Source organism: Dermacentor andersoni, chromosome 4 (genome assembly GCF_023375885.2).
Source record: "Dermacentor andersoni chromosome 4, qqDerAnde1_hic_scaffold, whole genome shotgun sequence".
Lineage (NCBI taxonomy): Eukaryota > Metazoa > Arthropoda > Arachnida > Ixodida > Ixodidae > Dermacentor > Dermacentor andersoni.
In genome coordinates this window covers 124,714,516-124,786,604 of record NC_092817.1, presented here as the reverse complement: position 1 = coordinate 124,786,604, position 72,089 = coordinate 124,714,516, and the positions used below count along the sequence as shown (strand labels likewise).

The 72,089-nt window shown below is 47.3% G+C and overlaps 1 protein-coding gene and 1 long non-coding RNA gene across 2 annotated transcripts; both read left to right on the top strand.

Moving 5' to 3' along the window:
• Positions 1-12,822: 12,822 nt before the first annotated feature.
• LOC140217367 (uncharacterized) lies at positions 12,823-18,481 on the top strand. Its single transcript, XR_011893908.1, has 2 exons — positions 12,823-14,952; positions 15,045-18,481. It is a non-coding gene; the product is annotated as an uncharacterized lncRNA (long non-coding RNA).
• Positions 18,482-19,218: 737 nt separating this feature from the next.
• Positions 19,219-50,956, top strand: LOC126537572 (uncharacterized). The gene is made up of 9 exons (XM_050184689.2): positions 19,219-20,147; positions 29,029-29,150; positions 31,526-31,635; positions 34,151-34,291; positions 35,889-35,953; positions 39,047-39,281; positions 44,847-45,125; positions 46,499-46,826; positions 50,340-50,956. The coding sequence occupies exons 1-9, from the start codon at positions 19,744-19,746 to the stop codon at positions 50,633-50,635; spliced, it is 1,980 nt and encodes a 659-aa protein (XP_050040646.1). The 5' UTR covers positions 19,219-19,743; the 3' UTR covers positions 50,636-50,956.
• The last annotated feature ends 21,133 nt before the right edge of the window (positions 50,957-72,089 follow it).

The following is a 72,089-nucleotide window of genomic DNA, read 5'->3' as shown; positions in this document are numbered from 1 at the left end:
GTGACTACTGTTCTAAGCAGAACTACAACTCGGCAACATCATATGCATGCAAACAATACGGTCCTCATGTGTGGCTAGATGCATTCAGTTGCAGCGCATACCACAGAGTGCTGCAAAGGTTAGAATCATTGGAAGCTTTTTATACTACGAGTAAGGGACATGCGACTGTTGAAGCAGTCTTCAAGGGATTGCCGAGATAAATTCTGTGGTAAGGTGCTAAATTCAGTAAACCTCTGACGTTCTAGAAAAAAATCTTCTCCAGCTAAAGAATGAACCAAACTGTCAGATTGCCGTTATTAATATGCTAGTGTAAAACATAATCAGAATGCTAAGCAAGTTGACTGAATTCTGGTATAATTCACTTCCTTCTAATCTCCTTGTTTTTTTTTTTTTTTTTTTGGAACTAGAGAATAACTGGGATCCTGTTTCTGTTACAAAAGTGTGATCTTGAACTTCGTCATTATGACAGTGATCTTCATGTTGTCTTACATATACACTATGCACTTACATAACTCTATTGTGTAAATTTAAGTAATTAAATTATGGGGTTTTACGTACCAGAACCACGACCCGATAATGAGGCATGCTGTGGTAGGGGACTCCGGAAATTTGGACCACCTGGGGTTCTTTAATGTGCACCTAAATCTAAGTACATGGGTGTTTTCGCATTTCGCCCCCATCGAAATACAGCCCCCGTGGCCGGGATTCGATCCCACAACCTCGTGCTTAGCAGCCCAACACCATAGCCATCAAGCAACCTCAGCGAGTTTGTGTAAATTTGAGGCATCTCATAAAAGAATGAGGGTTCACTTATGATGATGTACAAAATAGAAGCTAAACCTCTTAAACATAAAGTCAGCAACTATTGCACACGTTAAATCGTAAATGATTTTCTCCTGCTAACAAGTGATGAATGTGTAGTATTACTAGGAAGGATAAAGTTCATAGTGGGGCCTATATCTGAGATACAATCTTGTTTGCAAGTGTAAGAAATAAGACATATTGCCAAATGATTCAAATGGTGTTGCCCCCCCAAGACTAGGCAAGTATTGAGAAATATATTGCCAAGATACCAAGAAAGGACTTTGTAGATGATATGGTCAGAAGCAAGGATTTAGATCAGAAACCTCATGTACAGTTTTTCACTTTTACTGTGGGTATTGGATGACACTTATTTTAACAAAGCATAGACCCAGTCCACAAAAAGCTTATACTCGGGTATATTTGAAAAGCAACATAGATGCATTGCTAGGTGCAATTAAATGTGTTTGCACGAACAGCAACAAAAAAAGAAAGGAAAAAAGAACACTTTGTCTTTTTTCATCTTAAAGCCTTGTATGTGCTTTGCAGTCCAGAATCTACTTGCAAGTTATCCAAAAATTGTTGCAAACTGCATTTTATATTGTTTTATTATTAATTCATTCCTGTTTCATTCGGTTTCAGAAATCTTGACTTCCACATCTGTACTAAATATTATTAGTAGAGGCAATAGCACTGATAAAGATAGTAAAAATGTAAAGTTGTACAGCAAATAACTATTTGGCTGCTTCAACTGGCTCTGTGACACCATAGCACCAGTAACCGAATTTTCAGTAACGACTGAAGCAATGCTTGATATTTATTTTTTTTTTTTTTTTTGCTAGTTACAGTTGTAAAGCTGGGTTCTTCTTTTCTCAATTGAGACCAGACACTGACTTCTCGGTTAAAGTTGTGTTGCTAGCCTTTGTTGGAAAACATCAGTACCCTGTTTCAAAATATTACCAAAAAGTTGGTATGTGCTTTCTAGCCACTGTTAGCAGAAACAGCCAGGGAGAATCCTTTTCAAGCAAATAACTCTGAAGCAAGCTTCATCCGGCTTGAAGAAAATTGTAGACTTGCCCAGGCACACGACACATCAGGGAGCCCTTGTTCAGACAGTCTGTCCTCCACAGTGACCGGCATGCTGACTTAGCGAGCGGAGCCAAGACAGCTAATTAAAGAGCCTTACTGCACTTCCTGCACGATGCGTGGTTGCAGTCATATCTAATGTAAGGAAATAAGAGTGAGACGGTCTGCTTATTCCGCCATTTTAATGAACTTTCTCTTCTTCTTGTCACGCACCCCAAGTCTCAGTGTTGTCTTTCTTCACGGAGGTTCCGCTTCAGGCACTTCACACTCTCCGCGGCTTTGATTGTCTCCCTCCTGGGGTAATATGGAATCATGTTGCCGATGGCACTGGATTCAATCTTCTCCCCTGGTGCTTCCTAATAAACGGCCTTCAGAACGCCTAGTTGCTTCACTGTTTTGATCACCATGTAGGTGCTGGTGAATGGAGACTTGGAGCAGTCCAGTCCTTTGCGTACAAGGACTAAGTGTCCTGGTTTGATGTCTGAAATTTTATATCGATGTTTGGAGTCGTAACATTTCTTCATTGATAGCTTGTACTGATGCTGTGGATCTTTTGTCTTGGCAAGTTCTTGTAGAATTACCTTGCCCGCTACTCCCAGAAGATGATCCGCCAGTAGCCATGGGCTGGTTCCACAGGCAGCACAATCAGATGCGCAACCAAGGCCAGCCGTATCGGCGCGGTTGTGATGCTGGACAGCAGCTTCCCGAATGCATTTCCATCCGCTAGGGACATTTGGATATAATGTTCTGTACGTCTTCAAATCGCGGATCAATCGCTTGGCCAGAACCCTCAGGATGGTATGGTCTAGTGAAGTGCAGGGTGATCCCCTTTTCCTCTGCCCTAGCTCTTAGCCTTTCACTTCTGAATGGTGGACCCTTGTTGCAGTGGCGTAGCCAGAAATTTCGTTCGAGAGGGGGGGGGGGGCTCACAATGCAGCTCGGGCTGCCCCTTATAAAATTTCTCAAGGGACCAAATACATGAATAACAACTGCATTGCCATTGCCAAAGATGATCCCAACGAATTCTTAGATGCTATACACTGTCAAGGCATGTAGAAAATGTATTTTTTCATAAAAGAGTATACTTGTATGTCCCAAAAATTATGCCCGACATAACGGATATCAACGCTTCCGTGTTTCTTGCCTATTTAACAAGTAAAGAAAATATTAAACGAACTTTACAACTATAGCAGTTCAAAACCAGCAAAGAAGTGCATGCCACTGACATGAAAAATGTTTAAATATGTTTAAGTAGTTTAAGGAAACTTTGTTATTCAAGAACTTTGTTTACATCTTTGTACATATGCAACTGCCTGGGGAAAATCTCAATGACGCTGTCCTTTGTGCCAATGTATTGCGCAGGAGCAGCTGTCACCGGTCGTGTATTGTGAGTAATTGCACCGAAATTATATTCGAAACAGAGAGCACGTATAGAAAGCAGTTCTGCAAAATATACAAGTGCAAGTCAAATGAGAGTGAGGAAATGCGAATATATGACAATCAACGTACTTTATTTAAAGGTAGTCTCCATGAGCATTCAGACATTTTTCCCAAGGACTCACGAGTCGCGCGTTTCCCATATCATAAAGCTTCTTGGGTTGCTGCTTCAAAAAGTCTGTAACGGACTATTTCACGTCACCATCTGACACGAATCTGGTTCCCTTGGGCTGTCTTTTCAGTTGCCCCAAAATGTGGAAGTCGCAAGGCAACAGGATTGGGCTATAAGGCAGATGTTGCAGCGTTTCCCACTTGAACTTTGCCACTTTTGTGTTAACCTCATCAGTGACGTGGGGACTGGCATTGTCTTGGAGCAAGATGGCCCCATTCGTCAATTTTCCATGTCGTTTGTTCTTGATTGCAACATGCAACCGTTCCGGCGTTTCACAATATTGGAAGCGATTGATAGTCTCTCTAGATTTAGCAAATGCAATCAGTAATGGCGCCTGACGATCGAAAAAAAGACGACACCTTTCTGGTGGAAATGACGGCCTTTGCTTTGGGGGGGGGGGGTGAATTTGAATGTTTCCACTGTAAGCTTTGCCATCGTGTTTCTGCCTCCTAGTAGTGGCATCATGATTCGTCCCCGGTCACAATTACAGACAAGAAGTCATCACCCTCATTGTGATACTGGATCATATGAGTCAAGGCAGCGCCGAAGCTCTCCGTCTTCTGACAGTGGTTCAATATGTTGGGCATCCATTGCACACACAACAGCCGACAACCGAGATGTTCATGAATTATGGTGTGAACTGAACTGTGACGGATGTTCACACGCTCTGCCAGTTCATCAATGCTTATTTGCCGTTCTTGTCTAATCAGCTCATCAACCTTAGCAGTTGTGTCGGAGGTGATTGCATGGCTGCTTTGGCCCGGTCTTGGATCGTCTTTGTAACTTTCACGTCCTTCTTTGAACCGGTTACTCCAACGCTTCACAGTGGCCAATGAAATGCAATGTTCAACGTACACGGCAGCCATACAGCGACTAATGTTTTTTTTTTTTTTTTTTTTGGAAGCACCTTCAGCTGGTCAAAAACCTCATGACACCACGCTGTTCAACTTTTGGAGCGTCCATTACGTCACACAACCATGTACAGCGCACTGTATGTGAGCATTAAAGAACATTTATCCTCACCTGCGTGTCACTTTTGTAAATGAGAGAACCCTGTGTGCTATGCGCTTGCCTCACAGATAATGAACTTAACCATTATTGCGCGGGGTGGGTTGGCTCAGTTTCGTTTGGCTCGCCTCGTGCATTAGAAATACGAAGATACAATAGAATATACAAATGCGAAGATACAGATTGATAAAGGGCAAAAAAATGTCACTGGAAACAAAGCTCACTGCACGTACACACAAACCATCGCAACAAGATATTTAAATATATGTATAAGTCTCCAATAAATCTACGTATCTAACAAAAAGTCACTGTATATAATGCATCAAACAAGGCAAATAAACATGTTGCATAATCACAGATCACAGAATCCCCCCCCCCCCCCCTCCCTCCACTCCCCCTGATGTATCGCGCGCGATGGAAAGTGGCGTGCTTCCTCCCACTTTTCTCCCTTGCGCACACAAGATCGACCCACCATCGTCGGCTCACCCACGCAACCAGCACCCCTCTACGCTTTACAGCATGCACATACAGCATGCGGCGTACGGTCATGATGTTATTGCATAGGTCTTTATACGGAACATGAGGGCGACAGCGAAGGCTGGAATGCGCCTGGATTGTCCATATAATTGCTCTCACAATAATATAATATGAGTATCCAGCAACTGAAGCATCTCGTGGGCCAATACTTTCCGAAAAAGAAGTAGTAACAAAATCGAACTTTCACCATGCGATAATTCGTTCTTTTCGTACTATCTTTCTTTCTTTTGTGGGACGGGAGCACCAAAATGAAAAAAAGACAAAAGTGTAAAGTATGTTGGCCACAATCGAAAGCCTACTTTGGGCACCTATGGTGTGGCTACCGAAGGAAGATTGATGAAAACGGGAGACGCTTGGTCTACAGAGAAGCATACGCATACTGCTCGGTATCCTACACCGGCGAGACAGGACTTTTCGGAGAGGTTGCGCTCAAGCGAATGTGTTGCAATACGTTGAGTCCCACAGTGATGCCGGCGGGCAACCATCGTTTCTTTTTCTCGTCTGCTAGCCAGAAAGTGTCCAAAACACTGCCAACTGAAAATCCTATCGGCTAGAGAAAAACGAACGCACGCCGAAGTGCGCCGCGCAGTGGTCGAGGCAACACGAGAAAAACGCATGCACTTTGGCTGGCTCCAGCAGCCCGGTGGTAGCGAAAACAAGAAAATTAAAGAGGCTCAGTGTGTCCTCGCAAATAAAAGTCAAAGTAGAAAAATAAATAAGAATGTGATTACCCTTGCTGACTTTAGTGTCGTAACATGGATGCTTTGGAGCAGGTAAAAAAAATTTTGATATTCTTTTCTGTGACATGACGGCACAAATGAGCCACCACAATGCTTCGTCTGATCAGACCTCGCTGCATGCTTTGTCAACTTGTCTGATAGTGTGTTGATTTGGCTTGTCTCGTAGCATGGTCCATTGTACGGCTTTAGAAAAGTCAATGCACCTTTGGCTTCAAGTATTTATAACAACATTAAACCCACAAAATTTCGGAATTGAAAATCTAAAGCACGAGTTTGGAAATGTCACTGCACTTTTCGCATCAAATGTTTATGAGAAATTTATATCCATAAAGTTTCGGAATTGAAATCCATGCACTCCATAGATTCCGTGGAATCTGTGAGGGACTGCGAAGAGCCCGCTCGCCATCAAGAAGCCTTTGAAACTTTGTGCTCGGATGGGGCTCCTTGCGCTATGTATCCGCAATGTTTGCGCTGAAATAGACATTCCAGACAAAATGGAGAATAATTTCCGGCACCGGGGGTTCCTTTGGTCGGCGGTGCATGACAGCAGGAAAAAATTTCGGGTGGGCAGGGGGAAGGGGGGCGCTGAAGCCCCATAAGCAACCTCCACCCCCCCCCCTGGCTATGCCCCTGCGTTGTCGGTCACAATGACTCTACTATTCTTAAACATTTCCCGTTGCATAAGCGAAATGATAGCATTAGAGTCTTCGTTTCCGGGTTTCGCAGCTGCCATTCGTGTACATTGGTCAATAGCAACCAGAAAAGCTTGCTTCTTAAGCACTCTTTTTCCCTTTCTTTTTAAGCTCAACAAAGTCTGGGTGCAGAGATTCAAATGGCACATTGGAGTACACAGGTATGGTCATTTCTTTTCACGACCCAGGTATAAGGAACTCTGTTGAGCTGGCTCCATGTTTCAAGCTAACTTGCTCTTCACCGTTGATCCGGTAACTTGGGACGTATCCACGTTCATCGTGGTGTCGGCCGGTTCCAATCTGGACCCACATCGGCTTCACTTTGTAACGGCTGCACCAAAAATGTAAGGAAATGAGAGTGAGGTGGTCTGCTTAGTCCACCATCTTAATTAACTTTCTCTTCTCTTCTCGCACCCCAAGTCTCGGTCGTCATCTTTCTTATCTTCACGGAGGTTCTGCTTCACGCACGTCACATCTAATAAGTCTTTTTGCCTTTCTTTATTGTGCTATAAGGCAGCCCACCTAAAAGAAAGGAAAGAAAGAGAGAGAAAATTGGGGTGAGAAAGTTTCAAGAAGTATTGCTTAATGAAAAGGGTTGTGAAAAAAATCTGGAAAAGTGAACAGTTGTATGCTAAACATTAGGATGCCAAAGGTGCCATTGATGTGACAGCTATAATGTATAGAAATAAATTATCTCGCAAAATACTGTTCAGTCACATCATTTCAAGCTTACTGCAAATTGTACCAATTACCTCTGATTATTTCGGAAAAATTTATGAATCTTTACTTACATGAACATTGTAAACTTAGAATATTTTTGTAGTAAAAAGACATACGAACTTATGAAGCCATGTGCACTGTTTTAAACTTAAACATTACGCTTAAAGTAGGTGTTGCATAAACGTGTCAATGTTCTTGTACATTGATGTTCTGTAACTTAAACACCATGACATTTCCTAATCAGTTAAGTTCATTCAGTTTCCAGAGTTGTTGCATTCTACCATAAAATTAAATTACAAAATTTAGCATATTTGAGAATTATTGAAAAGAAAAAAAAATATCGTAGTGTTAAGCACTTTGCTGCAGTGTATACTAACTGTGAAAGGTGATATTATAATAGAGAAATGACATTCCTCTAAACTAACGGGAAGCATGACATTTGCATTTCGGCTCATTTTCAGGCCTGCCTAAGTACATAACGAGGCAGTCAAAGAAAAAAAAATAAAGGTACGTCATTTCATAGCATGCTTTAAGGACACTTTATTCTTAAACATTTACTGCATAACATTTTGCAAGGTTCCTGTGGAATGTACTCATGTAAAGAGTTTTACTGTTCCCTCCGCTATCCAAACTGACTGCCATTGAGGCAAACAAAGCTTTCACCGCTCTATGCCCATTAACTGTTTCTACCAGTATTAAATTTTTTTCAGCCACGGAAAAGAATTATAAACACCCACATGGTGTTTTTTATTGTTTGTTTGTTTGTTTCATACCTGCATCGTCGATGCGGGCATTACAGCAGGAAGTTACATTGTAAAGGAAGAAACAAGTGATCACATACATAAAGCATGATAAAACGCATCATTGTTTTCAATATTAGACTCTGTCAGGTGAAAGGGTATTTCATTATGTTATAGATCGAGCAAAAGAAGAATACCGGAAGATGTCACTCCTGAAAGAGAACTCGCAGACTTTCAGTGCATGGTCGCGTTTCATCGAAATAAGTAGGTGACTTAAAAATCTTTCTCTCTCAGTCCCTGTTTTAGAATAAAAAATAATGTGAAGAAATTTCTATGTGAGATATTTTTCGCCGGTCTTTTAATGCTTGCCACGATAATTTAATGTTACTTTCTGTCATATTTAATTTTCTACTATAATTAAGAAAAAACCTAGCTGCCCTATTATGAACTCTTTCAAACTGTTCCGTGAGATCAGCCGTGTGTGGATCCCAACAGATACAGCCTTAATGATGACTTAATAAGAGCCATAATAAGCCAACAAGCAATGAAATCAAGGAAAGTATAGGGAAAGATAAATGTTTTGATGCAACTGTCTTAATTAATTAAAAGTGGTTGTTGAATTTGCGGTTAATTTGGCATGTCTAACAAAAGAAAAGGGCAGTGAAAGCGAAGGAAAGCTTTGCTCCAGTGAGAGCCAGACCTGCAACCACCACATGATGCGTGCAATGCTCTGCCAATGTAGGTATATATATATATATATATATATATATATATATATATATATATATATATATATATATATATATAGCAACAGCTGTCCCTCCATCAACTTTCTTGGGTCTTTACTAGGGTTGTTCAAAGAGTGAAGTTCCTTTATTAAATACAAACGTTCGAGAAAAAGGACCCCGAAATATTGAACCGAATATCTTTCTTTTTTTTTATTTTCCATTTCTAAACTATGAACTGAACTATCAAGTTTGCATGGATGCTTTCTGCTAAAAGGAGACTTATTTATGTTATTTGACTCATGCATCTAATGCTGTTCACAACTAGATGTCTGGCCGGCTGAGGTGCTTGGGAATGAGAAATAAGTGCTTTCAGTGGTCTATTGAGCCACTAAATGATGTAGTGCGCTGTGTTCGCTGAAGGTGTGCGATACCAGAGCACCACACAATGTTTTATAGGGATGCAAACATGGTGAGACTGGGCAAATAATAAACTGGTTTGCGCAACGTCGAGACAAATTCGTATACTATAGGCATGCTTAACAGTAAAGCATTCTTATCGAATGACTAGAAATTATTGGGCAGAAATTACCTGCACAACAGTACTGCGGCTCTTCTGCAGCAGAATAATTCGGAGCAGTCCCCACTTTCATCAGTCTCACTTTGTTGAAATTCCAACAAGTTTTGTTATCACTTATATTTTAACAGAAACAAATGTTCGACAATATCAAACAGTGAATTCTTGCATTGAATACGAATGTAATAGCAAGGATTATTCAATTTGTATTTGAAATTTTCAGATGTTTGCGCGCCTCTATCATTTGCCTACCTTGACAGCCACTGCTGTAGCTGGATCGGGGGGGGGGTATTCTGTAAGAGTCCACCTAGTGGACTGTCCATCTCGGCCGCTGCTGATTGGACGCAGCTGTACGAGAGAGGAGGAGACGAGAGACCCTAGCCAATCAGCAGCAGCCGAAATGGACAGTCCACGAGGTGGACTCTTACAGAATACCCCCCCCCCCCCCCCTGTAGAGCTTCATTAGCATATTGCGGAGGCTGTGGGTTGGATCCCACCAGTGGCAGAGGTTTCTTTTCTTCCCATTTCATTCCCATAATACTTTTGCTCAAAAACATGGTTTTTAGTAGATTTACCCTTCATATTTGATTATACAGTTTAACAACAGTTAATTCCCTTTGCACTTTCCTTGGCATCATTTTCTATTGGCTTCGTATGGTCATTACTAAAATTTGAGCCCCTCATTGTAAGAGGTGAGTTAATGAGCAGTTGGCACAGTTAGCATGTTTATAAAATGTGACATGAAATTAAAAGCAAGGAATGGCAGGTGCTTCTTTTCACTAAATTTTCTTTTGTTCTTAATACCGTGCCTCAACTTATATGCAAGACATTTGGGAAAAAGTCATTTAAGTAGCTGTTTTGTCACTGGTGTTTGTGTGACAGATCAATTTGTAGATTCATTCTGCAATTTGTCGAGTGCACTCACAGGCATTCTGTGAATGGAAACTTGAGGAAAGAGTATGAAGATGTCCCAAGCCTATTTTGTGATTGCTCAGTTCGAAATTATTTATTTGCTAAAGACTTACGTAGTAAACGTCAAGATGAACAATATTGTCAAAATAAAACCGTAATAAGCTGTAATGTAATCACTAACCTCCATATTTTTAGTATAACAGCCTCATTGTTTAATTTGTGCATGAATATAAAAAAAATAAAAGATACGGAATGGGAAACCACAAAACATCAGCAGAAAGGAAGAAAAATAATGGAAATCTTGTCAGCTGGAGCTTTAACTCAGCACAGTTTTTGTTATGCTACGTAAAGAAACATGTGATGACAGTCCATTGATGTACTTTTCTGATACATTTTTGTCGCTGTTTAAAGTCAACCAGCTGTATAAACTTAATAACCTAAAAATGCCATTATGTAACTGGTGTAACATGATGTATACCAAATTGCACTTAACCTCTTTTGCCCATTTCAGTTGAAGTAATGTTATTTTTGTCATGCATTTATTATTGTCACATTGTAAGAGCAACTAATTATGAAAAGCCACTTCATTCATTGATAAAGAGATATCTGCTGATAGTAGTTCCCTTTAAATTTCATATCAATGCGCTAGAATTTTGGAGGCTTCATGTCTGGCGCACGGAGGCTAACAAATGTGTTTCCATCATGGTACTTCATACAGGACTGGAAATAAAAGGGTTGGAAATGTAGAACAAAGTAAGAAAAAAAAATCCCAGCGGTGATGCCTTAGTAAGCGATAGCTTGCTCATTATGACAAGAGACATGCTGTAGATTGCAGCAACAAACTTGCTGCTCAGCGACCATTGCAGAGAATGCAGTACTTTTAGTCAGCAATAAAACGTGTTCAATCGCAAGTCACAATCTGCTTGTCCGCGCAGAAACGTGCCACAGCACAACAGTACGATGAGAGACTCAACAAATTTTTTGTTGTTGCCAAAGAATGGCTCATGCCCGCTACAGAAGATTAGCCATGAAGCAGGTCGTTTTACAAATGTTAGTAGGATTGTTAATGAAATAAAGCTTCTCGCATATTTGAGCATAATTTCTAGGATGCATGCGTCCCGTAATTTCTTTCTCCATCGCTCTCAGGAAGATGTGTGTGCTCACTTTTTATAAGGAAATTGCTGCAGCATCTCAAGCGCCAGCTTGCACAAATTTATTTAACCTTCTCGGGGATGGGGGAGGGGGGCGGGGAGGCATGCATCTGTGTCTAATAGAGCATAGGGCTTTTTTGCAAGGGGCCAGGCTTTGAAACCAACCATTGCACATCTTTATTCAAAAATGCATGCAGAAAGGAAATTTGGACAGTGCCCGGCCCACCATCTTGTGGCAGCATGAGATGCCTTATATACTAGAAGGGTACTTACATTGAGCAAGTTAATTCAGACAAGTTTCTCAAGTGAGCGAAGTTGGCAAAAGCAGAGTCATTGAAAAGGTTGTCCAAGAACAATGTGTTGCTTCTGAATATCTACTGTTCAAGTTTACTGCTGCTCCTCGTCTACCAAGTATAAAGTAAAAATTATAGTTTCGCCCATAATGCGAAGCAGTGATGTGATAGCTGGCGAAGTGTGCTGTGCAGTAAGCCTTAGGCTGTTTCGTGGGGTGTTAAAGTGAACATTCGCAGGTGCAAGTTTGCAATCTCCTTTCAAGAAGTGAAAGAAGTGAGGGTCATATTTGTTCGTGAAGTTCTGCCTCTCTATGGTGAATCGGAGAGACTCGACTTTTACTCCTCTTCTTACCCATCCAAGCTTAGCCACTGTTGTCTTTACTGAAACAACCCTTTAGCTTCTTTCTGGATTTGCTTGACTTTTTTCAAACTTATATCTCCAGTAGAATAAGGGCAACACTGTACTTTAGTCAACCAAGGGAACAGGCTGTCTTCAGGAAGGGATACTCTTCTATATATCACATCCATGTCATTAATCAGGTTATTGAGAAATCCGCAGAGTACAATAAACCTCTCTATATGGCTTTCATAGATTACGAAAGGGCATTTGATTCAGTAGAGGTACCAGCAGTCATAGAGGCATTACATAATCAAGGAGCACAGATCGCTTACATAAACAGCTTGGAAAATATCTACAGAGTTTCTACAGCTGCCCTAATTCTACACAAAAAAAAAAGCAGGAAGATACCTATAAAGAAAGGGGTCAGACAGGGAGACACAATCTCTCCAATGCTGTTCACTGCATGCTTGGAAGAAGTATTCGAGCTATTAAACTGGGAAGGCTCAGGAGTAAGTATAGATAGTGAATATCTCAGCAACCTTCGGTTTGCCAATGACATTGTTCTATTCAAGAACAATGCAGACGAGTTACAACAAATGATTGATGACCTTAACAGAGAGAATGTAAGAGTGGGGTTAAAGATTAATATGCAGAAGACAAAGGTAATGATAAATAGCAGGGCAAAGGAACAAGAGTTCAAGATCGCCAGTTGGCCTCTAGAGTCTGTGAAGGAGTATGTTTACCTAGGTCAATTAATTACAAGGAACCCTCATCATGAGAAGCAAATTCATAGAAGAATAAAAATGGGTTGGATCACATATGGCAGACATTGTTAGCTCCTGACTTGAAGCTTACCATTATCATTGAAAAGGAAGGTGTACAATCAGTGAATTTTACCAGCGCTGACATATGGGGCAGAGACTTAGAGACTGACAAAGGAGCTTGAGAACAAGTTAAGGACTGCACAAAGAACGATGGAATGAGCATCGCTAGGCATAATGTTAAGAGACAGAGAGCGGTTTGGATCAGAGAGCAAACGGGTATAGACGATATTCTAATTGACATCAAGATAAAAAAATGGAGCTGGGCAGGTCATGTAATGCGCCAGTTAGATAACCGTTGGACCATTAGGGATACAAAATGGGTACCAAGGGTACCATGGGTACGAAGGGTACAATGGTTACCAAGAAACGTAGTCAAGGGCAGCAGAAGACTAGGGGGAGTGATGTACTTAGCAAATTTGCAGGCTCTAGTTGGAATCGGTTGCCGCAGGACAGAGGTAATTGGCGACCGTAGGGGAGAGGCCTTTGTCCTGCAGTGGACATAAAAGAGGCTGATGATGATGAATCCTAATGATCCATCAGTGGTTCGTCATGCACAGGAATTGAGATTTCAAAATGTGCTGCCACAGTGAACGTGTTAAGTAATCAGTAGTCATAAATTGTCTCACATTTTATTATTAACTTTATGGCCACAATGTCAGTACAAGGTTTGCAGAGCACTTTTGAATACATCAATTTCAATTGTTTGCAACATGCTACCTTTACACAGCCCCTCTTTCCCATGTTTAAAGAAAGCCTCTGTAACTAGCAAACCGCAAGCAGTGACGGCTTCTAAATTATGTTGTACTTTATTTTTAACATGGTAAAAGGAGTTATGCAAATGTGTTGCAATATAAGAATGGTGTTATCAAGTCTGCTATATAAACCTTGTATTCTTTTGACATTGTGGCTATTCAGTTAATAATTAAAGTGTTAATTAATCAGTAGTAATTGCTTAATTAAAAAAGAACACAAAAAATATTGGAGGCTTCTTTAGGTTGCTAATGACAGAGAGTTGCTTTCATCTGCATAGAAGGCTTCATTCTTTATCTTTTCTTAACTTGCTCCATGTTAGATTGGACACCCAGTATACTCGCAATGTTGACTCTGCAAAGGATATGACAGGCCTTTCAATGGCTTGTGCCAACTTCTTTTTATTCTGTGCTTGTTTTAACTAAGGGACATACCTTTTATAAAGCCTAGTTCTAGCATAATTGCCTTGAGGTTTATTTTATGCAGTGAAATAGCCTATAAAGAATAGTTTGTGTCAAGGTTACTAGCATTCCAATTTGTTACCAAATCTACACTAAATAAAGAGATCCTATGAAGATGGGGCCTTAAATGATCGGCAGTAAGCAAAGAAACGAAGCCTCCCAGAGCCAACATTTAAAGTCTTCATCCACTGTTGAGCAATTTGTCCTTAGCATGTTTTAGAGTTTAACAACTCACATTTATTCTAACACACGGCAGAAAAGGCATGTCAATGTTTAGGGTTGTTGGCAAAAAGCCACAGAAGACTTGACAAGTGACCTTCAAGCCGTTATTAACACAGAGGCTGCAGGATGCAGAAAGTTTTAGCTACCATTACAGCCTATTCGCTATATAAAGGTGCTTTAACAAATATTGCAAGTATAGCCACCAGTGCAAAGAGAGACAAAAAGAAACAAATAAAAAGAAAATGCATGCTGAAGTAAGCAATCACATGAAGTTGTTCCTTTACACCTGTGTTTATTTCTTGAAATTTTTCTGGTGCTGTATGACTTTTTTTTTTTTTTTTGAATTTCCAGTAACCATCATCATCAGCTACTGATGCATCTGAATGAAGCAGACTGAGTGTGGAGAGGAGTCAGTTTCTGAAGTTTGAAGAATTTCTCGGGGTGCTTCCTGCCTTTTTTCATCCCTTCTTTTTTCATACCCTTTTATAGCATGCTGCAGTCTTAGTATTGCCGTCTTTTGACATCATTGCATCAACTAAGGACGGCAGGAAAGCACTCTTTAGTCTTTTCTGTGAGATGGTCTGACAGCTATTGACTCTATGCTGTCATGATCGGAGAAGTAATTTTTTCTTTAATTTTCCTGGATTTCCATGCGGCATATAGTCAGTATAAAGTTATGCATAAGCATGGAGGCCTATTTCATGCAGATACTGCAACAGCGACATGAAATGTATTGTCCATGAGCCATTGTTCATAGACTTCAGGTTGGTTGCTTCTAACCTTCACACCCCTAAGTACGCTTTCGTGGACTTTGTCCCTAGTCATGTCCAAAATAAATGGCGAACATCTGTTGCAGATACAGGAGCTGAGCACTTCAGATAGTGGACATTGTCTTCATATTGTTGACCCCAGATACAAGTGATGCCTGGTGTAAGTGGCCGGCATGAAGTCTCCAAAGGATGGACCAGTTATTTGTGTTTTGTTTCTAACTGTGTTGAAACAATCCGAGTCTTGGGGCCAAGCACATTGAGTAAATAAACATTTCTTGTCAGGCTCATGCTCAAATCGAGTGCACGGGGGTTGGTTACATGTTGAATGAGCACCTTCAATTCTTTTGTTGAGCTGGGCATTGTGCTGTCTGCCAGCTACACTTCATTTATTCAGTATTAGTTAAAGCAAAACGGGCTTTTGCTTTAAATAGATGAGGATAGGATTGGTCAGCGATAGAACCTATTGTCAGATTACCAATGTATCTCAGCATCCTGAGTTGTTAGTGCCTACTGCCTGGAAGAGTGCAATACAAAATTTTTGGGTTAGTTGTTTTTTAATTATAGGAATATGTAACCTTTTAAGTGCCTTTGTTTGTACTGTAAGGAAATTCTGAAACGGAACATACACATTTATGACTGTGCAACAATGAACACCTTGAGCATTTTTTTTTTTTTTACAAAAAGAGGAGGTCGTTAATATTGTTTCTTTGCACCTGTCTGTATCATAGTGCCTGGTGCATAGTTGCAGGTCGTTTAAAATAAGCTGTGGACAAAACACATTGCACAACAGGCTAACACGCTATAATGTAGAAGTGTGGTGAGCAATTGAATAAATAGTAAAAGTATTTTATGGGGATATTCATTTTCATTTTAATGTCCATGAAGTGTTTTGGGATGGTTAGCATATGAAAGAGGAAGTGGGCAAGGGTGCTGGGAGTGCTCCAAATAGTTCGGCGTAGACTCGCCAGGAAAACTAGTCTAATTTAGCCCCCCCCTAATGAAAGTTCCTCCACAAGTCTATGTACAGTTGCATGCAATATGGGCTGCAGCATGGAGCTTGTGGTCGAAGGGGCCCAAGACTGCATGGAGACAACCACATATGAAAAATTGGAGAAGTAAACACCATGCCAAACAGGTATTTATTAAAGTAATTTTCTGTATGTCTGCACTGCCGTGCCATCATGAGGCCCCTTTGACCATAGGGACCGTGTTGCAGCTCACGTTGCACGTGCCCGTACATAGAATGTTCAGTAGAACAGTAGTGCCCTTCCATGAGAACATATAAAGTCATTCAAGGACTCAGTTTGGTAATGTTGCTTTTTCCAATGCTATTCCTTTTCACGCATCGTTAGCGGTCAGAGCAATGTTTTGCCTGCATTATCAACAGGATCAGCTGGCCATCAGTGGTGGATGGTAAGACTAGTGTAGAATTGAGTGGTAGGCATCTCTTCAAGATTGCAGTCTAGGCTTCACAAAAGAAAATTGGTAAAATGGAAAATATATTCACTGTACTTTTCTTACTTATATTTTTTTTTTCCTTGTGTAGTTTCTGTATCGCCTCAAAACAATAATTCAAAAATGTAACACTCTACTGGAGAATACACCCCACGGCATCTGTAGTATTCCGACGGCCCTTTTTTCACAGTCCCTCGCGACAGGCACTATCCCCGATGATTGGCAAATAGCCAAGGTGGCACCCTTTTTCAAGTCAGGCGACCGTTCTTCACCATGCAACTACAGACCTATTTCGCTAACAAGTACCATATGCAAGTTCATGGAATACGTCATTCACTCCCAGACTGCCAAATACTTAGAAAGCCACAACATAATATACCAGTATCAGCACGGTTTCTGCAAGGGCTACTCTTGTGAAAGACAACTTGCAGGGCTTGTTCATGACCTACACTCGTCCGTTGACACTGGCTCACAAGTAATGCAGTTTTCCTTGATTTCTCTAAAGCTTTTGATCGCGTTCCGCACCATAGACTACTACTCAAACTTGCATGCCTAAACTTTCACCTTAACGTCCTCGCATGGGTTAAAGCTTTTGTTTCTTCGAAGCTCCAGTTTACTTCTGCTAACAACTACAATTCTTCTTTTGCCCACGTTACTTCCGGTGTCCCCCAGGGCAACGTGCTAGGTCCTTTACTTTTCTTAATCTATATTAACGATCTTCCTTCTTGCATAACATCCTGGGTTCGTCTCTTTGCTGATGATGTCGTAATTTACCACACAGTTTCCTCTGATATCGATCGCCAATGCTTGCAATCTGACCTTGATGCAATTACCTTATGGTGCTCCAAATGGCTAATGTTGCTTAATATCTCTAAAACCAAGGTAATGACATTTAACAGCCAAAAGTCTCGAATTTGAAACACTTACTTCATTAATAACAGCACGATTGAGTCTTCCACTTCCTACAAATATCTTGGCCTTCATTTCCAGACTGACCTAATGCGGCAGCACCATTTAGTTTAACCCTGGCAGCTGCTAACAGCACTCTTGGAATACTTAAACGAACCTTCAAGCAAGTGCCACCACTCATACGAAAACTGGCATATATCACAATCATTCGCCCGAAAATTTAATATGCTGCAGCAATTTGCGATCCCATCAGGTATACCTAGCCTCTAACTTTGAAGCCCTGCAGAACCATGCTGCTCAATTTATTTTTTCAGATTATTCAACGTTCACCAGCGTTACATCATTAAAGAAATGTGCCGATTTGCAATCCCTGAGCCTTCGACGCAAACACTCTCGCTTATCACTATTTCATAAAATTTTCCACCACTCCTCACTCCGTGATGATTTTTTTCAGTCACCGTTGATTATCTTTCCTCGCCGCAATCACCCTGACAAAGTGGAATGCATTTTGTGTCAATCATCAACTTTCGCTCAATCCTTCATACCATGCACTATCGATTGGAACGATTTACCCTCATACATAGCCATGGAAACTGACATAGCCAAATTTAAAGAAATAAATTTCACTACTGTGACGTGCTGTTAAAAAAAGTTGTGTTTTCTTATTAAGTGTGTTTGATATTTTTGTTGCTTTGCGAATTGTTGCTTGCTCCACATATTTATGTACATTGTTTTTTGGTTCAATTTCACATATGATAACTACACTGCCTTGTTGAGCGGTAAAAATTGCTTGTAAATGTTTTTCCTTTTATGTATGCTGTACCTGAATGTACACTTGTGTTGTTTCTTGTAGCCCCCCCCCCCTATGTAATACCCTCCTTTGAGGGCCTTTGGGGTATGGCAAATAAATAAATTCCTTCCAGAGCTGTGAAAACTGGTTGTGCAGTTTTCCTCTCTGCACTTCTCATGAACAGTCAGTAAGAGTTTATTCTGCTGTTAAAATTCACTGCGGCCACATGTAATGTCCTTCTGTCTGTGGGCACCAGGCTTCTTGTGTGAATGCTAGCTAGGTATAAAGAATCCAGTGAAGTCTGTAGAGCCCTTCAAACTCCATAACCTGCTCCTGAGCATCTTGAATAAAATTGCATTTGCCTAACAACTCTGCGTTGTCAGTTTGCTTGAAGTCTACCTTATTCTGTGTGCAAGTCTGCATACTGCAATGAAATGGTTAACCAGCCGTGTACATTTAGTCCCTTGGACATATAGAGTTGCTATATGCCTATTCTGTTTGTTTTTCTCCCATTTAGATTTGACAGTGCCACAAAGATTGGTGCATAAGTTCTGAAACATTGCAAATTTGTCACTGTTGATTCTATGCAGGTAAGATTAGCATGCATAATTTAATTGGCATGTCCTGTGTCTATGTCACAGCACATAAACATGGTTGGTTGTAATTTGTGAAGCACTTGAAAATTCACGACCGCTAAAGAGAGATGGGAGACTTCAAAGGTGAGTCTTGAGTAGTTCTGAGAGCGCCACAGTAGATACAAGGGCCGCCATCTTTATTTGAACCCTGTACACGGCAGGCTAAAAAAAAAAATACGTGATGCACTCGTGAATGTAAATGCACGAAGGAGCCCACTGTCGTATGACTTGCCTAAGGCAAGTACTACTAGTAAGTATACTTTTCTAACTTCTATCACAGCCGTATGCCGTGCGTGCTGTGCTGAGGTGGGAATTACTGCTAGACAGATGTCGCCAGTGCGGCGACTACTCGTTTTCGTACATCATGCGGTAACGTCAGTAACATGCACTGAACTGGTGACCGCGTTAACGTCTGTTTAACGTTCGCAAACGTGTGATTTGCCGCTGGAAGGAAAACGCCTTTCTGTATCTCGGTCGATGGCACTTTTTACCGCATTGCCGACACAAATCTACCACCAGGAATGTTGACGGTGTGTTTAACATCAAATTGTACGTGCGATTACATCCGGCGCTGGTATCAGCGGAACTACCGCTATCGCAACTACTTTCAATCGCTTGCCAAGCGAGTGCACGAGTTTTGAGTGGGTGAGGGCGTTTCGTTCATGCGGCGGCTACTCGCTGGCGGATGCGCACACACGTGAAGACAGCCGTCCGTCCGTTCGCAGCGGCAAGGCTCGAATGCGGTGTGCGAGCAGGCGCTGGGTTTCTACATGCAGCGTGGCACTGGCATTGTCGAATTGTGCTTTTCTCGGTGCTCGCCATGAATGGGCAGCGAACGAATGACTCCAAGAGTCGGCATTTCTGGACTCGTCTGCACTGATTCGCCCCGCCAGCCTCTGTCGCAGCGGACTGAAAACGCCTGTACCTTGGCTCGGCGACACGGCCAGGAAAAATCACCCCTAGTTAAGCTACCTGAATCAGGTGAAGAGGGGCCAAATGACGGCTACAGATGCGGACTCGCATGCCGTGTGCTACAGGATGCTCGAAGAATTGATGCAGGACACGGAGGTCGTCGTCACGGACCTCAAAAGGCACGGCATCAAGCAGAGCTGCGGTGGCAGCAGCGTCTTGAGTGTTGTCCCTTCAGCTGCGCCGCTGGACGGATGTCTCAGTCCGCAGGAAGACGAGCAGCTGGTCACCAACGGCGGCAAATGTGGGAGCAGCGGGAGCGTCGATGACGGAAGCAGCAGCTCGACGGACGAAGCCTCGGATGTCACAGGCATCGCGGTAGCGCGTCGCGGGTCGCCGGTCAGCTGCTGTTGCGGTGACAACCGCGGTTTCAACGTGAGGGACAACCAGAGAGACGACATGACTGGAATCATGGTGGCCAATGGCGGCAGGTGAGAGCTCTTCGCGCACTCGTATATGTGCGGCTTATTAGTTTAGTTCGGAGGAGGAAAATTAAACGCATGGGTCGATGTCAGAAGTTTTCTCACTAGTTTAAATTCTCTGTTACGACGTATGTGCGTTCCCTTACGTCTGGGACACGCATTGCGCGAATAAACTAACGTTGCTGGCTTGCTGCATAATACGTGAGTGTTGCTCCTTTTGCCATAGCTAAATTCTCGCGGGCTTGCTTGCGTGCGTGTGTGTATGCGCGCGTGTGTTTAATGTTTGGCGTTTACTGGTTGCCAATTACGATACCATGGTGTTGAACTTCTCGCCCTCCGCGGTGACTCACTGGCTATGACGCGTTGCTGAGCGCGAGGGTTCGATTCCCGACCGTGTTGCCCACATATGTCTGCGGGGGAGGATTGCAAGAACGCCCTTGTACCGTGGTTGGGGCAACTTTGGGCTTAAAATGGTCCCTTGCTTGGCTCGCCTATGAAGGAAGCGCGTGGTGCCACGTGTGAACGGGCCGCGGCATTATGGCGAGTGGTAGCCTGTGTGAAACCTCGGCATGCAATTTTGATGCGCTGCTGTTCTAAATGTGTTTTGCGTGTGTAGTCAAGCCGAATTTTGCGAACTGACGCGACGTAGTAGTCAAATCCGTGACATCGCAAACGTCTACCATCCGCAGACAAAACAAATTCGCAGCAAGTACGAACAACGTTGTGTGATAGTCTTCCTTGCCTTTGTATCAAGCACTTCGTCGCGCTTCTCGCCGCAAGAATGGAACGTCAGCTCGACCAGCTAACTATCCTTATCGAGGATGGGAAGAGCGTCTTTTGATAAGTGCAAGAACTTATAATGTATGTTACACGGCGGCTGCGTCGTCGTGAACTGCTCCGCGGGGTTATCAAAATAGTACCGCAGTTTCGTTCAAAGGACTCAACAGTGACAGCGATAGATGGCGATAGTAATACTTGCAGCATGTTTCGAACGATGCCCGGAATGCACTGCTCTACCCAGTGTCAATTCAGCGTGCAGTATTTTTACTTCGCATTTGTTTCCTTTGCCTTGACGGTCGACTCCGATTCCCTGTCTGGCTATAACCATGTGACGTTGTCGAAGTCATAAAGCGCGTATAAGAAATGTAAGGAACTCAACCAGCCAGTAAGGGCGCACTGAAAGATCTCGCCGAAAGTGACTGTCCCAGGACAGGTTCCCAGTGAAAGAAAGAAAAAAAACATGCTGGCTTCCTCGTAATCGAGAGTAGATTTAAGCATGAAATGGCAACCGGCGAAGCGATTGGTTGAAGATACCAGCCACAATCTTAAAATAGGTGTCGTGCATGTTCGCAACGGCACACGCTACACCATGCTATACTGTGCACTGGGCCATATGGACGCTGCCCACCTACATCTCGCTAGGCGACGCAAAACCCGCGCTGCAGAACTCGCGGACCGCCGGCGATGAAGTGTATGGTGCCATGTACCTGCCTTTTGAACGTCGCTATCGGACATGACAAATAAAACTTCAGCGTACTAGACAACTTGAGTGATACTGTGAACAAACATTAGGAAGAACTCCGAAGCAATCTTTTTGTAAATTGTTTGGGCAGTAACTATCCTATATAATGCGGTCCTGTAGAAAGGGTTGGGGGCCAGAGACTGCATTTTCTTAAAGGGCCCCTCACCAGGTCTGGCCATTTTGAGCTTACAAGCGCAGAGCATACATTGCGCAATAACAGTCGTCTCTGCAAAGTATTACATCGCTACGCGCCGCGGGAAGATCTGCAATTTCAATCCGAACGCCGTTTCCCTCTTCATTCGCGGCCGCCGCGCTCCAAGCCGGACGGTGACGTATCGTGTCCGCAGTGTGACGTCGCTTCCCTCGTGGTGCACGTGACTTCGAGAATTCAAGACTTCTGTTATCTGTGCGATCTGTTGCTTGAATTGACGAATTGAAGTTTAGAGAAATAATAAAACACACAAACGGAATGTGTGCATGTTTTCTTGTGTGTGTTACTTCGCACCGAAGCAAGAGAGAGGTATTTCCGCTTCGTCTGCTTGTTCCCACGGTCGTGCGATCACGTGCGCAGGTGCCGAAACTATGCCATTTTCTACCGTGTTCGAGCGCGGGATCACGCTCTGCGATCCGCTTGTTCTGCCTCAGTATTCGTGTAGCGCTGAATTATACCGCGAGTCATGTTTCCTTGTGCACAGCGCGCAAAATCGTGCGCTGCGTGAACGAGACAGCAGCTCGCGCGCGACGCCGTCGGTGGAAGTGCGTAGCGCCGAAAAAAGCAAGGAGAAAAAAAAAAAAAAGAAATGAAGACGGGGCCTGTGACGTATGCGTCTCACGATCCCCGAGGTCCGGTATGAGAGAACGCAGGGAAGGAATTTCGCTTGCGTAAGCTAGACAGGGCGAGTGGAGAGAGCGTCTTGCTTGGCAGTGGAGCCCGCCTGCTGAAATCATGGGTTCGCAGCACTGAAATATTTCTATCTCGACTATTAATGAGCCGATTTGAAAAAAAAATTGCGGCAGAACGCTCCCTAGAGGATGCGTAACAACTTCCAGCGTATAACCAAAATTAGCTGTGGGACCTGGTGAGGGTCCCTTTACGTTTTGACTGGTTGCCCGGATGTTCTCGACTGAGTGCCCGGATAACGGCTGTTGAGACTCGCGGTACCGTTTAGGCAAGGAATCCTTCGTTCCACATGGACGAGTACGTCCGCGAATGAGAATGAGAGATAAGGGGGTTATTTTACATTATTTACATATTTAAACAAGTCGTCAGATGCTAGTCAGAGCTCACACATGTCTACAGACATCAGGACGCCTCAGCACACTTCTCGCTGCACCAAAGATCCGCTTTTTTAAAACGTTATTTCCTTGTTCCGTAAACAATGGATTTTGGTGACCTTGTTGTGGCCAATCAGAGGGGTCGTAGAGTTCACAGAACTCCGCTTCTGATATTCAGCCTTCGAAGCAAGGACGAGGCAATCTGGAAACAGATAATCGTTCGCGCTCTTCCCACGAAAATCCACGAAAGTCTTCGACTGGCTTCCTTTCTCTCCGTGACGGTCATCCCGTCAGGGTCAGGAGATTACTCTTCACGATCGTTACTGCTTCCACGGAGGCTGTAGCTTCCAAGCAAGCCGCTTGTTTGTCCGTCACGGTCAATGTCGGGCCCCGTCGCCAGGTAGGCGGGCGCCGATGAAGAAGGTTGCCTCGGCTGAAGCACCAAAAGAGCGCGCACTGCCGATTTGGGGCGCAACACGGCTCTGGCTTATGGCTCAAGGTCACTTGAGGGACGCTGTGCTGCACCACAGCAGCCCCCTTGTCCGGGAAGGACCGTTGGCCCGAACCAAAGCCCCCCGCCCAGTCAGCCCGGGTAGAGGGGGAGCGCCGGGGTCAGTGTACCGAACGATTCTGCGTTGGTGAGTATATGAAAGCTCTGGGACACGGCACTTCCGGGTGCGAAGTCCTCTTCCCATCTGACAACGGCGCTGACAACGGGAGCTAAAACCAAGTCATGCTTATAAGTTGCAATAAAAATTTTATTTGGCAGTAATTAAAGGGACACTAAAGGGAAACAATAAATCAGTTTAGACTAAGGAAGCATTGTTTCAGAACTCTGCAGGCAGTCATTTCAAAAAGATAGTTTGAATATTAGATGAGAAAATGAAGGCCCAAGTATCAGTATTTGAATTTCGCGCCGAAACCCCAGCGCCGGTACGTCAGCGTGACGTCAGGGATTCCAAAGTATGTTTGCGCATTTGGGCCGCGTTGGCGGAGTAAAGGTTCCCGAAACTTGCCATGTTTATTATCTGGTTCCTTTAGAACACAATGTAGTCAATCTGTACCGCTATATATAATTAGTAGGCCCTAGAAGATGCCATCAAAATCCAAGACGTCACAGCCCCCAGGTGCGGGAACTTAAGTAGGCGTCGCCACCCGTATTTCGTTCTTGCGCTTTTTCTGGCTTATCAAACGTCTTATCGTTGTAAGAGCGGTGTTTTTGGTGTTGTAGAAAGGTAATTTACTGAAGCAGAAGAAATCATTTTTCACTTTAGTGTCCCTTTAAACTACACGTATTTTAAGACGTTGCCCGCATACATGACTCGCCGGTATAAACCTTCCCCCACTATGTAGCTATTTCGAGAACTTGTTAAAGGGGCCCCTGAACCACTGTTCGGTATTGATGAAAAAAAAAAAAATAGTCCGCGGATAGCATTCGCTGCTGTGAACATCTTTGTTATCGCCGATCGCAAAAGTTTGTTTTTCTTCTGTGAGAACCATGACGCATCATCACAAAAGGGTTTCTACTCGTGGATGAAGAAAGCGTCACAAGATGGCGGTACAAGCGCCATATACTTAGAAACATTTGACATTAAAATAACATAAACACTTAAACAGCAGTCTAGTGTGGTTTCAAAGGGGATTACGCTCCTAACGATCATCATCACTGTTGCGGTCGACGCCTCGTGTTCCGATATTCCGTAACTGCAAAACGTTGACGAGGCGGAAACTTCCTAACAGACGTCCTATAGCCGGAGTTGGTCAAACCATCGAAACGTTGCGCTGAACTCCATGTGCGATTGTAAGGCGTGCGAATAGCTATTTTTGAGATCGAATACGAATAGAATAATGCTGGAAGCGAATCTAATGCCTTTTAAATAATGAATAGCCGTTATCACAATTAATATAAAACGATGTTCACGTCCCAGTATTGGTTCCTCAGTGGCTATGGTGTTGGGCTGCTGAGCACGAGGTCGCGGGATCGAATCCCCGCCAAGGCGGCCGCATTTCGATGGGGGCGAAATGCGAAAGCACCCGTGTACTTAGATTTAGGTGCACGTTAAAGAACCCCAGGTGGTCGAAATTGCCGGAGTCCTCCCCTACGGCGTGTCTCATAATCAGAAAGTGGTTTTGGCATGTACAACCCCATAATTTTTTTTTAATTAAGGTTAGCGAGTTTTCGTTACGTAGTACTTTACGAAGCGCTGTTTATTAAAGGGCCTCTCACCAGGCCCCATAGCAAATTTTGAGTATACGCTGGAAGTTGTTACGTGTCCTCTAGGGAGCGCTCTGCCGCAAAAATTTTTCAAACCGGCTCATTAATAGCCGAGATAGAAAAATTCATTGCCGTGAACCCATGCTTTCTGGAGGCGAGTTGCACTGCCAAGCGAGACAGTCTCTACACTTGCCCCGTCTAGCCTCCGCAAGCGAAATTCCTTCCCTGCGTTCTATATATATATATATAAAGAACGAGAAGAAAGAGGGTGAACCGAGGGGCCCGATTTTTATTAGCCATATCATAAGAAGCCAACAAACACTGACACCAAGGACAACATAGGGGAAATTACTTGTCCTTATTAAATGAAATAAACGATATAATTGTAATTAAAGTGGATGAAAAAACTGCCGCAGGTGGGAACCGAATCCACCTGCACAATGTGAAGGTTGTGGGTTCGGTTCCCACCTGCGGCAGTTCTTTTTTTTCATCCACTTTAATTACAATTAATTTATCGCTGTTTTATTTAATTTAATAAGCACAAGTAATTTCCCCTATGTTGTCCTTGGTGTCAGTGTTTGTTGGCTTCTTATAATATATATATATAATCTACGGTGTTGACTGGAAGGCCGAGGCGGTGGTATGCGGCTGCCGTCTCCTGTCGCTGATAGGCTAGTCCTGGACAGTGGCACAGGATGTGTTCCAGGGTTTCAGGGGAGCCGCATCTCCTACAGGCAGGTGATGCGATTCTCCCAACACTGAATTTCCGGGCGGCAGGCCAAACGCCGCCTGTCCTGAGGCGCAGGAGGAGTACCTGTTCTCGTCTCGCGAGTCCCTTCTCGAGGAGGGGCTGGGGTGGCTTGCCGCTAGCCACCCGCGCGTCCGGGTGGGCTGTGGTCAGCAGTTTGAGTAGCCGGTGCCGTGTATCGTCGGATGTGGCCACCGCAGTGGTAACAGAAACCGGAGCATAGTGGGCTGCTTTGGCTGCAGCATCCGCCTCTTCATTTCTGGCTATCCCTACGTGTGAGGGCAGCCAGTGGAGCGAGAGGGGGGTGCCACTCCTCTGGATAGCAGAGAATCTAGCTAGGAGCAGCGTGATGGTGACTCCAGCTCGATCGGGTTCAAGTAGCCCTTGAAGAGCCGGGCGAGAGTCTGAGAAGATGGCTATTGGGACCTGCGGTGGGTGCTCCGCAAGGAAGTCGGCTAGCCCTGCCGCTGTGGAGTTCGTAGCAAATTAATGGAAGGCGGCACTGCAGGGTCGTTCCAACTGCCGGTACTATGCAGGCTGCAGCGGCCGAGTCGCTGGGAGGACAGGCCCATCCGTGAAGATGCGGAGATGCCCACCTAGAACGTGCAGCTTGGACAGCTCTGCCTGCGCCTGCTCGCATGGTGGATACCAGGCCTCGCGAGGATCGCGTGACGCATACGTCACGGTCCCCGCCTTCATTTTATTCCCTCGTCGCTTTTTTTGCGGCGCGGCGTACTTATACGCTGATGGCATAGCGCGCGAGCTGTTGTCTCGTTTCGCGTAGTGCACCATTTTGCGCGCTGTGCACGAGGACACCTGACTAGCGCTATAAGTCAGTGCTACACGAATGCCGAGGCAGGCACATGCGGATCACAGAGCATGGTCCCGCGCTGGAACACGGTAGAACATGGCATGGTTTCGGTGTCTGCGCGCGTGATTGCACGACGTGGGAACAAGCAGACGAAAGGGAAGTACATTTCTCTTGCTGCGGTGCGAAGTAAAACAAAAAAACATGCAGGCATTCGGTTTGTGTGTTTTAGTATTTCTCTACGCTTCAGTTCGTCTATTCAAGCAACATATTCCACAAATAACAGATGTTACCTAGAATAGCACTCGAAGTGACGTGTCACCACGAGCGACATCGCAGCAAACACGTGTACGTGTAGGCGCACTAGCACGTGTACGTCATCCTCCGCCTTGGAGCGCGGTGGCCGCGAGAAGGAGAGAACGGCGTTCGGTTTGAAATTTCAGATCTTCTCGCGGCGCGTAGCTGTCTAATACTTTGAAGATGCGGTCGTTGGCGCTCATTGTATGCTCTGCGCTTGTCAGCTCAAAATGGCCAGACCTGGTGAGGGGCCCTTTAAAGTAGGGCATTAAGAACCAACAAATAGTTTATTCGAATGCCCAGGGACCTTCAGCGAGTACGAATGATAGCTGTACAGCCTGTAAAGCATGGCTACCTGAGTGACGTTGCCTGCGTCACTGCAAGTTCTCGTGCTTTACGTCTATACTATGACCGCGGGGGTGCAGATTCGCCGTACTTTTGCTCCCAAGTTTGGTTACTTGGGCGCAGTTGACGTTGTGAAACATTCGATATTCGAAAAATATTCGCACTTACGAATGGTGACTGTTCGGTCCGAAGAACGAGTCGAACAGGACACTATTCGATTCCTTATTCGAAAGCCTGGAATATTCGTACACCTCTATGTACTTGTTTCTCGGTTAATACGAGTGAAGAAAAAGTATAATAGGATGCGTTGTGCAGTTTTTACAAATTAAGTTGAACGGTTGAAGCAGCGTGACTTTCCCTGTCAGCATTTAGCGTTTCACCGGTTCTTGTGTCCTTCCTCTAACGCTGTTCTGTCATGAGATTCTGGTTACTTCCGACATTAACATGCACTTCGTATCAGGTGCGACTCAAGGCCTTCCTTAAATCTCATGCAGTTATTCCCTATTTCCTATTAAAATTTTTATGCGAAGGCATTATATATCCCATGAGGCAGAAAACCAGGCGTTGTCCTCAACGAGGGCTAACACAGATCATCGTCATCAGTGACGTAATAAGCGTCTTGTAATTCGTCAGTAGTAATAAAGAATTAAGGTTAGGACAAGTTACAGTAAGGTGACTTAATGGAGTAATGTGGATTAAGGTGAAGGAAAGTGAATTAAGGTAAATTAATGTCGATAAATATGGATTAAAGTGGATTAAGGTTGGTACAATAAGAGCAACGTATAGATGAAAGTGGATTAAGGTTGGTACAAATTAGAACAAGGTGTTAAGGTAGAGTATGGTAGAGTCGCGAAGGACACGTGCCAATGTATGACATCACGTATCATGGACGTAACCAATTTAGAGAGACCATCATGTTTTCGCATTCAAATCACATAAGAATACATAATTGACTGTCATATTTTTTTGACGAGTTAGTGCTTGAACGCCGTGGTATATCGGGCGCGGAGTGACACACAGCAGACACGCAAACACAAAAACCAATGCCAAGTGAATTTCATTCTGCGAAAGAGAACTTGTACAATCCTTGAAAGGGGTACGCTAGAGTGGACGTGAAGTGACACCACAAATTACTCCCAAAATGAAAATTAAGCGGCATACAGAGAAAGTAGCATATCGTTGACGTTTTTCACTGTCACCCATTTTAAAACATATCGCTCAAGTGGCAGCCCTGTGCCGAACAAGTGAACAAATTCTGCTTACATTTGCAGGATGTGAATCACCCGCCGTGGTGGCTATTGGCTTTGGCGTTGCGCTGCTAAGTCCGAGGGTGCGTGGTCAAATCCAACCGCGGCGGCGGCGTTTCGCTGAGGGCGAAATGTAAAAAAAAAAAGCTCCATGTACCGTGCATTGGGTGCACATTAAAGAACCCCAAGAGGTCTAAATCCGTAGTCCCCCACTACGGCGTGCCTCATATTCATATTGTAGCTTTGGCACGTAATATCCGAAAATTCAATTTGAATAGGATGTAAGTCGTTCGATTATTCGTTCACGTGTAACCAAATAGCTGGTCGATAAAGGAATTTATCACCCTTTCATTTATTCGACCAGTACCTAATTATTTCGTTAGTTGCGTCATTCAAACCTCCTTTAATGAGGCTCGCTGTTGACCTTTCCCAGGTTCCCCTGCCTGCACATCGGTTTGACTGGGCTCCGCCACAACCGGCGTTACTTCCTGGCCCTGGACTTTGTCGAAGTGGGCGGCGGGGGCGGCGACGGTGTCCCTCTCTACTGCTACACCGGTACGAGCTCGCGGGAGACGAGTATATATGCCGCGTGTTCTAGCTAACGCTAGCCAAGCTGTTCAACATGAAAATTCACTGACGATTAGATACTTCCTAATGCTCAACTTGAACGCAGCTTTATACGTGTTTTCATTTGGCGATATATTGGCTGGCGCGAATAATGTCTCGTGCGGCGCTTTCCAAACGAAACGAAGTGTGGCGCAACTGCCTCGCTAATCGGGAGGTCGCGAGAGGCAGCGCGTGGCTGACGCGTGGGTACGATTCACAGCGGCCGCCGCAGACAGACCTCCGCTCATGCAGCGCTTTGGTGAATAGACGACGCGTTGAGTGCCTCGATGCGTGCGCACTCGCGAACGGAGCGGAGGCGAGCGCATCGAGGCAAATTAACGACGCGCGCGACTCTGGCGCCACCTCGTAGCCATCGTCGCCATAGTCCGTCTTGCGTGGCACTACGCTTTTCTCGCGCTTCTCACGGCCGCCTCTAAAGACCGCTAATGAGGTCCTCTTCGTGAGCGGTCCATGCGCTTTTACTCTAACGTAGATGTCAAAGGACTTGTCGAAACACTTTTTAGAAATGTTTGTGACAGGACAGTGGACTCTGTGACCGGAGGGCGCGCGTGCACGTCTATACGCTTGACAAAACGTTCGTGTGCCGTACCTGGCATCGCATCCAGCTGTGTAACGCCTCTGTGCTGGCTCGAGCGGCTGAGGAATGGTGGCATCAGCGAAAAAATTCAAGGTCATTCCACCCTGGGAATGTGGATGACCAACGTAGCTGTAATAAATGTCGTGTTAAGAAAAGTTGTGGTAAAAAATACATAATTGACTGTCACTTTTTTTTTACGAGTTGGTGCTTGAACTTTACACGTACCCTCACGGTGACGCCAACGCTAAAGACGAAGGCAGAAATTCGCCCGCAGTGTCCGTATAATTGCTATCGCAATAAGAAAACTGCTATAGACTGCTATAATACAGCTCGAGGACTGCCCTGTGCTATATGCCACAGGCCACTTTTATGAATGCTGTATGCCCCTCAAAAAAAAAAAAAAAAAGCACCCCGTACAGTGCTAAACCTTCGTTGCGAACGTAGTCCTCACAAACTTAGGAGTTTTAGACATGACATTCGCAACGCTAAAATAAATGTTTTTGCAAATTTCGTTTGGAAAAACAGCCAGGGCTATCTCGGAAGTTGTGAAAATAGGCAGTATAGGCAACAATGCGACGGTAAAAATCTGCTCCATTGTAGACACCCGCAGCCCAGTGCTTAAGGGGGGGAGGGGGCGCTGACCCTCTCTCCATTTTCCAACGAGGGCGGGGGGGGTCGAGCATGCCAACTGTAGCACTGCGGTGCCCATTTGACAAGCGCCTGCGGGGATTTTATTACCAGTAGTGCCTTGTGCAGGGCAATTCTAACTCCAATTTTCAACTAATAATTTCATGGCGATAAATCGGTTCATGTGGCACGAGCATAAACACGAAAGCAGGTATTGTAGTACTGCTGCATGCGTTTCCTCAAGGCATTGCACACGACGGTCACCACCCTGGCTCGACTAACCATGGCACAGCATACTATTTCACGAGCCAACTGAGCGTGAAGCCACCTGCTCGGGAATTAGTGAAGGTTCACCTTGGTTTCTTTAGGTGACCAGTTCATTGTCATTCGTTTAGTTGTGCATTATGAGTGCCCTGTTATACCAAAGACTCATGCATTTTGTGCCCTTTTGTAGGTAAGTGGGTGTAAAACCTTAATACTATATCTGGTTGTAGTGCCTGAGGTTGTCAGTGACGCAAGTCAACTAATGTTCTGTGTTGCTGCTATATAGACTTATTTGCTTTGAGTTCACATATATCTTAAACCCTTTACGTCATTACTTACTTTTGAAAAAGACATTTCCAAAGATGCCAATTTTTCAAGCGCTCAATTGAATTGGTGCATTAAGTGGCCAAAATACTCAGAATAATATATTATTTGAAGAACACCCATAACATGAAGTTTTCTAGAAGCGTTAGGCAATTCGCTTACCTTGACAATCATCGGCGATGGTTCGAGCGCTTTTTTTTTTTTTTGCCGCGTCTTCTTGCTTGCTCAGAACATGCGTCATGATTAGCAGACGCCTGGGCGCGCATTATGTGAGGCTTATTTACATTTTGTCATTCGACATCGCCCGTCGCAGCGAGTGGCTGCTGCTGACGACAGCGAAGGCTTGGCGTCTTGCCAAGCGTTTTGTATATAAAGGGCATACAAAAAAATGGAAAAATTTGAATAAACGGTGTACGCGGTGTGGTACTGGGCCCTTTCCGTCCATTAATTCGATAGTTGTGTTTCAGTAACTTGTTAAATTGAATGCGAACGTGTCCCAACTGTGTTTCAGAACCCTACTTCACGCCGAGGCCCAACAACCTGTCTGGCATGCAGTGGATGGGCACCGTACTCTACTTCAATCTGAACTCCATCGCCAATGGCGGACTGCAAGAGAGCGGCGTGAGTATTGATTGATTGATTGATTGATTGATTGATTGATTGATTGATTGATTGATTGATTGATTGATTGATTGATTGATTGCCACAATACATGCGATGGGAAGCGAAGAGAAAAGCCATTCAAGAATGGCTTGAGGGAGTCTTTCGACCCGATATTGGCAAATACAGCAGCAGAGGCACAAGTACTTTGTTTACATTGTCGTACGCTTTGAGGAAACCATCAAATTAAACGCATCACTAGTTACAGGGCGTAATGCGTTAGTATACATCACTTCACATCTGCATCATACATCAGCACAACTCTTCGTTACAACGTACGCATTGTAATGGCGGAATTTAAGAATATAATTAAATACATGTCAGAGACCACTCTAGAGGTCAATCTTAGGCTATAGAAAGAACACGTACAAGACAGATAGTTTTACTTCACGAACATCGATTTGTTTTTTTATTGGTCATTTAGCAAACGCGGAAGCTTCTTGTGAAGCATTTGCTGACCATAAACCAGTGCGACAATACGGAACAATCGATCTTTCTGTTGTTCTTGTGTTATGTGATACTTCTTCCTGATGGAGATTTACTAGCCCCATGAAGAGAGAATTATGACGGTCATAATTCAGGCGATATTCGCGCAACAATTTGTACTCGTATGTGTCTTATGTAATTATTCTAAACTGCTTAAAGAGCTGGGTAGTAGGATGCATAATTGGCACATGCTCAATCGTTCTCAAAAATCTTTTTTTGCACTACTAATAGCTGCGAGAGGTTCGATTCTGTAGTAGCACGTCCCCAGTCCAAATGACAGTAGTTTAGATACGAAGCAAACAGGGCATTACAGATCAATAGTATACTAGTTTAGCTTAAAGTAGTAGTAGCAGTAGTAGTATGTAGTAGTAGTAGTATCTAGTACTGTGTAGTATAGTACTGTAGTATCGTTGACCTCTCCAGTGTGTTGCACTTCACTTCACAAATGTCCTATCTTGAACGCGTCAGTGTACGAGGAATGAATCAACGTAAAGGAATTGCTATTCGAGAAACCGTTAGAAGCTTCAGAGAAGTGCGACGCCGGAGGCAGTGGGCCTCAGCCTCATATGCGCGTGCTTTCGCATGTGTGGTCCGAACACTTCACCTGAACTCACTAGGTGTGCTGACATCCGGAAAGCCACCCTTCTTAGTCTTGCACTCACGAGCGCGCACTCAAATAAGCATGTTGACATTACGCAACACGACTGCGACCTTGCACAATAGGTCTTCATGCATAGTCAACAGAAAATTTGAACTAAAGATATAGGAACAAACACTGCAATGATGCCAGAAATTGAAATGTGCTTTCTTTTTGTCGCGCTACCCCTTCCTCTCTCTCTCCGCCGTGACTCGCAGCATACGTCATCCGCTCATGCGGTAAACCGCCCAGTCCGCTTGCATCCGGACACGCTAAAAGTACTTCATATTGACGTGCGTTGTTGAAAAAAAAAATATAGGTTGATTTGTATTAGTTATGACGTTCCAGCTCCTTGTGGTTTCGTGACTAAATGACTGCAGGCCTCCAATGGTTGAGGAGGTATTTCTACACGCCGTTGTTTTAATTCTTGCCGGCTTTCGTTTTCACCGAATTATCATTTATGAAGTCATCGCTCGGCGCGAGACACACCGCTGTCCGAAATTTCTTGAACGTTGGCGCAAGGATGTGAGAATATAATTGAGAAGTATTGAGAATACAGTGTTGTACGCACATTATCAGATGCACGCGAGCGCCAGCGCCAGCACTCTGGTACGTATAATGAGCCACGGATAAACAGCCGATGCACTTGACTTGCGAGTATATATACTCGCAAGTAGATGCGACGACCGACGACTGTGCTCGCCGCATGCCATAGTCGTGGTTTTGACTGTTACTTTATCTCTCTCTCTCTCTCTCTCTCTCTCTCTCTCTCTCTCTCTCTCTCTCTCTCTTGGCACAAGTTCGCCAAAGGAGAAGCTAGAAATTCACGACTCACAGAATTTGTAGTGTTTGTTCATACGTCGTCAGTGCACCGTGGCATGGGACTCTCATCATCTTTATGATAGGGTACACGCCTCGGTGAGATACGAAAACAAACGGAGAGAACACCTTTCCTTCTTCGGCTTACATCTCCGTCCTGAGCGCTTTTATTTTAACCGTAATTTTTCTTCACGCACGTCCTCCTCTCGCCGCGGCTTCGCGCCACGCCACATTTAAACATTAGGAAAGGGAACGCCCACTCGTGCGTTTCCGCTTTCATAAGGACGATAGTACGGTGACCTTACCACGAGCGAAATGGTGCCGGAAACATAAGCAAGGAATGTTGGTAAATCGGGGTTTTGGACGCACACTTCATGAGAGAGTTGCGCGGAGTGCCTACACGAGAAAAAACAACAACAAACTCGTGAAATTACTTTTTTTCTCGCAGTGCGCATTTACCTGACACGTGAGCGGGTGTGTACACAACGTTTCTCTCCCCCCCCCCCCCCTCCATTTCTCCCCTCGCCGAGACAGACGACGCTGAAGGTCGGCGGCGAGTACGAGCCCACGCTGCGGCTGCTGGAGCTCCGCGACGACCAGTGGCCGTCGGGCAACTCGGCGGTGCGGTTCCCGCTGCGGGGGACCGCCTTCCTCGTGGTGTCGCTCAGCAGCGAGGTCGGTCGTCCCTTCTCCTTGTTCCCGGCCGACATCGAGTAGAACTTGTTGCTGGGCGAGTTGGTTGGGATCGAAGGAATATATCGTTGCGGCAAAAAGGAAAATAAAGACTTGGGAGTGAGAGTATGAAACGACAGATCGAGTGCTGAATATGATCGAGCGCAGACTTTGTCGCCCTCATTTGTGCCGGTGTCGCTATTAGAGCTGCGATATTTTTATTTTGGCGGCCGTCGCGCTGATCGACTGCAGGGCCGCGGCCGCCAGGGACAAGCAGGAGTACATAGGTTCGATCATGCTGCTGCTCGCAAGGTCGCGTGGTCGATTCCCGATCGCGTTCCGAAGGAGGCGGAATTCAGAAAAAAAAAAAAACGCTCGTATGAAAGAAGCCCCTAGGTGATCGAAGTTATTCCGGAGTCCTCCTTTCCCTACGGCGTCCCTCGTACCGGCGTGCGGTGTCAGGACGTTAAACCCCGTTATAATTTGGAGGAAGAGCAGCGTGCAATGTTCCCGGGCCGAGCGAACGATCGAGGTAGCTAATTGTGCACGTAAAAAAAAAAAAAAAACCTGACATATCCCTTAATCTGTCACACATGCGCCATATCTGTGACCTGTCGCGCAGCTACGCTGCGTATTGTGTGAACCTGTGGCAGCAGTATGTCGTCCGTTCACTACGAAGCAGCCCTATAAGCTCTGCGCGGCGTCAGTTACCGCGGCAGTTTCGTCGAATAAGCGGAACAGTATACGAGCGCGTTAAGCGGGAAATACGAAATCCACCCGCTGGTTATTGTCGGTCAATCAGTAATCTTTGTACATCCCGCGATGTCAGCCCATTGTAAATGACATTAACACGTTGCGCAGTTGCTGGTGCATTTATGAGAAGAAACTTGTGAGTTTTTTAGCCGTACTCGGCTATCGCCATTACATCTCGTTTACTTTGAAATGCGCGGGGCCTCGCATATTTTTTTGCCTACAGCTTTTGTGTTTTCGACCGAAAGTAACATTCGCGCGTATACATTTAGTCTACAGTCCGGACACCGTTGTGTGTGTTCACTAAGTATGGACAGCTGGGCTAGTTGGCTGTGATTGGCGTTATGAAACATCGTTTCAGCACACAATTGAACACGGAACCGGCGTTCGTGTTGTCCTTCTCTTCTCGTCCGTGTACAATTGTGCGCTGGAACGATGTTTCATAATGCGTGTGTTCAGTATGCTACAAGATATTGAGATTTATTAGTATTTATGGAAAGTCCCTTTATCGGAAAATTTTATTTCAATTCCTGGGTTAATACGAATGATAAGCGATATGCGTACAATATTTTTCGAGTTGACACGGTTATTTGTTCAAAATTTTTAAGATAGTGTTATACTGTGCCATTTTCGCAGCTGCGTTCTAATAGCGCAGGATATTAAAAGCTGCCTACCGGTTTTCTTGAAAGAGTTGTTACATTGGGGGCCAGACTCTTAAGAGTAGCCATCTTGATGCTAGAGAATTAAGGGAGGAAAATTGCAGAAGTGAACTTTCGATGCATGATTGCGTACTGTAGCAGTTACAGAAGGTCTGATTTATTCACAACGCGCTCTCTCTTGCTCTTCTCAGGTCCGCATGAACAGAACGGCACTGGCCAGCGAGTTCTTGCTCGTCCGCAAATCTGAAATGTCCAGGTGAGCTAGCGCTGATTAGTTGATCTCAGAAGGAAGTTATAAAACGTGGCATTGCGGCCGTTGGTGTGTGTGTGTGTGTGTGCGTGTGTGTGTGTGCGCGTGTGTGCGTGCGTGTGCGTGTGTACTTGGCCTACACCGAGCACGCCTTTATTCGTTATCTGTGGTCATCTTCCCTTTGTTTAGACATTCACTTTAGTTTGTAAACGTGCTGCTTGTCTAGACAAAGATTGTCTTGTCTGTGAACAGAGGTTCTCAACAAAAAAAAGGGGGGGGGGGGGAGAGGGAGGGGTTGCTCGCTTGTTTGCTTCGCCGTCCGTAACCTTTAACAATAACCGTCTACAGAATATGTTTAAAAGCTTGGCATCAACTATTAGTTTCGTCGTGTCGAGTGCTAGACGAGTTCGTCGTAACTGTGTTAATCATGCTCACAGTCTCCCGTCTCTCCTACCGTTAGACTTGCACAACTTCGGCGATGCTTCCACACGCGTCTGTCGGCCTTGCTCTTCGCGGGAACGGATGTTCCTTTCGATTGCGCCAAAACTGAAGGCAGCGCCACCGTGCGACATGTTTTGCCTCCTGCCTAGACTATACTTGCTCTGTATCCGCCATGGAGAAAGAGGAGAAAAAAAAAGCTAGGATGGAGCGTCGCGTGATAAAACTGAAGCACGTAGAAGTCGGCACATTACGTGATCATGTCGTGGTAGTCTTTAATGAGGCTGCCCCACCGCCGCGCGCAGCGCACGCACTTCCTAAAAGACAACGGGTCCGACAGCAAAGCGCGGCTGCGGCATTCGCACGTTACAACGAAGACGATAAGTGCATACGTTGCAACAAACCTTAATCGTACAAGCATGTCGGGAAGGGGAAGGAATGATAGCGAAGGCCAAAAAGATAGCAAAGATAGAGCTTCGCGTTTGTTACCCTACTCTTGTGGAAAGGGAAAGGAATGGTTGGAAGAGGGAGAGAGTGAACGCTCTGTGCACGCAGGAGGGATTCACAGGACGACTATAAACTGTCACACGGGCCGGTGCACTTCAAGAGATGCACGAATATCTTTTTTTGAGCCAGCGACGGATGAGGCCGCCGTCCGAGTAGGCCTTCGACTCATTCAGATGGTCTCCAGTTCAGCCGGTTTAAAGTAGTCCGGAGGTACAAGGGCGTTGGACGTCATAGCGAGGACGGACATACAACAGGTGCTCGATGGTTTCCTCGCACCTACAGAAGTCGCACTTGGGGCTGTCGGCCATTCCAATACGGTACGAGACCCGCCGCGGTTGCCCGGGGGCGATGGTGTTGGGCTGCTGAGCACGAGGTCGCGGGATCGAATCCCGGCGACGACGGCCGCATTTCAATGGGGGGGGGGGGGGCGAAATGCGAAAGCGCTCGTGTACTTAGATTAGGTGCACGTTAAAGAACCCCATGGCAGGTGGTCGAAATTTCCGGAGTCCTCCACTACGGCGTGCGTCATAATCAGAAAGTGGTTTTGGCACGTAAAAGCCCACAATGTTTTTTAATGCGGTACGGGAAAGCGTTGGTAAACAACACCACTCCCAGTCATAAGCTGTATAACAACGTTGATTCGCAGCGGGAAAAGCTACATGCCAGTCGTAGCCGTACTGAGAGGTCCGGCTCATCCAGTCGGAAATTGGAGATAGTCGGAGAACTCGAGAAAATTTGTCTTTGTGCGGGCAAACAAGCGAAGTTTTCTTTAGACAAGGAAAAAAATCCATTTGAGTGGGCGAAACCTAGGAAAGAAGGAAGGAAGGAAGGTGACAGGACAGAGCGTGCTTCCTTTCGCCTTCTTTCCTTCCTGCGTTTTTGCGCGCTAGGGATAATTTTTCCTTGTCCGAAGATCGTTTCACAAACCAGCCCCAAGCAGCCACACTCTCCAAGTTTCCTGTGCACAGAGCGCGGTTAGCTGATCACCCGAACAAGTGCGTATCGAACCAAGCACACTTGACCGAGTCCGCCGAGCAAGGTTCACGCTTTGGGCCGACTTTCTCAGGCGCGGGAGCGATGAAAACGAAGGGGGCAGCTTCGTTGAGTGTTGGCTTATATGAAGGCTGGCTTGGTGACGTCACGCTCCCTCTTTCTATCCTTCGTGCACGGAGTTTGTTTTTCCTGCATCCATGAGACCATGACTGTTCTGTTTTCTCGTTTGTTTCGTTGTTGTGAACGTTGCCTGCTTACTGTTCCTGTTTCAGCGACCCGCTAGGGCTTCTTCCACCGGACCTGCACTGGTGCCCTTTCTGCAACGAACTCGTGACTTTTGGCCTTGACTTTTAAAGACGTTGCATCACCCGACGAGTGCCGCCGGCAATAACTCCGCACGCAGGCGGTCGCGAATTTCGGGACGGAAGGGGCGTTGAAAGAAATTAGTTTAGTAGAAGGACACGATGCCGAATAGACTGATTACTATAAACAGTCGCAGCGAATCGACCCGGGTGTGCACAATAATACGTCTTTTGGCGATGCCAGCCTGCACCATGCAAGTACGTTTTCAACATCACGCTGCGCTCGCGCCTTGACGTGCGCATGCGGGGGCAACGTTGGCACAGGAAAGCGGTTCCAGCGCTGCGTAATGGTGATGAAAGCGCATGACTAACACCGACCACTAATGATTTGGTAATGTTAAAGTTCAGGCTTCTACGCGGAGTTCCTATTCATAATCAATGTGGTCAAGGCTCCCGCGTTGGCGCCGAAGCGTTAGCATCACTAAGTCGTTCGCGGTCGGTGTTTCCCGTCATCTTTCATCATGTTCCATCCTGACTTGACGGAATTCCGTCGTAACTTTCGACTTCGTTCGTTGTGAAATGACCGAAATACTAAAAGTATACGAACACTTATTTTTTCACCGACGAAACGAGACTTGAAGAACGAAGACGCAGCACACTTTTCACCGCACATTTGACAGCCACCGAGTAAAGGTACTAATCAATCTTTGCTCAAGTGGTACAGACTTCTTCGCTGTCATTCTTTTCCAGGCACCAATAAAATAAAAAAAAAAAACTTTGCCGTCCAACTAGCCCTCCAGCGTGTGTTCTGAGTCATTTCCCTCCTCTCTCCCTGTTCATCCTGGGACTGCCGCGCCAGGGGCCGCTTCCCCGCTCAACAGCAGCCGCAACCTCCGCAACCGCAGCAGCAGGAGTGCTGTCGCACCAGTCCCCCCACGCGCAGCTACCTCGAGCCGACCCCCATGACCCCCACAACGCCGCAGTCCGACTGGCGCCGGCTCCTCGAGCTCCGTGTGGGGAGTCACCAGGCCGCAGCAGCAGCAGCCGCGGCGAGCAGACTGATGCGCACGGGACCTGCGCACCACGGCCTGCAGGTGAGCTTCCGCTAGAAGGGTGGCTGGGCCTGCCTATAGATTACCTCGGCGCTGTGCAGACACCGTTATAGTTAACCCAAACAGTGAAGACGCATGTCTGTAACGGCGTATGACGTTATCAAACACTGGCTGTATAAGCAGAACGCATCGGATGTTTTGGAAGAGACATTAAGTTGAGCTACAAACTAATTCGCGACACCCAAACCAGAAATCTCCGGCACCTTCCGGGGGAGACTCAAAATGGCGGCGTATCCGGGTTAAGATCGCACCGCATACTGCACAACCAAGTCTGTACGAACTAACGAACACGCAGTCTTCAAATGCGTAAGCATGTACCCAACGAGGAAAGTCGTCCGTCCTTCCGTCCGTCACGAAAGACGATCACTTTCAAGATAGAGCCCGCAGCAGCGAGCGAATGGACCTTCGTGCTGCCTCTCGCTTCAACGCGAACTAAGCGGCGAGAACAGCGCACACGAAGCTATCGGCACTCGGCGCTTTCTGCCCCCGTGGAGATCGCTTTCAAGATAGGGCAGCGCCGTACGCAGCCGCCGCCGGATTAAGGTTGATAACGGTTCGACGCGTATGGATAAGGCGCTGAAGAGCGATAAAGGCTTATAATGATCCGAACGTCATCAGCGCACATTGCGCCGTCACCTGCAGTAGTTCGCTTGCGTCATCGATTCACCTTGCGCCGCGGTCCGCAGCAGTTCGTGTTGCCGCAGCGCTCTCGTTTATACGGGTCGGATCAAGCTTCATAACATCGAGAATGACACCGGGCTGCGTGGAAATGAGCAAGCGGCATACTTGGACAACTCCCAGAAGAATTTCTGCGTTTTTTTACCTAATAACTGGCACTCGCAGTAAAAGCCGGGCTGTCGCCGCCATATTCGCGGCTGTAGCATGCACCCTCTGCTGAAGCATGGCCTCCTAGATTGGGCGCCACCGCCTGCTAGCAATGGCGGCGTCTGACGGATAATGCACGAGGCTTCCGAGGGCTTGCCGTGGGCCACGAACGGGTTGTCTCCAGGGCCGTGAAAACGTGGAAATGCCGATCTGTCTATACACCGTTCTGCGATCGCGTTCGCGTGCTTTCTTTGCGCCGAGTGGAAACATTGCAGGGAAAGAGGCGGGCAGCTAGGGCAGCTTTTGCCCTGTCCGCCTCGCCTTTCTCATTTCCTTGCAATTTTTTCCGTTCAGCGCAACCTCCACATACGCTGCCGGCTAGTCCAATTGATAGTCAATTGCGCTAAGCGTATACATTCGCTGATTGTAGCAAACTCTCGTGCTCGTTAAAGAACCCTCAGGTGATCAAGATTAATCCGAGTCCCCAACTACGACGTGCCTCATAATCGGGTCGTGGTTCCTGGCCCGTAAAATCCCATAATTTAATTTTAGTTACATTCTATAGTTTCGCCAGAAGCCCACCACGCGTGGCTATACATGGCTCTGGCGTTGCTCGGCAAGAAGTGTCGGGTTCTATTGCCGGCCACGGCAGTCTCGTTACTATGGGGGCGAAAGAACAAAGCCTGTTGCAGCATAACGTTCGCACCGACAGTAAAAGCGAATTCCTAAAGTGTCACAAAATAGTTCGCGCTCATACGCAGGACCATAAAACATTACCAAGTCTGCCTCACAGTGATTGGGAGCGGCGGGTGGCGGCTGCGCGTGTCTGTATTCAGGAGGCGTTAGTTGTTCGCGCCTGTTTGCGCTGCGTAGAGATCATATAAGCTACCAAAGATAGCAGGCTCGCGCGTAGGTCCGCAGTCTTGGGCGCTTAAGCATCCATATACTATTCGGGTAAAGGCACTCCTGACTACAGGAGAGGCGCTCGAGCAGCGGCGAGGATGCGCTCTCGTTCGTAGGATGCGCCGTAGCTGCGTAGCCAGGCGCGCCAACGCGAGGCAGCCCATGCGCGCGATAAGAAAGAGGAGCTGTTCAGCGAGATCGCGCCGTGTTTCGACGCCTACGAGCCGTGCCGTACCGTCTGCGCATGCGTGGGCGCGCGGACTCGAGCTTGCACGCGTCCGCAAGCGTACGTACATGTGGTCTGGGCTTAACTCCAGTGCTGCGCTCGGTTACAGCTCGGATTTAGCGCGTAGGAGAAGCAGTGCAAGAATCGGTGGAGCATGATTAGCGTAACCGACGGAGCTTCTCGGCGGCAGCTGCAAGCCACCACAGTCGCGTCGTTGCAAGGGATAACGAAACAAGTTGTAGTGCGGGCTCCTCGTTTATTTTTTATTTTTTCTCTAGTGGAGAATTGGAAGTGAAAGCACTGTTTTTCACAGCCCTTAGGTGCTCATGAAGAGATTTCTTAGCGTGTTGAGTGATGCAGCTGTGTCATCGTAACGACCGTGGATGTTTAATGACGCCAAGTGCGCGCTCGAAACAAAAAAAATAACTTTTTGACAAAGGCTCACTTTTCGAGACTAAAAAGTTCACTTTAGGAGGTCTCGCCTTTGCTAAAAGCGGTAAGTAAAATGTTGCACATCTTGAGACGCATGTACATAACTATCTCGAGACGTCTCGAGACATCTCGAAACTATCTCTCGACATCTCGAGACGCATGTACATGCTATCTTCTGGCGCTCTTTGGCCATATATAAATGACCCTTGCGCCACAAAACACCACGTATTATCAGCTGTTCTGTTTGTTATTACCGTCCGACCTCTCTGCCGTTTCCTCAATTTTCTCTTTCTCTGTCGCTACCGTATGTATATTTGTTTCACACCCAAGTTGTAGTGGTAGTGAAAACGTCTTTTCTCATACGAGATGTGCGAGACGTTGCCCCCATGCCCCAGGTAGGCATGGCCATCGTCCGTGCCGAATTCAAAAGAAGCATTATTAGCTACTCAGTAGTGCGCAGATAATTTCTCGGAAACCCACATATCATGGGCCTGTCAAAATATTGAGTCCCCAACTATCTATAAAATTAAAAACCCGAGTGCGGAACAGTGGGAGAGTATGCTTTCCAGCGTAAGCTTGAACGGCCAAAAGCGCCTAGTAGAGCGAGCTCGCGGGTTGGCCATACTCAGTGGAGCCTTGGACTAGGGCACCAACCCTGTGATTGCAGACTGAAGAATCCATCAGAAGATGGAAGAGGCCGTCTGAAGCCGCGAAGATCTCTTTTCTAGAGCCCAATAAATGTTTTCAGATTCCGATTCTCGGAAATCCAAATTGTCACAGCGCGACAAAGACCGACGAACAATTTGAACGGGAAAATTACTCGTTAGTTCTTGAGTGCCGCAAGGTGCCGCGGTCAATACGAAGTTATCGCCACCGTAACGAAAACAACCGCAGAGTTCGCGTAAGGTAAAATATTCTTACACATTTGTTTTAAATTTAACCTGTATATTCCATGCGCATGCCGTCGAATGTATTTAAGAGCACGATGTAAAACTGCGCATATGAAGCAATAACTGAAATGCACATTTATCTCGGTGACTCGCGCGTTAATGATTGCATAGACTCAGCTAAGTCTATTTACACATTTAAAGTCGAAATTCAGCTCGATCGTTTCGACTGTAGTGGAAACAATCACTTCGCAATTTAGTTCTTTTTTCTTCCATGCGCTTTTCACATACAAATTTAGCAGGCAATTACAGGTTAAGCCGGATAAGGCTGATATGACCGATGACAGTGTTGAACCGGCAGCGCTGTCTCAATAATCGACTGGAGTTGTGAGGATTCTCTTAACGGCTCCGCTATTCCGCACAACTTCAGAGCCTTCTTTACGAGGTCTGTATTTAGATTCGCGTTGGTAAAACCAACTTTTATCCGAGTGATTTTGTTGAGCCACGAGGAATATATTGTCCCCTGTGCTGGCGAATAAGGAGCTTCACTCTGACAATTTCTTACTATACGTTGTATCGCGCACAGCGCGACTTCAGGCGGGGCAAAATGCCTTCGAGCCCGAGCCGGTCCGCGCCTCGCCTTGAAGGTGTTCCCAGGACGAGTCGCGTGAGCGGCGTCAGCCAATTCGGCACTTAGGGGACACTAGAAATATCGCCAACCGGTCGGCACGTCGGTGGTGGGCCGGAACAGTTGTCGAAATAAATGGAGGCACGGCAGATCTCAAGCGCTGCTACAACAGCTTTCTCGATAAATATGCGTTCAGCACATAGTTTCTACCCCGTTCAAGGCGTGTATTGCAGCGAAGATGCACTGCTGGTCAGCACCTCCGTATATCTAGAGTAGGAGCCGAATTAATTAAAAAAGAAAAATGAAAATTCTTGCCGATAACAAAAATTGCGGTTAAGCTTCCTGAAACAAATTGTTGGAGGTGAAGCATGCAACCTTTCATATATATATTTTTTTAGGTGGGCCACCTGAATGCAGGATTCACAGCTCAAAACATGACACCAGTGCAATTTCTGCGATATAGTCGCAAAAATTTATTTGCAAATTGGCTTTCTTTCTGGCTCCTCCCCTTTTGCACGGGCTTTAGACTTTGCGCCATAATACGTCGGATTAACTATGCACCATTAACTATGCACCAGCTGAATGGAAGAGGCGGGGCGTCATTTCACCTAACCTAATACCGTGGCCTCAACTTACTCATATCCAGACCCACGCTATCTCTCTCTCTCACTTCGACTCACGCAGACTGGCACTGTATACTCACTCACTCATGCTAGCTAGCTCGCGCCCACTGACACTCAATGGGACTCGCTTCGATTCAGGTTCACGGGTGGCCGCGAGCCACTACGAGTGAGTTCGCCAATTGATACCATGCAGAAATCGTAACGAAATATGGCGGTCTTCTTTAATTACCGGTGTGCGTGAACTAATGCGAGGGGACCAGCCTACAGTATGCGACGCGCGCGGTGTCGCGATGGGCGTGGGGCGAAATATTTCCACGTAGGGAGCATAGCTAAAGATGCGCATACTACGTGTTCGGATCATTCGCTGTGAGCCCCTCTTTAGCCGTAGCCTGCGTCACTTTTCTTCCCAAACTCCCCCACTCCTCATCTTCTTTCTTCCTGTGTCCCGCTACCCTGTATGACTGTAGTTGTCCACACAGTCCATCTCAGCTTTTACTTTCTTTCTTTCTTTTTCTTTCTTTCTTTCTTTCTTTCTTTCTTTCTTTCTTCTCCATCCTTGTCCTCCTTTACAGTCACGTCGTGTCCCTTCTTCCCCGTTTTCCTGTTTCCTTGTACTGTTTAGCCACAATGAATTCATGCCGGCTAGCTCAACTTTCAATGCTCCTACGGTCCTCGCAGTAGATACACAACAAGCATCACACGTCCCCTTTTCTTCCTATACCCTACTCTGTCCAAAAACAATCACTCTACCGCGTAAGTTCGTGTGACTCAAAGCGTGAGTTCGGCAAGTAGGTAGGTTGGCAGGCCATTTTTTTTTTCTCTCTCTTCCAAGGACATGAGGGTCAAAGGGACCGGGCAAACTGTCGATCAGACGTCAGTCGCCGTGTCCGTTCCCCCTGTCGCTTTGTCCCTGTCTCTATAATAATTCACTTTCGACAGCGGCAAGCTCTACTGTTTCGTCTTCACGAGATCAGAAAAAAAAAGAAAGCCTCGAAGATTGAATTCGCCGACCGAATGCCGCAGGCACTGCCCGCTGCCTCGGACCCCCTGTCGGTGGGCGGAGGCAACGCGCCCTCCTCGCTGCGGCCCGTCTACGCGTCGGCCAAGACCGTGGTGCACGACCACTTCTCCGGCGGCGTGTGGAAGTCGCTGCCCCCTCAGCCGCAGCCCAGCCACCAGCCGGCACAGCCGCCGCAGCAGCCGCCGGTCGGCTCCTGGCACTCGTCGGCCCGGCAGCCGCACAGCTGCCTGGCGCCCGGCGCGCACCTCGAGCTGGGTGCCCTGCTGCACCAGAACAGGGAGGTGCGTGGTGTGTACAGCGCCCTCTGGCGCACCTCTTTCGCGGTGGCGGAGTCCCGTCTGGAACGGCCGACTCCGGTGATAGACACGCGGGTGCATGGTGGGTCCGCGCGGGGAAACGAACCGCGCGGAGTTCGATGTATCGAATGTGGATAAGATTTTTGTTCGATGTAGCCGTATATTTTGCTGTATATTCTCGCTGCGACTTCGTGTTCAGAAAGTGTTCCATGTATAAGAAGCAGCCTCCCTGGCTCGGTGGCTGTGGCGCTCTGCTGTCAAGCGCGAGGTCGCGGCTTCAGTATTTTTTTTTTTTTTAGCCGCGTTCCGATACGGGCGAAATGCAAGAACGCTTGTGTGCGTTCACGGAAAAGATCCCCCGAGTAGTAGAAATTATTCCAAAGTCGCCTTCTTTCCCACTTCTCTCACTACGGCGTCATTGGTAACCCACTTCGCAGTTTCTGGACGTTAAAACACCGTATGAATTCATTTGATTCCATAAAAGGGACAATTAGATTTAACCGGGCTCAATGTTGTCGCGGGGCGGAATTAGTGAAGCGCTTACGTAAGAAAAAAAAAGCTCGTTTAGAGGTCACTACAAGTTTCGGTAACGCTTCATTTAAACAAGATGGCTGCCCGAAGCACCTGCGCGCTCTTCCTGTGAATCCTGTTCCGTCAAATCTTTGTTGAGAGTCGTCTGCGTATTCAGCGCCACGCCCCCACTGCTCTGTAACAACGGAATTGGGGTTTTCAATACACCTCACGAAAGTACAGGGTGAATCGAATGTACCTAAGTAAAGGCCCATGTTGTTCATTAAAGTCGCGAGCACACGCCCAGGAATTTTGGACATTGCCCCTCCGGGAATTTGGTGAACTTGACCGTAATGCACCAGCATAACTAATTAATTTGCAGACTTGTTTTGGTCGAAACCGAAACGCTGCTATAAACCCAGCAATGATTACCGAGTAAGTGCCGCAAATGCGCGTGTTATTAGAAGGAAGTACCCTCATTATGTTGCTAACTGAAACATGTTGAAACTCGGCAGATCTCTCGAAGTATATTTTTGAGGTACGGCTGATGTATTGCAGTGAAGTTCACCAGATTGCCGAAATGGCAACGTTCAGGATTCCTGGGCATGAAAAGCCTGGAGACCACAGATGCCGCGATATAATTTTTTTCTTCGCAGCCTATATGGGAGGGTACAGAGTCTGCAGAATTGACAGCAAGTGGTGCAACTTACGTTTGCCCACTGCAGTGCATTGAGTCAATTCCAGGTTTCGACGGCTGTGTTATGAGGGAATTTTAGCTGGTTTCGGGGGTCTCTAGATGTTCGCTGGTGCGACTGTACAATAACTCTCTCTCGCTCGCTCGCTCGCAGACCCTATCGTCGCTGGTGCATCACAGCGGCGTCATCTCCCAGCCCAGGCCCCCGCTGTCCGACTTTACCGGCGGCCGAGGCAATGGCGGGCTGCTTGCCGCGGAACCCCGGCCCTCGCTGCCGCCGTTCGGGGGCTCCTCGTCGGCAGCCGCGGTTGCCGTGGCCGCGCACGCCCTCCAGGAGTGCTGGACGCGCGGCAGCGCGCCGAGCGCGGCGACCCCGCAGCAGCTGTTTCGCCTCAACTACGACCTGCTGCCCTCCAACTGCCTCCATTGGCTCGCGCTCGCCAGAAACAGCGTGGTCAGGCCGCAGGCCGTTGCCTCCTCCGGTAAACGTTCTTCCAGTGTTAAGCGCAGAGAACTACAGTCCACTAGTGTAGTAGTAGTAACCCGCCGTGGTTGCTCAGTGGCTATGGTGTTGGGCTGCTGAGCACGAGGTCGCGGGATCGAATCCTGGCCACGGCGGCCGCATTTCGATGGGGGCGAAATGCGAAAACACCCGTGTACTTAGATTTAGGTGCACGGTTAAGAACTCCAGGTGGCCGGAATTTGCGGAGTCCTCGACTACGGCGTGCCTCATAATCGAAAAGTGGTTTTGACACGTAAAATCCCATAATTTAACCTTTTAGTAGTAGTAGTAGTAGTAGTAGTAGTAGAAGTAGTAGTAGTAGTAGTAGTAGTAGTAGTAGTAGTAGTAGTAGTAGTAGTAGTAGTAGTAGTAGTAGTACGACTTTCATTCAGCCCAAAATTACAGGCCGAGCATATCGACCACCTGGGCGGCCAGTCGACGCTGCTCTTCTTCCCCTTCAGCGCCAAGCCAGTCGAGCCAGGTGGTGATGGAAAGGGAAAGGGGAGGATAGGAATCTGATGGCTGAGCAACCGGACAGTAGAATAGGCAATAGGATAAGTCTGCATAAATAGAGGGGCAGCAGGGCTCGGAGCGATAGCGATAGAGAAAGAGACTGGAAAGGGTAATCAGTGCGTTCATTTGGATGTGCCGCAGAAGGCGAGCCTCCGGCACAGTGAGCGATGGATAAGGGGGAGGGTAGAAGCGCTTGTCGAGGCGGAGCTGGAGGTAAAGTTCCTTGAATGTAGTACAACGTGTTGGCCGCGGTTCGTACATCCTGTAGCTCTCGGCGCACACAAAGACGAAACCCACTGACGGCGAGGATGCATGCAGTGCGCTATACTTACAAATTTCTTTTATTTCGGGAATGTATTACGCGCACGCGATACCATTTCTTGTTGGTTTGTGTCTTGCCTCAATTGCCTGTGCTCGTGACACAACTTAGAGGCTGTTCGTTGTATCGGAAATGGGCAGGTGGAAGTAGCACATTGCGTTGCCGCTGTCTGTGTTTCGTTTCTTGTGTTTCGTCTTTACGCAGAAAGCCAAGATTTAGCGAGAAGAAGACTCTACGCAAGGACAGACAGTAAGCAAGTATGCTTACAAGCGCCAACTTTCAATGACCGTTTATTGGAAGCCTAACACGGGTTTATATGCCCAAAGCTATCGCACAAGGCATGCACCTACTAAGAGCAAGCAAGACCTGAACTCTTTCCTTGATACACACCCTATATGCCGAGCTTATCGCTTCTTTCAGCTTCAATGATTAATTTAGTCGGTTTTCATTTTTGTTCCTGTACACAATTATGGAACAAGCGTGGGACCCCACGGGACGTGCCGCAATCGTGCCCTGATTAGTGCTCTCAAGCCTGTCTTTGAGACAGGCTTGCACAGTCAGATGTAGCAATGCCGAAACTATACGCGCACAGAGTTTATTCCTCCGATACACCAGCTTCAGCTAGCCGTACTACAAGCAAGTTTGTGTGTGTGTGTGTGTGTGTGTGTGTGTGTGTGTGTGTGTGTGTGTGTGTGTGTGTGTGTAGAGAGAGAGAGAAAAGGAAAGACGGGTTAACTAGGCTGCATCTTGTTTGCTACCCTACACTGGGGGATGGTGAAGAAGGAAATGAATAAGAATTGCACATCGACAGTGCAACATGTGGCCTTTTCTCGTGGCGTTCTGTGTGGACGGTGGTCGAGTCCATGGTCCCAATCCTTTCTCTGAACGTCCAGTCGGCTTAAAGATGATATCATCATCGAAAGAAGAGCGGTAGATGAGGTTGCGTGCTACTCTCTCTGGTCGCAGTTGCAAAAGTTTTCTCGAGGCACTGTCCGTCTTGAGAATTGCAGCTTCAGCACAGCGCTCGTGTTTGTTCGTTCTGTGTTACGTCGTTGTTTCGAAGTGCGCGCTTTCATACTCCGTCCTGAAAAGTGGTAATAGTTGCATAGATAGCCCCCTATAGTGTTAGTGACACATATCCACTTCGGAGAAATGACCAAGAATTGGGTAGCACAAATTAAGCTCCGGATGATAGCGTGAAGAGGTGTTTCTTCGAACCTTCCGAAAGTCGCGGCGCCCCTTCAGACAGCGAGTGTCAGCGACACGTTCCTCGTCTTCGCTTCTGCAGATCACCCGCAGCACTAGCTTATCTATGGCGTTGCCCTGTACTACATGTACACGAGGTCCATGGTTCGATACCGTCCGCGGTGGCGTCATTCCGATAAGGGCTAAATGCAAAAGAACGCTCGTGTACCGAGCATTGGATGCACGTTAAAGGACACCCCGGGCGGTCAGAATTATTCCGTAGTCCTCCCTCACTATAGTCCGTAGTCCTCCCTCACTATACGGCATCCCTCATCAGATCGTGGTTTCGGCACGCAAAACCCGACCATTTAATTTTACTTTTTCCGCCCGAACGTATCTCCTTCTAAAGTGCGGCCATAAACGTACTGCAGAGTTGCACGTATCTTGAGCAGGTATACGACGCCACGAAGTGAGATCAGTTTCAGTTCAGTTTCAGTTTATTATTAGAGGTGTGTACCGAGTTGATTGTAAGGACCAGAGGTGTGTATAGAGTAATTATATCATTCCGCCATGTTTATTTCGGACCCAATGAGACTATCCACTACAGATAAGCGAGTGGTGGCGTTTGGCATTACTCGCTAAACTTCATCACTCGCTGAATAGATCAGTGTATACTGCAGATTTACTTCAGGTTGAGTAGAAACAGCTCTCTCCTGAAGACCTAGCGTCCCTTCGGGAAGGTTATCCTCCACGGTCTTCTTAATCACGTTGGTTACGTGTTGGCGTTCACGAATAGCAATTTTTGAGGCTGAATCAAATACGAATTGAATAGTTTGCAGGATGTAATCGAAAATCGAACACTTTTCGAGTGAGAAACGGCCGCTTTCACGAAAAATATAAAGCGATGTTCATAGCTTGTAGTATATATTCACAAAGTTAGGAAGTTTCTGTCATAGCATTTCTTGTTACGAAGCGTTGTTTGTTGGAAGTCTGAAGGGGAGCATTCGGAACACATAAGCAGATTGTTAGCGCATACCGAGGATTCTTGGGAAAGTGCGAACAATCGCGGTTTAGAAGGAAACTTCTGGCTTCCTGAGCGATGTTTCTAGTGCTCCACTGATTAAATTCCCGCATTTTATGTCTACTGTGGCCGCCGCCAGAATGAAATTTGTCGCACTTTTGCCGGAATTTTATATTTGATAGCGCACACTCCACTGTTGAAGCTAGTCGTAAGATATTCGTGCGTAGGATTCGCTATTGGAAATTCTCGACTATTCGCACACCCCTAATTGTGTGTGTGTGTGTGTGTGTGTGTGTGTGTGTGTGTGTGTGTGTGTGTGTGTGTGTGTGTGTGTGTGAGAGAGAGAGAGAGAGCGACCGGCATTGCAAGCGGTCACACTCTGACGGCCATCAAAATGGCAGCGCCCGTATATTCTAACATACGGCGGGACGATTTCGTTTCTTCCGCCACCGCAGCCCTCGACCACGTCCAGCAGTTGCAGCAGCAGCATCACCAACAGCAACAGCAGCAGGCCAAGCAAGACATGGGCGTGCAGACGGCGACAACGACGACCACTACCACCACCGCCAGCAGTAACTTCCCCAATATGGCGGCGCCGTCTCAGGACGAGGCCGAGCTCGACGTTGCGGACCCGTGCGTCGGCGCGAACGCGGCGCCCACCGCGGCGCCTGCAGCCGTCACTGCGTCGTTCTCCACCACGCCGCATGGCGGAGCCTTCTACGCGTCTGCCGCCGCAGCGTCGACACCGTGAAGCGCGTGTCCCCGCTAGTTATGCGAACTTTTCTTCGGGAGAGCATTTATATAAGTGTATAACTACACTGTTCGCGTCCAACAATCGCGCGTGTACGTTCGTTCAAACGACTAATCCCTAAAAATAACTGTTGAAAGGACTATGTGTATAGAGAACTGCCGTTCGCTTACGCACCGATCGACGAACGTTTTATTTATTTTGTTAATACTGAAAGCACATGTACATAGTATTTATGTAAAAAAAAAAAAAAAAAAAAAACTCGTTTACACCAATAACCGGCGAACTATTTCTTTGTTACTTAAAAGATGCATTTTCTCTGTCTACTAGTGTTCTTGTTTCATTTCGTAATTAGTTTTGAGACATTTCCTCATAACTTGTAGAGGAATACTACGAAGCTGTTTTAAGATACTGCCTTTGTTAACGCGTGCTGGCCATGTTCACAATTAGGCGCCGCGGGTGTCTATAGTACACGTTTTTACCGTTTCGTGCGACGCGCAAGTTGATGTCGCACGAAAGCGTTTTTATATAAATATTTATTTTAAATGGCACGAACCGCATGAGGGTAGTGGTTTACACTTTGTAAAGCATGAAACCGTATACTGTTTCTTTTTTTTAATTTGGGCGTCACTACTGCAGTCTTTGTCAAATGTGTGTAAAATATATATATATATATATATATATATATATATATATATATATATATATATATATATATATATATATATATATATATATATATATATATATATATATATATATATATATATATATATATATATATATATATATATATATTTGTATTGTCACGTTGCAGTGACGGTGAAGAAGCCGACGTTGCCGGAAGTGTGAATTAAGAATCTAACTCTTAATGACCAAACTTATTGTGCCCCGAAATATAGGCACCAATCGAAAATCGCAACGATACCGTCGAGCATTGTCGATCGTCGGCCTTCGAATCTGATTGTAGTGACGCTGAAGCCTAAGAATCTAACTCTTTATTGACAAACTTGTGCCCTGAAATACGGGCGCCATTCGAAATCACAACGATACCGTCGAGCACAGTCGGCCGTAGAATTCGAGCGGATCAAATCCATCCGTTATATATACAAGCATCACCGCACATACCGGAGTAAACGCGATAGTGCTGAGGTACGATGCTCAGCGATTCAAATTAGATACTCGGTGTGCATGTTTGCCGGCGCTTGTTGTGCCACCAGTGGGCGCTGGAGACTCGCCGAGCTGATGCACATTTTTCTATCACATGAAAGCGAGAGCAATTTTTGGGCGAGCGCATTTGACCCCCCTTCAGCGAGCACCCAGCGCGCACGTACCGGTGGCGAGAGAAAAAACCTCTGGCAGCCATTCGCTTGGCGTTTCAATCTTCGCTGAGCACTGTGCAGTGGCGTGCAATATCAGCTGCAACATGGCTCCCGTGTTCAGAAGGGCGTCGAGATTGCACGGTGGACGCCGACACACGAGTAATTGAAGAACCAAACACCCTTACAATGACTGTTAAGTTCACTACTTAAAAACAATTATTTAATACTTCGCGATTAAGAGGATACTGGCTGTAAGTACACACGACTACGGCTGTATATATATATATATATATATATATATATATATATATATGTATATATATATGTATATATATATATATGTATGTATATATATATGTATGTATATATATATGTATGTATATATATATGTATGTATATATATATGTATGTATATATATATGTATGTATATATATATATATGTATGTATATATATATATATGTATGTATATATATATGTATGTATATATATATATATGTATGTATATATATATATATGTATGTATATATATATATATGTATGTATATATATATATATTTATGTATATATATATTTATGTATATATGTATGTGTATGTATGTATATATATGTATGTGTATGTATGTATGTATGTGTATGTATGTGTATGTATGTATGTATGTGTATGTATGTGTATGTATGTATATATATGTATGTATATATATGTATGTATATATATGTATGTATATATATGTATGTATAGTAGCGAAGAGAGACGCTAGTGGGTCGAACGCTCCTGCTCAGCAACGGCTCTCGTCATAGAGTTTCTCACTACATTACCTAGAGGGAAATCTGGCGCTGCTGCGCTGTGGTATGCACGGGAATGCCGGTATATTGTGGATTCGGATTGGCATTGTTCTCGTAGAGACAGGACACCTTGAAGATGCGCTTGGCAAGTACCGTTCCGTCTGTCACAACGATTCATTTTCTACTAGAACAGCACGTGAAAAGCTGTTTTAGCTTTATTATTACGCGAAAACATGTTCTGTTTAACTATGAGAACTTGTTATTGTGTGTACGACTACATGTTACGTAAAAAGTATCAGCGGGCCGCTAAAGTTGGAGGACAGACGACAAGGTTCGCGCTCGCTTTGAAACAGTTGGTCGTCTGTTCTTGCTTTTCTTCGCTTGGTCATGCGTCGTGGGTGAGTAAAGTTGTAATATGCGTGAATTGAAACATTTTATGAAGATTTTACTTTGAGAACGCGTTATTTGCGTAGCCATATCCACGTTTTAGACGAAGCCTCTTACAGCACCAGCCAACACGAGCCTCGCAGACACATATACCGTCATTCCCATGACGGCACGGTGCCCCCTTAAGAAACTCCCATAGACGGTGGCGCCAGATTACCCTCTAGGTGTTATAGTGAGAAACTCTATGGCTCTCGTGCTTGGAAGCTGTGACTTCCCTGCTCGTCGACGTTGCGCTGCTCCGAGCTCTGCCCAATAAACACCTTTTGAATATATATATATATATATATATATATATATATATATATATATATATATATAATCCATAGAGCAGCCCGAGACATGACACCATGCATGACGCGTGTCTCTGTGGTGGTCAAGCCATACGTTGTGTTACTACTTTGCTTCACTGCTAATCGCATTAACTTCCACATTCATCGTGAGATGGGCTCTGTCGCGTTTTTGATAATTGCAGGTACCGTTGCCACGAAAATTGTCTAAAGCACGCGTACACGAACGCACTCTTTTTTTTAATGCGAATAGCATTATTCGAGTACTTCACGCACTTTCCGGGGGCTCTTTCTGGCAAGGTCGCATGCAGTTTTCTCGCCAACTTGGTTCATTGGGTAGTCTAAGGTTATCGCACTGCTGTTATGAGGGAACCGGGTTCGAAACCAAGCTTGGGTCACGGGTGCATGACATTTCATATATGCCGTTCATCAGTTAACCAGTTTCACGCCAATTTCCGTTGCTGGAAGTAGGTATAGTCCATGGTACAAAGGTAGCGCTGATGGAACATTATTTAAAAGCAACTGACGGAACAACTTGGTTTACTAGGTGTGTAGCAATGGGTATGTTCCAGTGTTTAGTGAACCTCTTCGATGCTAACTTGAAGCATTGGGTATTGTCAGGATTGGGGGCTCAATCCCATCGCTCGTGATCCGTTGTCAAGATTGGAGTCCGGCATGAATTCGAAGGTAGCTGGCCCATGCCGTCGTCCAACTTATCCACGCTGAGGACGTTGATGAAGGGAAGCACTGCTTCTCATCGAGAACGAGGAATATGGGTTTATTTACAGTATTTATATCAGTCTAACATGACTGTTTGAGAAAGTACATCAGTCTAACATGACTGCTTGAGAGAGAGTCTCAGTCCAACATGACTGCTTAAGAGAAGTGTGTCGAGCATCCGCACAGCAGCAGTTTTTAAACACTCGGTCCTCCCGCGATACAAGGTGATGCGAACGTTCATTTAGTCATCGCAAACTATCCGCCTCTCCGCAGGACAGTTTACACACACACATGCACACAGATACGGGTTTCCGGTCCGAAACCGACACCACGCGAATTTCATAGAACTCGGAGCCGTTCCGGGTAGCGCGTTGTCTTGCGTCTTGGTCGGGGCGTGAGAAGGAGCGCAAAACGGCGTTCCCGCGGCAACTCGCGCACCCGTAGCAGATCAGGTCCGCGTTGGGGAGTTTGGTAACAATAGTTGGCCCGCCGAACTCATTCCGTCACAACGGCTCCTAGCTGAACCGACGGAGAGTGGAGGATGCGCGTATTGATATCGACACAAAATCGACTTCGCCACGCCGTGGCTAGAGGTTGGCGGCGATGCTCCCGAGATGTTGCTTCCACAGTCGCAACTGGTTGGCAAAACTTGTACTGCAGCTGGCCGTTCTTAACAGTATGTGCCACTTGGTCTGTACCGCTATTCAATGAGCCTGACGCCAAATTGGTTCCACTAGGGATTTCAACGAATTTCTTTGAGGCAAACTTGGGTCACCATGTAGGCGCCACTGGGCATCTGTGGCTCTTCGATGAATCTATTTGACGCCAACTTGAGTAACTACGTGCCACTTAGTAGCGGTAGTGGGCGCTATCGCATGTCATATATAATCGGGAAAAACCCTGCTGTTTACACGTCCCATTCGCGACGCGTCTCTGCGGAGGCAGTACCGTGTATCGCTACTTTGCTTCATTTATAATCGCATTAGCGTAGACATTCATCGTGAGATGAGTTCTGCCGCATTTCTAGTTTTCTGACAGAACACCGCACGCGAAACCGATGGGAAACGCGTAAAGCGTGCTTCTCCGCAACAATAGTCTTGCTGTGGGGAAGCCACTCGCGATAAGCGCGCGCTGTTAAGAATGGCCGTATGGGGTGGCAACGTGCCAGCTTTCAGCCCGCGGCACGTGTTCCAAGCCCACCAGTCGGGGCGCCCTTCCTAGAGCTGCGAACGGCCGGCAGCCACGAGGCGCGTGATCAACTCCGGAAATTGGTACTTGGCCGAACCACCCGGGACAAAGCAGTTCTACGAGGCCCTCTGACGTCGGCACTGAAAGCTGGGCAGTACCGAGAACTGCGGATGACCGGCAGCCACGTGGCGCGCAGTCAGTTCAGGAATGTGGTACTTGGCCGCGCCACCCGAGACGGAGCACAGTTCTACGAAGCCCTCGGTCGTCGACTCCGGAGCCTTTGTGTGTATGGGTTCGAATGTGTGTGCCTTTGTGTGTATGAGCCATAGTGCGGGGCGGCGGCGAGTTTACAATGCTTGGACGAACCTTCCCGACCATTCCTGCTCCGACACACCCCATCCTCCAAGTCGGCACACCTCATCCTCCAAGCCGGCACACCTCACCCTCCATTCCTGCTCCGTCCTCGTCCGAACGATGACGTCGAACTATGACGTCAAGCGGAGAGCTTATAAGCAGCGTTTGCCGGCTGCTAGGGAGTGCTCGTGTCGTGATCGTTGTCGGGAGCTGAGTGCTCTGTCATGCTAGAAATGTACTAGTGAGCTGTGTGCTCGTAAACTGTTTGCTGTATGATAGTTTTGCGGGCTCCATATGGGAGTCGCGCTAGTCTGCCAATGTATCTTGCTTAAACTGTTAATATGTAAATAAATCCTGTTCACCGAGTTCCTGTCTACGACCTTCATCTCCTTCAAATGGTGGCAGCGGCGAGATAGTCCGACGACTCCTACATCTGGTCGACAGCGGTAGGACCGTCCGACAAATCTTATAGCGCACCCTTCGACGCAAAGAGCGCAGCGGCACACGCGCCTGTGTCCAACGTTACTAGTCTAGTAACGTTGCCTGTGTCAATGCGTGCATAAAACTGAAGTCTGTGTTGTATCCAGCTGTGCGAGCGCCGGCAAGGAAGGCGACTGTCATCCTCCTCTCTCGCAAGCGTAACAGGGGGAGAGAGTGAGGGAAGGAGAGGATGGCTCTTCTTCTCGAACACTTCGCCACAGCGCCTGAACGTGTCGACCATTCGGACGTCCCACAGCTCTTGTTGAGGTGTCCTCATCTGAGAGACAGTTACTGCGCTGCACTTTACCCTATGTTTCCTCCTTCCCAAACAAGAATCTCTCTCTCTCTCTCGCGCCCAGAGCACGTGCGTCTCAGAGCTATAGTAGTTTGCGTTCGGCGACGAGCGCGTCTCGCAACTCGGCTGCGTGGAGAGCACGTGCCTATCTGATTTGCAAATGTGCCTTTGCATCGGCGGTGCAAGCCCGATCACCGCGAAAACAGGTGATAGAGCCAGACACAGCTGTTCCCCTAAGAAAAGTTTCATTGCCGAATAAGCGGTGAATTCGACAGAAATAAGCCCCTGTAAGGTCCCGGATCCACGATTCAGACCGCGGTCACCGCATTGCAAAGTGTTGTTCAGGAGCTCACTCGACACACGTCCTGCCTCTTAGAAGAATGAAGTGCAACTCACACTATATATAGTCATAGCGTGCGTTGTTAGATACGGGACCGTTTCCTGAGCCTACTTCGAGTTCCCCAGACCACATCTAATCGCACCACAGCTAATTGAGGGCCGAAGAAACACGGATGCCACATTCCTGAGGCACGACACGTGCAAACAAGTTGGCGGACCTCACTTTGTGTGCAGCCGGTGCAGCTAATCACTGCTTGGCTCTTCCAGAAAGCGAAGCGATAGCCTGGCACTGTTCCAGGTAACGTAAGTCCCGAAGCAAGACGGCTGTGGTGTACCGGGAAGGCCTGGCAGCGTCGCCCCCGTCCGCCTTTGAAGAGGGCATTTGCAAGCCAGCGAGGCAATACCGCAGGGAGAAGAAAGCCCTCGGACAATTGGGGCGCAAGCGTCGTCCCCGTCCGCCCATTGTGACGACGCATTGCAAGTCAGCAAGGCAAGACCGCAGGGAGAAGAAAACCCTCGGACAAACACCAAGCAGCGACTCTCTTCGCCGGGTGTGACTCCATCGCACGGGCGCCTACCATTGGCCGAAAAATGACGGCACCCGAGCAGGCTCGCCGATTGGCCGAACGTGACGTGTCTTATCGACACCGAATGGCTTAAAAGACGCAGACCGGGAGCAGCAGGAGAGCTTTCCTAGAGGATTCCTAGAGCATGCCTTGATTCATCTCTCTCGAACTTCTTGCGACGGGCCGCAGCGTCCGAGTTGCTGCCGGCCCGTAATGATTCTAAGACTGTTAATTGACGCTCATTGTAAATAATGTAAATAAACCTCCCAAGTTTTTCATCCCGACGTCCTCCTCAACTCCTACAACTGGCGCCAGCGGTGGGATTTCCTCCAACTCCTACAGCGTGCGTGCGTGTATGTGCGTATATATATATATATATATATATATATATATATATATATATATATATATATATATATATATATATATATATATATATATAATGAGAAGGGGGTTAACCGAGGGGCCCGATTTTTATTAGTCATATCATAAGAAGCCAACAAACACTGACACCAAGGACAACATAGGGGAAATTACTTGTGCTTAATAAATGAAATAAAAAAACGATAAATTAATGGAAATTAAAGTGGATGAAAAAACAACTTGCCGCAGGTGGGAACCGAACCCACAACCTTAGAGCATCGCACGCGAAATGCGAAGGTTGTGGGTTCGGTTCCCACCTGCGGCAAGTTGTTTTTTCATCCACTTTAATTCCCATTAATTTATCGTTTCTTTATTTCATTTATTAAGCACAACTAATTTCCCCTATGTTGTCCTTGGTGTCAGTGTTTGTTGGCTTCTTATGATATGACTATATATATATATATATATATATATATATATATATATATATATATATATATATATATATATAATCGTGACGACGGTCAGAACTTCAAGGGGAGTGACACGGTAGTTCACAGGGGACGTTTGTTCTGTAATGATTTAGGGTCCTAGAAAACGCGAGAGGAACTTTTCACTCGAGCCGGGGGCAAAACAGGTGTCCAGAGCAGCACCTCATCTGCGGGACGAAAGGAAACGTGGTGAGAGCTGTCGTAACGCTGCTTGCGGTCTTGCTGACTGGCTTCTATATTGAGTTGAGCACTTTTTCGACATTCGTCAAGTCTTGAGACGAACTGGTCGGACACAGATGCTGATGAGCTAGTAGGGACATTAAATAAGCACGGAGCATAAATGTCGGCGAACGGCCGTAAACAACGTAGAAAGTGTAGTAGCCAGTAGCTCTTTGTGCAGCGGTATTATGAGCAAACGTCACAAATGGAAGAATTGTGTGCCAGTTGTGGTCTGGTCCGATATATAGATATATTAGCTAAGAACGACAGAAAGCTGAGCTAGTTGGTAAGGATTCATTATGCAGAAAAGGTGAGGCGTGCAGACAGGACACGGCGCTCGTGTTGTCCACTTCTCGACTCTTGTGTCCTGTCTGCACGCCTCACCTTTTTTTGCATATTAGCTAATGTGCGATGAAATGGCTCTGTCAAGCCATTTGCTTGTGGGCGGTAAGACGACGTCGTCCTATGAACTGCGCGACATGTTCTGAGTATTCGAGGATTGTCGACAAAAAAAGTCTGGCCCCGGTCGCGTATTTACAATTGCTAGTAGGTACAGTGGGGCGTGGCAATTGCGGAGACGACGGACGTTTGCGCGCATGCGCGAGTAAGAGCGCGTGCGAGAGAGGAAATCTGGGGACTTTTGCTCCTTGAATATACGACTCTGCCTAGGCACTATGGAGGAGTTCCTTAGAGCGCGTTGTATGCGTTTGTCCCTAGGCGTGCTGGCAGAAGTCGCAGGGCGCGGTAGTGCTGAACTTAGCATCGCAAGTTGGCGGCTGGACGTAATTATATTTATTCAATCGTTTTTTTACTAATTAAAACAACGTGTCATTATTTCGCAATATTGACGGCGCCTCCACGACACCAAAGCGGCAACGGGGACATCAAAGCTAGAACCCGTAATGGCCCATGGGTTGAGGCTCGCCGAGGCCTGCGCGTGCCAGGGGAGTATAACACTCCCTGGCAACCTTCGCCTTCCGCGGCCATAACCCACGGGCCACCGTGCTTCCAGCTTTTGTGATGTCCCCGGTACCGCTTGGGTGCCCTGGAGATCTTGCGCCGCCTGCTTTAATATAACCTAAGGTGCTCTCCTGAGGCCCCCGTTTGCCGGCTACATGTGCCCCCCTGAAGCAGTGCTTGTAAAAAATGGAATCTATCGTCACGAGTAAAGAATCGACCCGCGACTTATATAGCACCAGTCAGAACCTTGCCCCTTCAGACACAGCGATCACCAAATGGGGCGTCCGTGCCCACTGCCTCACCGCGCGGGCAGCCAGCGGCGGAGCGTAAACAAACTGGACCGCACTCCGCAATGCCGACATGCCTAGGGGACAAACGCATACAACACGCGTTAAGAAACCTCCTCCGTTGTGCCTAGGCAGACTCTCATATTCAAGGAGCAAAGACCGCCAGATTTTCTCTCGCACCCGCTCTTACTCGCGCCTGCGCAGAAACTTCGACCGCCGTGAGAAACGCCATGCCCCGCTGTACCTACTAGCAATTGTAAAAACGCGCCCCGGTCACTGATGTGAGGTGCTCCATGACGTAACACGATGGCTTCCACAAAGAAGGTGGCGAAGTCTGACGCAGAGTCATAGCGCAGAGGAGATGTCTCTGCGTAACGTCTAGAGTGGTCGACAGCAGTCACAGTCCATCGATGTCCTGTCAGCGTGATAGGAAGAGGTCCGAAGAGGTCTATTCCAGTGACGTCAAATAGTGTCTCCGGACATTGAATGGGTTGTAGCAGGCCAGCAGGAGGCGTTGTTGGTCGCTTCCGCCGTAGGCCAAGCGTGCAAGAAGCGACATACTTAGCCGCGAAGGTAGAAAGGCCAGGCCAGAAGAAACAGCTCCTAATCCGGTTGTAGCTTTTGTGAAAACCTAAGTGGCAGCAGAGGGGTCGTCGTGGAAGGCTTCGAGGACCTGTGAACTCAGTGAACGAGGAAGAACCGGAACCCAACGGTGTCCATCAGAATGATAAATGTAACGGTGCAGCACATGGTTCTCGAGCTTAAACTGCTTCAGTTAACGACGAAGCCTGGCATTAGGTGGACGTGAAGTTCTGCATAGACGTTGAATAATTCAGTGGCAGTATGGGTCAGCTCGTTGATGAGAGGCGAACGCAGTGTAGTGGTTGGAGAGCAACGTGTTGATAGGCGTTAATGGTGACAACGTCAGTGAAGACGTAGTCCCATGGCCTCGTGAAGTGTAATGCAGAGATATGCTCGTAGGTGATAGTGGCAGAGGGCTACGAAACAGCGTCGGCATCTTGATGTTTCTCGGCGGACTTGTAGGTCACGTCAAAATCAAATTCTTGCAACCGGAGAACCCAGCGCTCAAGGCGACCACATATATTTTTCATTGGTGACAACCAGCATAGCGCGTCATGGTAAGTAACTGCGGTAAAGTGGCGTCCATAAATGTATGGCCGGAATTTTCGCACGGCCCAAACTAAGACATATTCCTGCTCTGTTATGGAGTACTGTTCCACAGCCGCTAGTCTGCGACTGGCATACGTAACATCTCTCTCTCTCTCTCGTGAAGTGCTGTCCCTTTGCAAGAGGACGGCGCCGATCAGGTGACCACTCGCATTGGTGTGGAAAAGGGTAAGCGCGCTCTCATCAAGACGACAGAGAACGGGATCGGATGTTAAAGCACGCTTGAGGGCTTGGAAAGCAGACTCCCAGTCGTCAGTCCAAGTGAACGTAGTGCCCGAGGCCAACAGCTTGTGCGGTGCCTGCGAAGTGCCGGATAGCGCGCCGGAAAGCGAGGCCAAAGAAACTCCGTGTTTCAGGTGTTCTCGGCGAGGAAATCGAAGCACAGCAGCAATCTTGTCAGGGTCTGGTCGGACGCCATCCTTGTTGACAAGGTGGATACCATAGGTAATGGTGATCTGTTCCTCGAACCATCCGGTCGCCACATCTCTTGTGGCCTCACTATCGCTCCTCGCCTGGTGAGGTTTCACGACAGAAGGGCGCTAGTCACGGCATTCAATCCATCTCTTTCGCAGATCGTGATGGCCCAAGGCCATCCTTGATTCCTTGATTCCTTGATTTACGGACACCGAACCTATTACGCTTGCTCCTCTTCACATGGAAACACGATCTTTGCCTGCACCTTCTTATGATGATAGTACGGCAGCTTTAACAGTCACGATAAACGACGATCTCACTGTTGCGCAGAACGAAGACTCTTCAATGCTGCTTCAGAAACACAGATCTTTATTTGACGTCCGCTCAAAGCTTCTCGGCCGCACTTCCGCAGCAGTGTATCGCATTGCAACCAATGGTGGCTTCATTGTACGCCGCCGACCATACCACGCGTCGTCAGCGAAGCGGAAAATCATCGAGGAAAACGTCACCGACATGCTCAAACGCGACATTATCAAGCCCTCATCAAGCTCTTAGTCGTCGCTTGTTGTGCTAGTCCGGAAGAAGGACAGTTCTGTACGATTTCGCATCGATTTGTACCCGATGCCACGAATCGACAATGCCCTTGACTCTCTACAGGTTGCTGAATACTTCTCAAGTCTCGATCTTCGATTGAGTTATTGGTAAATACCTATGCACGAAGCAGACAAGCACAAAACCGCCTTTGCGACACCAGACGGACTGTACGAATTCAACGTAATGACCTTCGGTATGTGTAACGCTCCTGCAAACTTTGAACGTATCATAGACACAGTTCTACGTGTCCCGAAGTGGAAAACTTGTTTGTGTTATCTTGATGGCATCGTTATTTTTATGCGAAGCATACTAGCCGCACAACCACGCTCTTCCTTGCTGCGCCGCGCGCGGCCGCGTAGCTACCATATGACGTCATAACAGCTGCAAAAGCGGAGGCTCAAATCGTGCGCTCGCTTGCGGCCGCGTAGCTACATAGCCGGGTCTCAGCTCGTGCGCTCGCCTGCGGTCGCACAGATGGTACTGCGGCCTAACTCCCGCTCCTCCCGCTAGGGCACTGACGTCACAACAGCTGCAAGCCGGGCTCAACTCTTGCGCTCGCCTGCGGTCGCACAGCCGGTGCTGTGGCCTAACTCCCGTTCCTCCCGCTAGGACACTGGCGTCATAACAGCTGTATAAAAGAGCGGCGCGCTCTCGTCGAGGCCAGTTGTATAGCACGATGGCGGCAAAGGAAAGGGCCGCTCGTCAGACCGCAAAGCGCAAGTTACAAAGAGCCACGGTAACGGCCGAAGAACGAGAAGTTCGGCTTGCCAAGCGACGTGCACAGTACGCGGCTAAACAGCAGCGTTCCTCCACAGAGTCCGAGGTAAAGGATGAAGTTGCGAGTGTATCTGGGAGTACTTCTACTCTAGTATGCTTCGCATCCTGGGCTTAACCTTAGCTAAGCCACAGCCATTTTTTTTTCTTCGACTTTTCGCCAGCGCCTCCAGCGTTTGGACGGAGTGTTGACCTGCATTTGTAACGCTGGTCTTGAGCTGAACACCAAAACGTGCCGATTTGCCAGCAAGCAAATCGAAGAACACATCACCGTTAACGGTGGTATCCGAAGCCAAGGCTAGAATTTGCTCATGACCAGGTGGAATCAGACAATCGGCAGCTGTGACGAAACGCAGGCTGTGTGCGGCGAGTTCAGATGAACATCCAGTGTCTCTCAGATGAATTACACATTGCCGGCAAGAGATCAAAGCTGATGTGGACGAGGGATAATCCCATCCTAAATATGAGTTCATGAATGCAGGAGGACAAGACGAGACACTGAATGTGGTGACGTATGCCTTCTATGAAAACGCGCACTGTGCAAACTCCGGAGGGTTGAACAAGGACGGCATTAGAAAAACGAAGGGGTGGGCCATTGTAGGGAGACTTGACTTTTCGCAAACGGGAACACAAATCGGCACTGATGACTGAAAGCGAAGCGCCCATGTCAATCAAGGCTTCAAGCTGCACGCCTTCGACACGCACCAACAGACGGAGGCTCCGGAGGGGGTGGGTGTAGTCAGAAAAACGCAGCTTTCCCACCTGAAGTTGCCCTATCTAATTTTCCGAGCGATGGTCAGGAGACGAAGTGGCCGGACGAAGAGGCGAGGAGGAGCGTCGTACCGGCGAAGGAGAACGATGACGCGCGGAATGGAAACCTCCGTTTGTGCTGACGTTGTCCAGAAAAGGAGAGGCATGTCCATAACGTTGGTAAGAGCGGCGTCGTTGTGGTCCTGGAGCAGAAGGCACATCTCTCTCAAAAGCTTTATAACCACGTCATTCGTCCTGTTGGCGGCGTCGGCAAAACCTTGAAATATGGCCACGGATGCCACAGTAATATTAATAGCACACCGGTCGGGTTGGGCGCTATGTGTTTTCGTAAGGCTGAGCCGGTACGTTTGCTGAGAGGGAAGTGAGAGATCCATGTACAGCCGCAGGTGGCGGGGGCTGCTGGAAAGGTGATGTCACAGCAGCAACCTGAGCGTAAGTAGGCTTTGGTAGGGGCAACTGGCTTGGTCCTTGCGCGCACGCCACTGAGTCTTGTTCTTCCCTCACGGTGTTACGTAGGCCGCCCCCAGACGACGCTGTATGTACGTTGAAGGCCCACGGTGAAAGGTGTGCCTGCAATTCCTCGCGAATTATGCTACGGATGAGTGCATGCAGCTCGATGTCGTTGGTTGACCTGTGATCAGACGCGTGAGGCTGCAAGCGGTTCGAATAAGTTCACTGAGGCACTGGCACGTGGCGATGGTGTCGGCTGCAGTAGTGTGTTTCACGACAAAGGCATTGAACACAACGGTCCCAATGCCTTTGAGTAAATGGCGCACGCGGTGATTCTCCGCCATGTAGTCGTTGACACGGCGGCAAACGGCGAGGTCGTCTTCTATATATGAAGTGTACGACTCGCCGGTGTGTTGTACACGCTCGGCAAGTTTCTTTTTCGCGACCTTGGAGCGGACAGCGGGGATGGCAAAAATCTGTCGCAGCTGCTGTTTAGAACAGTTTCAGTCTACGAAGTCATTTTCATGGTTGAGAAACCAAGTCTTCGGGACGTTGGTTACATACAAGGCTACATGAGTGAGCTTCGTGGAATCGTCCCAATGGTTAGATGCACTCAAGCGGTCGTAATTTTCCAACCAGTCCTGAACATTGTCGCTGTGGAGACCAGATAGCATCTGGTGATCCTTCTGAGTGCTAGTAATGGTCCAAGAAGGTGCACCCGCAGGAGCAGGCATAATGGAAGCTGCCATGTTGGGCTGCTGATCTTGCGACATCGCCGAGGGCAGTTGATACAAGCGGTTACCTGAGCGGAGCTCCAGGGATGCACTCCAGGGTGAGCTCGATAGAGGAGAGGACTACGGGGCCAGAAAGCAATTTCCACCACTTGAGAGACAACGGTTAGGCCGCAGGCCTTCTATTTCGACGAGCGAACCACCCACCCAATATTGTATAATTTTGTTATTTTTTTCTTTTGTACTTGTTAATTGTATAACTGTTATTAGACTGCAATTACCTTTGTTTTAAAAGCCTTGCTGTGAAGCCACTGCCAAGCGAAAGGGGGCTGCGGCTTTGTCAAGCTGTTTCCGACAGCCTTTTCTGCGCCTCCGCTGTCTGTATTTGAACAAGGCAGAAATAAAGAATTTGGATTTTACGGTCCCGAGTGGTGATGCTGAGCGTGTACAGAAGAGGAAGAGGAAATGCAGACAGCGCTCACAATATATATATATATATATATATATATATATATATATATATATATATATACGTGTGTGCGTGCGTGCGTGTGTGCGCGCGCGTGCGTGCGTGCGTGCGTGTGTGTGTGTGTGTGTGTGTGTGTGTGTGTGTGTGCGCGCATATGCATACAGAGCAGCACACGTTTCAATAAAGAACAAAATCAAAACGAGCATCTGAACCATCAATAAAGCATTGCATACCCCCCTCGGAAGTACGCTACGGCCAAGGATGCTCTCGAGGCGAGAAACGAGGTGCGACGTGCGAAGCGGCGGGAGCAAGGCGTTCGGCCGCGAGTGCTGCTTTCCCCTGCTGAGAGGGTGCAACGCAAAGTAGAAGAGAAACGTCGTTGCGTGAATCTGACCCCGCTATACTAGCGCGCGAAGCCGCAGCTAAGCGTCGAAAACGCGCCAAGGAAGCCAAAACGGCGAAAGCAGCAACGTGAAGATGCGAGAGGGCAACGTAGAGAGGAGGCCGAAGCTCGCAGATAGCGAATTGCCACACGTTTACTTCACACTGCGGCTCGTTATGTCTTGAAAGAACTCTAACCGCTCCTATCGTATAACTTAATACATTACTAAGTGTGCAGCAGGCTTTCGCGTTCACGCGTTACAGGAGTATAACAGGCTGATTTTTTGCCAAAATTGCTAGAACTGTTATATTGTCGCAAAAATTTTCAGAAACAAAAGAAAACAACCTGAGACCGCACCCGGCTTACGGGCCCCGTATGCGCTCAGCCGCACCGACAGCCTTGCCCAGCCACGGTCGGGCTAGAGGAGAAGACGCGCGCTCTCCTACCCTGTCGCGCGCTTGATCGCGGCCTCCAACACTGAGCGCGCATCCATCCACCATCCTTCTTGGCTCACCCTCGCACTCGCAGCATACGGCGCGCGGGGCGAGATCTTATCGCACGTGAAATCTGTACGGAATATCACAGTGACAGTGACAAGAACTTTATTAGAGTGTCCTGAGGAACTTGATTGGGGGGAACCGAAGGCTCCTCAATCAAATTGGTGGCTCCGCCCAAGACGGGACAGGGAGGTTGGGACTCTCCTCGACGTCGGGGGCCCTCTAGACGGCCTGTAGTTGGTTCGTGAAATCCGAGCTCGTCAGAAAGGCGTCCCACTTGGACTTGTATTGAAGGTCGGAGCCCGCGTTGTACGGGCACAGCCAGAGCATGTGGTCGAAGGAGCAGCATGCGTGACCGCATTTGGAGAACGACTGCGGGAAGTTCGGGTCTATCCAACTAAGCGCTCTGGGGTGAGGTAGGACCTGGTCTGTAGGAGCCTGAAAGTAACGGCCTGAGCCCTGTTAAGTTTCGGGCTGGAAGTAGGGAATTTCCTCCTGCTGTGTCTTTAACGCGACGTAATTTCGTTAAAGGTGGTAAGATGATCTTTGAAGGGGCAATCCTGTAGGAGAGCCGGACCGTTAGCACGGGCGCGGTTCGTAAATTCACGCGCCAGGCAGTTGGCTCGCTCGTTAGGGTTGCAATCCGCTTGGTTGTTTAGATCGTTCACGTGGGCCGGGAACCATGCTATGGTACGACCTCTAGTTTCTTTTCCCGTACTAATACGAAATGATCTGTTGACTATGCCGTCTGCGTGTTTAGAAACTAGTCCGGGTAAGCATTTCTATGCCTACCCAACGAGGAAACCTGTCCGCCACGTAAGACTAATCACTATAAAGAAAATAATGTATAAAGCACTGTTTCTATGAAGGCTTTGTTGAAATACCTATTTGGTGATGGTGGAATAAAATTAATCTCTGGGACCACATTCAGAGCCGACTTGGTGCATTGTAGACATCAGGAAAATCCAGCATTGCGAAAATTTACTGCCAAACACGCGACATACCCGTTGTGTCTCGGTGGTCGCGGGATGCGCCTTCCGTTGGGGCGTTTCTTCACCGACCAAAATGCCACCGATCTATGAAGGCTTATGCGAACCACGTCGCGCAACACATATACGAGGGGCGTTCAATAAAGATTTCCCCTGACCCACTTCCTGTGGACGGAGAGCAACGAAACTTTGCAGATTTATTAGTCCTTCTCTGCGCATGTGCCACCCAGGGACACTCACCTATCCCATCTTTTTATGCAGCTGTAAACACCTCGCTTGTAGAAATCGACAGGTTGCCCCAAAAGCCATGTTGTGACTTCAGAAATCAGTCTCATCATCTGGAAAATGCTTGCCTTTCAAATATCACTTAATTGTTGAAAGGAGGTGGAAGTCCGATGGTGCGAGGTCGGGTGAATAAGGAGGATGCGGTAGGATTTCAAAGCCGCAGCAGCGTGCTTCCCTCTGGCCAACATGTGAGTTGTGAACTGGGGCATTGTCTTGCAGAAGGCGGACACCTTTGGCGAGCATGCCAGGTCTCTTGCTTTTGATGGCCTGCCGCAATTTCCGCAGCAGTGAAGCATAGTATGCCCCAGTAATCGTGGCACCCTTTGCTAGGAAATCCATCAAGACTACTCCGTGCTGGTCCCAAAGGTCTGTGAGCATGACCTTGCACGCCGAGGGCTGGGCGCGTGCCTTCTTTGGAGGCGGTGAGTCCAAGTGCTTCCATTGCATCGACTGGACTTTAGTCTCCAGATCATAGTGATGGACCCAGCTTTCATCCTGTGTAATCAGTCTGTTGAAAAAGTCCTCCTGGTTTCCATGGCACATGGTCAAAAGAGCCTGGGAGCATTCGACTCGTTCCTGCTTTTGGAAAGGTGTGAACAGCCGGGGAACCCAGCGAGCGGATACCTTGCGCATATGACGATTGTCCTGAATGATTTTTTTCCACGGACCCCACACTAATATCGACATTTTGGGCTAGGTCTCCAACGGTTACGCGGCGATTTTCCAAAATGGCCGCTTCCACTTGCTGGATGCTGTGTTCAACGATAGCGGAGTGGGGTCGCCCTGCAATCGGAGCCGTTTCCACCGAAGTCCGACCACATTTGAATTGACGATGCCAGTTCTTCACTACATCATATGATTGGGAATCCTCCCCATAAACCTCTTTTATCTCATCGAACGTCTTTCTTGGAGTACGGCCTTTCAAGTACAGGAACTTGATGACCGCTCTGTATTCCACTGCATCCATTATCACACCTCACACCACTTCAGCACCTGTAAAAGAAAGACCGTTATTAGTTCAAAGTTGCACATTGGCACGTGACCTATAGTGACTTATGTCATTACGCATGCGCAGTTTCAGCATCCTGCAATAAATAGAAGTGAGTCAGGGGAAATCTTTATTGAACGCCCCTCGTAGATAAGCAGTCCATTATTTGACAAGGATGATGAAGAGTCATGAGCGTTTATATGGGTCTCATCACGGTTTAGAGTGGCTCGACGCGGATGGATAAGTTGCTGAAGAGCAATAAAGACTTATCACAGTCGAATCAATTCTGATGACGTTATTAAACAGTGATAATGGTTGATAGGGGTTGGATCAATTGCTATAAGGTTGATAAGGGTCGGATTAAGTTCGATAAGGTTGATAAGAACAGTTAAGGGTTGATACAGACCGGATCGATTTAGTTAAGTTTGATACCGACCAATAAGGGTTGTTAGGGGTCGGATCTAGTCCGATAAGTTTGATAATAAATAATAATAATAATAGCGTTCGTATATAAGCTTTATACTGGTCGGATCAAGTTTCATAATATATATAATGACACCGGGCTGCATGGAGATGAGCAAGAGGCACAATGGTTACACATGCTTAGACAACTCCCAGATGAATTTCTGCGTTAATTTTTTGTCAACTTGGCTCACTGCAAGTGGCACAACAACATCACATCTACACTGTGACATTAACTTAATGCGACTTTTCTTGCATATGAAGGTCGTCGTCGACATTGTAGTTTTTCCGGCTCTCAAAAAGCGCGTTCTTGCCAAATATGCCCCTCAACATCGCATTTGTGTTTTTTAAGGGCTTTTCAAGGGAGATATTGAGCTAAGAGGCTTTCGCTGCTACCGAAATGGTTCACGAACACTGATCTTATTTTCTCGTTAATCATACAATGACGAAGTATTTATCATAAGACTGCAAAGGTTCCCAGAGTGACTGCAGTGGCTATGATCGATAACACATAGGCTTGTGCGTTTATTATTCGGCTCCAACAACGGCAGAATTTCGACGAGGTCGCCCAGTATACATGGTTGCACGAACCCTGACGCCGCAGGCACAGAAGCACGATGTTCAAACCGTACGCATGATTCTCTCATGCCGAAGCCAATTACAGTCGAGCACCTGTACAACAAGCGCCTCTAGAACGGGACGACCTGTATGAAGAAGGAATAACTGTCCCTGTTCTTGTGTGAGCTGTGAGCTGCGCGAGAGGTGACCTAAACGAAGGATTCCGGAGGCCCTATGTACTTCGTTGTAAAGGCGTTCGACTGTGTTACACTTCTTTGACACGACAGACACGCATACGTAACGTCCCACATAGCACGAGCTAGAGTACATGAGTGCGCTCTAGCTTCCATTCGGCCACTGGAATTAATCGCTTTCTCCCTTGCGTCACGAGCAGGAACGTATCAGTTTGTCCCATTCTCGCCTCGTGGCAGCTAACATTTTGGGACGCTTTGTTAAACTGCACCCCCGCCTTCGGGGACGGCTTTCATTGCCCAGTCATTGCCAGGCAATGCGTGAGTTACGCATGGGCGCAATTCACAGCAGCCGCCGCAGACAGTCCTCCATTCATGCAGCGCTTTGTTACCATATATGGTGTCGGTGGACGCGCTCTCCGCATGCCAACGGTGGACGACGGTGCTAAAGCCCCTACGTGAAATAAAAGTAGCGCCATATCCTCTCTCCGCCTCCTGCGCAGGCGTTCACTCTCTCCTCTGTGGCCGAGGCTCCGCCTACGCGGCGCTCTTTGGCGGCATCGCAGATGGCTTTCAAGGTACGGTCTGCGCGGCGGTGCCTCCGGCCGAGTACGTTTGGTCACGGTTCATAACGGCTCGACGCGGATAGATAAGGCGCTAAAGAGAGATAACGGCTTATAATGATCGGAACGTCATCAGCGCACCTGTTTGCCTACGTAGCGTCACCGCTTCGTAACGTACGGTGATACACTCCAAAGGTGCTGTTCGCATGCATTCAGGCCAAACAAAGACAACGCCATGGAATGTATTATTGAGTCGACGAAAAGCGCGTGTGTTTGAAGACGGCTTGATTGAAGTCGGGCACGAAAGTTGCAAATAAACGCAACGCCAACATACAGCACTTAGGGGAGCGAAAAACTAACGAAGCCGCATACAAGTGACAGCATAGGAGATTAGTGATGAGCGACGAACCGCCCGCTTACCTCGCAGAGCCTGGACCATTAAAAGAATCAGCCGGGGTGATTCTTTGAAGCCAGACATTCCTTCCGTGCCGCGTCTCGCTTGGCAGATGGAATACGGAATAGTCGCTTGCCGTGCCTTTCACTTAATTGTGCTGCGCCCGAAGGCACAGCAACGCGGCATCGAGAACACAGAACTATGCTACAAAAGCACAAAGGAGGCGCGAAACGTGGTGCCTGCGTACGCCGCTCGCAATGTTTGGCACCGCGATGGCGGCGGAAGCAAAAAAACAAGCAAGAAAAAAGCGCGCGAGAGCACGCGACGGCGTTCGGCCAGTGGGAGGGCCGAGTGTCGAGGAAAAGCGCAAGGGAGGAGAACGGCGGCAATCTTCGAAGGATGGCGCTATTTTTCATTTTTATTTAGGGGCTTTATACGGTGCGCTACTCTGGCCTCATCCCCTATAGCGGTCGTCGCCGCAGAGCCCGTCTAGCGCGGTACTACGCTTTTCTTCTCACGTTTTCGCCACACCCTCCTCCTCCGCTTTCCTCCTCGCACTCTCTTCGCTGTCGCCGTCTTTCATGCCCCGCTGCGCTACGCGCTCGCTCTTTCATCCTTCGCTGTGGTCATTCGCTCGGTTACGGCGAGGAGACGTACGTCTCCCTTCCTTTTTTTGTTTCTTGAGCTGTTTCGCATATCGCACATGTGTCGGTAAGTTCCCGTTCACTGTCCGTTGTAATTATTTTTATATTTGCAATGCTTCGTCATTCTTAAGGCTCAATACACCGGCGACTTGAGGAGGTCGCGCGACCATTTGCGACTGGCGACCGAAAAGCGACTGAAAGAGACCGATGCTCACACCGGCATGCCCGGCTGAGCGCGAACTGCAAGTCGCAATCCCAGGGATTATCGTTCTCATCAAGAACTATAGCGATCTACTCCGTTCGCGCGCAGTTCGCTGGTTTCGCGTTCTGGTAGCAGCCACGCATTTTGATTCGAGCGAAGAAGTCGTTACTGTGCTGTTGTGCTCTGCCGTGGTACCAGCTGCGGCAGCACGGAAGCCTCTGAAGGAAAAGCGACGCTAGCGGCTGCGCGGGCGGCCTATAAGTGGCCGACCACGCAAGCCGCCTCCTCGCAAGCCGCCTCCGCGCGCATGACGAGGAGTATTATCGAGAGCAAATTGTAAGTTCTAGTTCGCGTTGCGTGGGAATCGGTGCACAATTTTTGTGCTCTCTTTTGCTGCTGTTTAGCGTGCGTCCTGCGAATCCGCACCGTGTACATTCGACACGTTGCTAGAACTGCTGCGCCTCAGAATCAGAAGGCAAGACACGAATTAAAGGCCTGCAGTCTGCCATGATGGCGTATGCTTTGTATTTGGCGCGACGCAGAAAGGACGCCGGATGAAAACGCGTGACAACGTAACTAGAGTGTGCTAGAACAGAATTACCATAACTTTCGCCGCGCCGCTGATTGGTCGCTTCTCGAGAAATGGTCGCTTCTCGAGAAAAGCGACCATTTGCGACTGGTCGCTTTGCGACCAACTTGGTCGCACGACTACTGTCAGTCGCCAGTGTGAATCAGCCTTTAACGTCTTAGAAACTAGCCCAATATCCACTCATGGTCCATTTCGCACTGCTTAGCGCGACGAAAACCG

What these genes read in the sequence shown, in the direction of transcription:
- LOC126537572 (XM_050184689.2), top strand. Translation starts at nt 19,744, where the DNA reads ATGACGGCTACAGATGCGGACTCGCATGCCGTGTGCTACAGGATGCTC. An exon ending in GCGGACTGCAAGAGAGCGGC is followed by an intron (nt 31,636 to 34,150) that starts GTGAGTATTGAT and finishes TCGCCGAGACAG; the next exon opens with ACGACGCTGAAGGTCGGCGG. An exon ending in TGCTGCACCAGAACAGGGAG is followed by an intron (nt 45,126 to 46,498) that starts GTGCGTGGTGTG and finishes GCTCGCTCGCAG; the next exon opens with ACCCTATCGTCGCTGGTGCA.